General features: G+C 41.4%; 1 protein-coding gene across 1 annotated transcript; it reads left to right on the top strand.

Moving 5' to 3' along the window:
- The first annotated feature begins 25,346 nt into the window (after nucleotides 1-25,346).
- On the top strand, nucleotides 25,347-47,719 carry LOC134910926 (nicotinamide N-methyltransferase-like). Its single transcript, XM_063919315.1, has 4 exons — nucleotides 25,347-25,494; nucleotides 25,704-25,928; nucleotides 33,452-33,659; nucleotides 46,938-47,719. The coding sequence occupies exons 1-4, from the start codon at nucleotides 25,347-25,349 to the stop codon at nucleotides 47,365-47,367; spliced, it is 1,011 nt and encodes a 336-aa protein (XP_063775385.1). The 3' UTR covers nucleotides 47,368-47,719.
- Nucleotides 47,720-72,089: the final 24,370 nt, after the last annotated feature.

The raw sequence follows: 72,089 nt of genomic DNA, 5'->3' as shown, positions 1-72,089 counted from the left end.
TGAAAATGTCTTGCTACAGATGTTAGTTTTTTTACCTTTGAGCAGGTCTGATGAGGCATTTCTGATGGTTCCCATATGTTCTAAAATTCGCATTTTGAATTTTCTTGTGGTCATGCCGACATACCGTTGATTACAGCTACAGACTAGACAGTAGACCAGGCCTTGTGTATCACAATTGAAAAAGTGTTTCAGGGGAATGTCCTGTCCCCATTTGTCTTTGACTTGGTCTGTTATCTGGATCTGAGGGCACGCTTTACAACGTCCACATGGGAAAGATCCAGTAACATTTCTGGATCTGGTGGCATCTCGTGTGAAATGACTCTGAACTAGCATATCCTTCATGTTGCTAGATCTCCTCCAGCTGATTTGAAGAGTAGAGTCTAAAAGCGGCGATAAGTCTGCATCCAGGTGTAAGACTGGTAGGTGTTTCTGAATTGCATCTTTTACTTGGCGCCATTCTGGACAAAAAGTGCCCACAAACCGAATCCGAGAGTCCCCACTTTTGTCCTTGGGTTTGTCTTGGAAGATCAAAGTCTCCCTATTGATTTTAAGGACAGAGTTTTGTGCTCTTTTGAGTGCACGCTTACTATACCCTCGAGCTTGTAATCGGGTCGCCAGTTCTAGACTTTTTTGTTTGTACACAGAATTTTCAGTACAATTACGTCTCAGTCTAAGGAATTCCCCTTTCGGAATATTTTCGATGGTAGGCGGAAAATGAGAGCTAGTCTGATATAGGATACTGTTGGTGGCTGTATCTTTACGGAAGAGCTCCGTGGCCAGTGTGCCATTTTCCGTTTTATAAATGTTAAGGTCCAAAAATGATATCTTATCTTTACTCAGTGTATGAGTCAGAAAAATATTAAATTTGTTGTTATTTAGCAGGTTAATGAAATCAAGCAGAAGTTGTTCACTACTGTCCCAGATCACAAAGATGTCGTCTATGAATCTGAGCCAGTGCAAGATATGTCGAGTATATTCCTGATAATCATCGCTGAATACTACTGTCTGCTCCCACCAACCAAGAAAGAGGTTGGCATAAGTGGGAGCGCATGCCGCTCCCATCGCTGTTCCCCTTATTTGCTGAAAGAACTGGTCACCGAATGTGAAGAAATTTTTATTTAGTACAAAACTAAGCATTTCACAAAGAAAATCGTTAAACTGATTTTTTTCTTTCATGTCAAGGAAGAATTTTGTAGCTTGGACTCCTTGCTGGTGGGAGATGCTGTTATATAATGCTTCCACATCAAGGGTGACCAAGATACATTCCCCATCTACGCAGACATCATGCAGTTTCCGTAGAAGGTCTGACGTGTCTTTCAAATAAGACGGTAGTGTCAAAACATGTTCCCGGAGATGTAAATCTAGGAATTTACTGGGTATTTCCAAGAGTCCCCCATTGCCTGAAACAATCGGTCTCCCAGGTGGTTTCTGCAGGTTCTTATGTACCTTAGGTAAAAGATAAAATGTGGGGACTCTGGGATTTGAGACAGTGAGATATTTGGCCTCTTGTTGTGTGATGGTTCCAACAGCAAGGGCTTCTTCGATCATGTGCATGTATTGTTTATGGAATTTGTCTGTTGGGTTAAGTGGTAATTTCAAGTAGCATGTTGTGTCTAAGAGTTGTCTACGTGCTTCTGCTTCGTACATCTTGGTGGGCCATAGAACAATATTGCCCCCTTTGTCCGAGGGTTTAATAACAACATCATTCCATGCTTTGATTTCCTTTAGAGCTTGTCTTTCTCTAAATTTGAGATTCTTGGTGAAACACTTCTTCTTAGAGTTGGTATGGATTTCATCAAACTCTCTAGATACTAGGTCCATATAAATTTTTATCTCTGGGCTGTTAGTATCTGGAGGGAAGAATGTGGACTTAGCTCTGCATGTTGGCCTAGTTCCTTGCACAGATGACATGTTCGATGGGGATTCCAAGTAAAAATCTTCCAAAGCTTGTAATGCTAACATTTCCTCCTCTGATAAGGATGTGACTAGTGACGTGGAGGTAGACGGTTCTTCAGATTGAGATATATTGGTGAGAGATCTTGTACCCATCGACAGAGATAGATCAGTCACATCGTTATTAGATGTTTTCGCAAAGAATTTTTTTAATAATAATTTGCGACCAAAAAGTCTTAAATCCTTCTCCCACATAAACCTATTAAATGGCAATGTGGGAGAGAAAGATAGCCCTTTGCTCAGGACTTCTGTCTGATCTTTTGTAAGAATATGGGTGCTCAGGTTAATGATTTGTAATTTGTCCGGCGCTAGCGTTTTCTGGTATTCCGAATGGGGTAGTGGGAGGTCCTTGGGGCGTCCCAGTCCCGATGATTTCTGTCGGTGTTTCGTCCCCCCTCGTCTTGTCTTCCTCGGTATTTGTTTCTGCCTTTGGGGCGCTGGCCTTTGCCTAAAAAAGGATCCTCGTTGTTATACCGTTTGGAAATCTGTGACCCCCCTTCCAAATGCTCTGTGGAGGAGTCTTCGCTATATGAAGATTCAATTTCGGAAGAACTATTATCCTCTCTTAGGGGTCCTCCACGGCCTCTTTGGAATTGGGAGTTCCAACGGAAAATATTCCCTTGAGAGAAATCGTTTCTGTCTCTCTGGAACTTGTTCCGTTTGCGCTCAATGATCGATGATTCATATGTGTCAAGGTCCTTCTTATATTTATCAAATGTAACTTGAAAGGTGGGATCCTTTTCCCAGGTCTCAAGGGTTTTACCTAGTTCCTCAATGCTCTTCTCAACTTGATCTAATACCAAGTTATCATGTTTAATGAGTATCAGAGTGAGCTCATGGGGACATTTGAGTAAAGTGGCTTCCCATTCGGCCTTTAAATTCTCTGTTGCCAGAGGGAAGGAGGGAAAGACTCGGGGTCGCAATCCTCTGGGGTAGATCTTGGTCTTATGATAATTCTCTAGGGTGGTGATATCCCATGTAAGCCTAATCCTTCTTTGTAAGATTTTTTGTAATTTTGAAAGATCGGACCTCCAATCTTTGGGAGTACCTGTGTTCTGAAAAGTATCAGAAAAAATATCCAATTCCTCTAAGTTTCTACGTTTCGAGGTAAGTTCTGTCTTTAATGAAAATGTAGACATAGTATGAAAATAAGGCTGTGAGGAATAATTAAAATCAAATCTAAAGAGTACGCACAGAGGTATGAACCATTGAAACACTGAAAGTAGTAAAGGATCTAATAGGATAGAGGAATATCGAGGACCGTGCAAGGTATGAGAAGCTGGGGTAAGACTCAGCAAAAACATATATATTTTGGGGTCTAGGGGGGAATACCGCACTGGTCTACAAATCTAACAGCTAAATATAATAACCAACATAAACTGATATCAAGAAAACCTTAATTTCTTAGTTTTAATTTGGTGGTGCACCCTGAGTCAATGGTAATTAGAGACAACAAAAGGAGAAAAAAGAGACTCTTTTGTGGGCGCACTCTTGTCTTAAATTAACGTATGAGACGATCAGAAGAATCTTCTAAAAATTAACTTTTATTAATATAATAATAAAATATTCAGTGGTCAAAAAAGCATCAGGATAATATTCAAATTTTAACAGCAGTAAATAAGCTGATATTAAGTAATATAGTGCAGTACTACAATAAATAGTAATTAAATGCTGAAACTCGCATGATAAATATTTGCTGCCGATATCCCTGGTCTAGAGAGATGTATTAGCCCAATCAATAAACGTATCGAATAAAGCACTGAAATGCACTAGTTAAATACTAGTGTAATTAGAGTGCATGATGATGTGATATACCCAGCCATCATAGGAAAAGACAGAAGAAAAGATGTATGAAATGAGATAACAGAGTGAATCTGCTGTCAGTGTTAGACTCTGAGCGTGATAAGCCAATCTCTTCTCTACTAAACTGAGTATTCTTCAAGGGTCGCCCACTTGAATACTGGCCCAGCCCTACACTGATTAGCTTCCAAGATCGGACGGTTTTGGGCGTTACCAGTGTGGTATGATAGTAGAGATAAGTATAAAGGAGAATCCGGTGCTACTGGAATCACTGATGAGAGTTCACGAACTACATAGTATCATAGAATGTCAGAGATAAGATGGATCTGCTGCCAGTGTTAGACAGGGACGACCCTGAATCAGTGGTGAGAGTCCATGAAAAAATAGAGAAAGAATGAAACAGACAAAAGCAGGAAGGGACTCCTGGGTGCCTAATAAATCAAAGAATCCCTCAAATCTGATAGCCGGACAAGACTAATATCTGAAATAATCCGGGGTGATTAGTTCTGGGGCTAGATATAGAGTTCAGCAAATACTGAACATAGATCTATGCCATGAATTAACAAGGGAATAATAATATCTTAGTAAAGCACTAGAGTACAGTCTGCTAGAAGTCTGTAATATTGTGTGCTGAGAGATTGCAACAATAATGATACTTGTGTAGCATATGCTACTAATATTTAAACATTGTAATAGATACAAGAAGATGTCAATGAGGAACTGGTATCAAACAACTGTGAAAAAATAGGTAAATAAATATCTGATTAGTTAAATGTATCCTAAATTAAATTGAGCAGATGATTGTACCCAGACGACAGGTTTCCTTGTGATAAGTACATAGATACATAAAGCACGTATTATTAAAATGCTGAATACATCAAAATGTATGGAAGAACAGGAATTAATTATGGAATGCTGCCAAAACAATTGCATAGGTACTGATAATATGTAGAAAAAATTCTATTACAGTAAAAATGACTGGATAAACAATATGACAAGGAAAGGGGGAAAGAGATGGTAATGAGACACTGATATTACCGTAGCGAGGTGTAATAACTGTTAACCGGTGAAACAGTTCTATTTCCAGATATGAACTGTCCGTGAGTGCGATGAAATTGCCTCAGAACACTGAGACAATGTCCGTGCAGCCGTGAGTAGCCGCCTAGCAGGGTACATGTATAGATGAACTTGCCGCAGGCGTCTAGGCTCAGTGTTGTCCGTGAGCCCGGACGGGCGCCGGAGTCCCGTGGAAAAAATGAAGTCAGTCAAAGAGGATGTCACCTGCAAGCGGAGCTGAAGAGACGTCGGACAGCAATGGATGTGTGACGCCGGAGACGGAGATGCTGGGCTTTAAGATGTATCGGGCAGCAGGAACACCTGAGAACGGCAGTCGAAGAAACGAATGGGAAGACGCGTTTCACCCGTGGCCGGGCTTGATCACTTCCTGTCACGGGCTAGGATCCTGCTGATATAAATACTGGCTGGGCTGGCGGGTGTCCAATCAAATAGTGGATATATCACTGCACAGCTGAATCCATTAGATATAACGCAGCCAGAGTCGGACTTGGCAGGGGAGCCCATGTTGTTATAAAGGGTCATGAAAAAATAAAAATAAGAGAAAATAATTAAGAAAAAATAAATAAGTGGACATAATGATAAACAAATAAGTAAATAAAAAACATATGCACTTAAAACCAATTTTAAAAACACAGCCAAATTTGCTAAACAAAAAAATTTGTAAGACTAGAAGTACATCCATAGTGAGAGGTTTAGAGGAAAGCATGTATGTTTGAACATTATACTAAAATGTTCATTAACTTAATTGGTACTTCGTTGGACTTCAGGCAATAATTAATAAGTAAATAAATAACCACTGATATCTAAAGGAATAGCAAAGATAACGCATGACAAAGATTCAGTGGAAGTTCGTGAACCTGTCTAAAATGCAGATAAACTAAAGATAAATATAGGCTATAGTATGGGGGATGGAGGACTCATACCATTGTCTATACAATGCTAATTACGTCAGATGACTATACATACGTATTGATATAATAACATAAAAAGATGTATGATATATACAATTAATATATTATTAAGTAAGGTTACGGTGCCGGGCAATGATTATTACATTGCTAGGGGCTTAATTAGTCCCCTGTCCATGAACAGAGAGTCATTAGGAAAATTGTTACAAAATAAATGGTAAGAGAGACATTAAAATAACTGGGTAGTGCTGAGAGAAATGCACAAATTTGGAATACTGGTGAGGTGAGAAAGAGTAATTGAGATGTAAAAATTATATATAGTGCTAAATTTAGAAAATGGGTGAAAAAATGCGATGTGGTGTGGTGAGAATATTGAGCATGGCCTCAGTGTAGAAAATTAATGAGATACACAGGTTAGAAAGGTGAACATACTATTAAATGCTGCAATCTGAAAAGGAAACAATAAGGGAAGGTATCTCAGATGTATTAATAAATGGGTGTATGGGATATTGGTCGAGTGAAAAAAATAATAAATAATAATAATAATAATAATAATAATAATAATTATTATTATTTTTTTCACTCGACCAATATCCCATACACCCATTTATTAATACATCTGAGATACCTTCCCTTATTGTTTCCTTTTCAGATTGCAGCATTTAATAGTTAATTTCTCACCTCACCAGTATTCCAAATTTGTGCATTTCTCTCAGCACTACCCAGTTATTTTAATGTCTCTCTTACCATTTATTTTGTAACAATTTTCCTAATGACTCTCTGTTCATGGACAGGGGACTAATTAAGCCCCTAGCAATGTAATAATCATTGCCCGGCACCGTAACCTTACTTAATAATATATTAATTGTATATATCATACATCTTTTTATGTTATTATATCAATACGTATGTATAGTCATCTGACGTAATTAGCATTGTATAGACAATGGTATGAGTCCTCCATCCCCCATACTATAGCCTATATTTATCTTTAGTTTATCTGCATTTTAGACAGGTTCACGAACTTCCACTGAATCTTTGTCATGCGTTATCTTTGCTATTCCTTTAGATATCAGTGGTTATTTATTTACTTATTAATTATTGCCTGAAGTCCAACGAAGTACCAATTAAGTTAATGAACATTTTAGTATAATGTTCAAACATACATGCTTTCCTCTAAACCTCTCACTATGGATGTACTTCTAGTCTTACAAATTTTTTTGTTTAGCAAATTTGGCTGTGTTTTTAAAATTGGTTTTAAGTGCATATGTTTTTTATTTACTTATTTGTTTATCATTATGTCCACTTATTTATTTTTTCTTAATTATTTTCTCTTATTTTTATTTTTTCATGACCCTTTATAACAACATGGGCTCCCCTGCCAAGTCCGACTCTGGCTGCGTTATATCTAATGGATTCAGCTGTGCAGTGATATATCCACTATTTGATTGGACACCCGCCAGCCCAGCCAGTATTTATATCAGCAGGATCCTAGCCCGTGACAGGAAGTGATCAAGCCCGGCCACGGGTGAAACGCGTCTTCCCATTCGTTTCTTCGACTGCCGTTCTCAGGTGTTCCTGCTGCCCGATACATCTTAAAGCCCAGCATCTCCGTCTCCGGCGTCACACATCCATTGCTGTCCGACGTCTCTTCAGCTCCGCTTGCAGGTGACATCCTCTTTGACTGACTTCATTTTTTCCACGGGACTCCGGCGCCCGTCCGGGCTCACGGACAACACTGAGCCTAGACGCCTGCGGCAAGTTCATCTATACATGTACCCTGCTAGGCGGCTACTCACGGCTGCACGGACATTGTCTCAGTGTTCTGAGGCAATTTCATCGCACTCACGGACAGTTCATATCTGGAAATAGAACTGTTTCACCGGTTAACAGTTATTACACCTCGCTACGGTAATATCAGTGTCTCATTACCATCTCTTTCCCCCTTTCCTTGTCATATTGTTTATCCAGTCATTTTTACTGTAATAGAATTTTTTCTACATATTATCAGTACCTATGCAATTGTTTTGGCAGCATTCCATAATTAATTCCTGTTCTTCCATACATTTTGATGTATTCAGCATTTTAATAATACGTGCTTTATGTATCTATGTACTTATCACAAGGAAACCTGTCGTCTGGGTACAATCATCTGCTCAATTTAATTTAGGATACATTTAACTAATCAGATATTTATTTACCTATTTTTTCACAGTTGTTTGATACCAGTTCCTCATTGACATCTTCTTGTATCTATTACAATGTTTAAATATTAGTAGCATATGCTACACAAGTATCATTATTGTTGCAATCTCTCAGCACACAATATTACAGACTTCTAGCAGACTGTACTCTAGTGCTTTACTAAGATATTATTATTCCCTTGTTAATTCATGGCATAGATCTATGTTCAGTATTTGCTGAACTCTATATCTAGCCCCAGAACTAATCACCCCGGATTATTTCAGATATTAGACTTGTCCGGCTATCAGATTTGAGGGATTCTTTGATTTATTAGGCACCCAGGAGTCCCTTCCTGCTTTTGTCTGTTTCATTCTTTCTCTATTTTTTCATGGACTCTCACCACTGATTCAGGGTCGTCCCTGTCTAACACTGGCAGCAGATCCATCTTATCTCTGACATTCTATGATACTATGTAGTTCGTGAACTCTCATCAGTGATTCCAGTAGCACCGGATTCTCCTTTATACTTATCTCTACTATCATACCACACTGGTAACGCCCAAAACCGTCCGATCTTGGAAGCTAATCAGTGTAGGGCTGGGCCAGTATTCAAGTGGGCGACCCTTGAAGAATACTCAGTTTAGTAGAGAAGAGATTGGCTTATCACGCTCAGAGTCTAACACTGACAGCAGATTCACTCTGTTATCTCATTTCATACATCTTTTCTTCTGTCTTTTCCTATGATGGCTGGGTATATCACATCATCATGCACTCTAATTACACTAGTATTTAACTAGTGCATTTCAGTGCTTTATTCGATACGTTTATTGATTGGGCTAATACATCTCTCTAGACCAGGGATATCGGCAGCGAATATTTATCATGCGAGTTTCAGCATTTAATTACTATTTATTGTAGTACTGCACTATATTACTTAATATCAGCTTATTTACTGCTGTTAAAATTTGAATATTATCCTGATGCTTTTTTGACCACTGAATATTTTATTATTATATTAATAAAAGTTAATTTTTAGAAGATTCTTCTGATCGTCTCATACGTTAATTTAAGACAAGAGTGCGCCCACAAAAGAGTCTCTTTTTTCTCCTTTTGTTGTCTCTAGTTACCATTGACTCAGGGTGCACCACCAAATTAAAACTAAGAAATTAAGGTTTTCTTGATATCAGTTTATGTTGGTTATTATATTTAGCTGTTAGATTTGTAGACCAGTGCGGTATTCCCCCCTAGACCCCAAAATATATATGTTTTTGCTGAGTCTTACCCCAGCTTCTCATACCTTGCACGGTCCTCGATATTCCTCTATCCTATTAGATCCTTTACTACTTTCAGTGGTTCAATGGTTCATACCTCTGTGCGTACTCTTTAGATTTGATTTTAATTATTCCTCACAGCCTTATTTTCATACTATGTCTACATTTTCATTAAAGACAGAACTTACCTCGAAACGTAGAAACTTAGAGGAATTGGATATTTTTTCTGATACTTTTCAGAACACAGGTACTCCCAAAGATTGGAGGTCCGATCTTTCAAAATTACAAAAAATCTTACAAAGAAGGATTAGGCTTACATGGGATATCACCACCCTAGAGAATTATCATAAGACCAAGATCTACCCCAGAGGATTGCGACCCCGAGTCTTTCCCTCCTTCCCTCTGGCAACAGAGAATTTAAAGGCCGAATGGGAAGCCACTTTACTCAAATGTTCCCATGAGCTCACTCTGATACTCATTAAACATGATAACTTGGTATTAGATCAAGTTGAGAAGAGCATTGAGGAACTTGGTAAAACCCTTGAGACCTGGGAAAAGGATCCCACCTTTCAAGGTACATTTGATAAATATAAGAAGGACCTTGACACATATGAATCATCGATCATTGAGCGCAAACGGAACAAGTTCCAGAGAGACAGAAACGATTTCTCTCAAGGGAATATTTTCCGTTGGAACTCCCAATTCCAAAGAGGCCGTGGAGGACCCCTAAGAGAGGATAATAGTTCTTCCGAAATTGAATCTTCATATAGCGAAGACTCCTCCACAGAGCATTTGGAAGGGGGGTCACAGATTTCCAAACGGTATAACAACGAGGATCCTTTTTTAGGCAAAGGCCAGCGCCCCAAAGGCAGAAACAAATACCGAGGAAGACAAGACGAGGGGGGACGAAACACCGACAGAAATCATCGGGACTGGGACGCCCCAAGGACCTCCCACTACCCCATTCGGAATACCAGAAAACGCTAGCGCCGGACAAATTACAAATCATTAACCTGAGCACCCATATTCTTACAAAAGATCAGACAGAAGTCCTGAGCAAAGGGCTATCTTTCTCTCCCACATTGCCATTTAATAGGTTTATGTGGGAGAAGGATTTAAGACTTTTTGGTCGCAAATTATTATTAAAAAAATTCTTTGCGAAAACATCTAATAACGATGTGACTGATCTATCTCTGTCGATGGGTACAAGATCTCTCACCAATATATCTCAATCTGAAGAACCGTCTACCTCCACGTCACTAGTCACATCCTTATCAGAGGAGGAAATGTTAGCATTACAAGCTTTGGAAGATCTTTACTTGGAATCCCCATCGAACATGTCATCTGTGCAAGGAACTAGGCCAACATGCAGAGCTAAGTCCACATTCTTCCCTCCAGATACTAACAGCCCAGAGATAAAAATTTATATGGACCTAGTATCTAGAGAGTTTGATGAAATCCATACCAACTCTAAGAAGAAGTGTTTCACCAAGAATCTCAAATTTAGAGAAAGACAAGCTCTAAAGGAAATCAAAGCATGGAATGATGTTGTTATTAAACCCTCGGACAAAGGGGGCAATATTGTTCTATGGCCCACCAAGATGTACGAAGCAGAAGCACGTAGACAACTCTTAGACACAACATGCTACTTGAAATTACCACTTAACCCAACAGACAAATTCCATAAACAATACATGCACATGATCGAAGAAGCCCTTGCTGTTGGAACCATCACACAACAAGAGGCCAAATATCTCACTGTCTCAAATCCCAGAGTCCCCACATTTTATCTTTTACCTAAGGTACATAAGAACCTGCAGAAACCACCTGGGAGACCGATTGTTTCAGGCAATGGGGGACTCTTGGAAATACCCAGTAAATTCCTAGATTTACATCTCCGGGAACATGTTTTGACACTACCGTCTTATTTGAAAGACACGTCAGACCTTCTACGGAAACTGCATGATGTCTGCGTAGATGGGGAATGTATCTTGGTCACCCTTGATGTGGAAGCATTATATAACAGCATCTCCCACCAGCAAGGAGTCCAAGCTACAAAATTCTTCCTTGACATGAAAGAAAAAAATCAGTTTAACGATTTTCTTTGTGAAATGCTTAGTTTTGTACTAAATAAAAATTTCTTCACATTCGGTGACCAGTTCTTTCAGCAAATAAGGGGAACAGCGATGGGAGCGGCATGCGCTCCCACTTATGCCAACCTCTTTCTTGGTTGGTGGGAGCAGACAGTAGTATTCAGCGATGATTATCAGGAATATACTCGACATATCTTGCACTGGCTCAGATTCATAGACGACATCTTTGTGATCTGGGACAGTAGTGAACAACTTCTGCTTGATTTCATTAACCTGCTAAATAACAACAAATTTAATATTTTTCTGACTCATACACTGAGTAAAGATAAGGTATCATTTTTGGACCTTAACATTTATAAAACGGAAAATGGCACACTGGCCACGGAGCTCTTCCGTAAAGATACAGCCACCAACAGTATCCTATATCAGACTAGCTCTCATTTTCCGCCTACCATCGAAAATATTCCGAAAGGGGAATTCCTTAGACTGAGACGTAATTGTACTGAAAATTCTGTGTACAAACAAAAAAGTCTAGAACTGGCGACCCGATTACAAGCTCGAGGGTATAGTAAGCGTGCACTCAAAAGAGCACAAAACTCTGTCCTTAAAATCAATAGGGAGACTTTGATCTTCCAAGACAAACCCAAGGACAAAAGTGGGGACTCTCGGATTCGGTTTGTGGGCACTTTTTGTCCAGAATGGCGCCAAGTAAAAGATGCAATTCAGAAACACCTACCAGTCTTACACCTGGATGCAGACTTATCGCCGCTTTTAGACTCTACTCTTCAAATCAGCTGGAGGAGATCTAGCAACATGAAGGATATGCTAGTTCAGAGTCATTTCACACGAGATGCCACCAGATCCAGAAATGTTACTGGATCTTTCCCATGTGGACGTTGTAAAGCGTGCCCTCAGATCCAGATAACAGACCAAGTCAAAGACAAATGGGGACAGGACATTCCCCTGAAACACTTTTTCAATTGTGATACACAAGGCCTGGTCTACTGTCTAGTCTGTAGCTGTAATCAACGGTATGTCGGCATGACCACAAGAAAATTCAAAATGCGAATTTTAGAACATATGGGAACCATCAGAAATGCCTCATCAGACCTGCTCAAAGGTAAAAAACTAACATCTGTAGCAAGACATTTTCATGCACAACATTCAGATTCCCCTTGTGAGATACGTGCATTCGGTTTGGATAGAGTGCACTTAGGCATACGGGGAGGTGATTTGAGCAAGGAACTCATTAAAAAAGAAAGTGAATGGACATTCAGGCTAGGAGGATTAAAACCTGGGGGCCTGAACGAGTACATCAACTACAGTGCCTTTTTATAAGAGTTAATGTATTTTGCCTTTTTTACGCAACAATCAAAAAAAAATTTTCCTCATTGAGTCACCATAGATTACCACCTATGTTTAGAAAATACTTCTGATTTCCCCTACTCCCTTCTTTTCCCTTTTCTCTTTTACACTTTAGTCTGTCATTATCTTATACACTTAGTATTCACCATACATCTCATACGCCTTCTTCGTTTTTCCTCTTATAAAGCAGCTCCATCAAGCATTTCACTTTTCTGTCACTTCTAACAAACCCATTTTTCTCCTTCCTCTCTCACACGTCCTTTTTATTTTATTATTTTTTTCACTCGACCAATATCCCATACACCCATTTATTAATACATCTGAGATACCTTCCCTTATTGTTTCCTTTTCAGATTGCAGCATTTAATAGTATGTTCACCTTTCTAACCTGTGTATCTCATTAATTTTCTACACTGAGGCCATGCTCAATATTCTCACCACACCACATCGCATTTTTTCACCCATTTTCTAAATTTAGCACTATATATAATTTTTACATCTCAATTACTCTTTCTCACCTCACCAGTATTCCAAATTTGTGCATTTCTCTCAGCACTACCCAGTTATTTTAATGTCTCTCTTACCATTTATTTTGTAACAATTTTCCTAATGACTCTCTGTTCATGGACAGGGGACTAATTAAGCCCCTAGCAATGTAATAATCATTGCCCGGCACCGTAACCTTACTTAATAATATATTAATTGTATATATCATACATCTTTTTATGTTATTATATCAATACGTATGTATAGTCATCTGACGTAATTAGCATTGTATAGACAATGGTATGAGTCCTCCATCCCCCATACTATAGCCTATATTTATCTTTAGTTTATCTGCAGTTTAGACAGGTTCACGAACTTCCACTGAATCTTTGTCATGCGTTATCTTTGCTATTCCTTTAGATATCAGTGGTTATTTATTTACTTATTAATTATTGCCTGAAGTCCAACGAAGTACCAATTAAGTTAATGAACATTTTAGTATAATGTTCAAACATACATGCTTTCCTCTAAACCTCTCACTATGGATGTACTTCTAGTCTTACAAATTTTTTTGTTTAGCAAATTTGGCTGTGTTTTTAAAATTGGTTTTAAGTGCATATGTTTTTTATTTACTTATTTGTTTATCATTATGTCCACTTATTTATTTTTTCTTAATTATTTTCTCTTATTTTTATTTTTTCATGACCCTTTATAACAACATGGGCTCCCCTGCCAAGTCCGACTCTGGCTGCGTTATATCTAATGGATTCAGCTGTGCAGTGATATATCCACTATTTGATTGGACACCCGCCAGCCCAGCCAGTATTTATATCAGCAGGATCCTAGCCCGTGACAGGAAGTGATCAAGCCCGGCCACGGGTGAAACGCGTCTTCCCATTCGTTTCTTCGACTGCCGTTCTCAGGTGTTCCTGCTGCCCGATACATCTTAAAGCCCAGCATCTCCGTCTCCGGTGTCACACATCCATTGCTGTCCGACGTCTCTTCAGCTCCGCTTGCAGGTGACATCCTCTTTGACTGACTTCATTTTTTCCACGGGACTCCGGCGCCCGTCCGGGCTCACGGACAACACTGAGCCTAGACGCCTGCGGCAAGTTCATCTATACATGTACCCTGCTAGGCGGCTACTCACGGCTGCACGGACATTGTCTCAGTGTTCTGAGGCAATTTCATCGCACTCACGGACAGTTCATATCTGGAAATAGAACTGTTTCACCGGTTAACAGTTATTACACCTCGCTACGGTAATATCAGTGTCTCATTACCATCTCTTTCCCCCTTTCCTTGTCATATTGTTTATCCAGTCATTTTTACTGTAATAGAATTTTTTCTACATATTATCAGTACCTATGCAATTGTTTTGGCAGCATTCCATAATTAATTCCTGTTCTTCCATACATTTTGATGTATTCAGCATTTTAATAATACGTGCTTTATGTATCTATGTACTTATCACAAGGAAACCTGTCGTCTGGGTACAATCATCTGCTCAATTTAATTTAGGATACATTTAACTAATCAGATATTTATTTACCTATTTTTTCACAGTTGTTTGATACCAGTTCCTCATTGACATCTTCTTGTATCTATTACAATGTTTAAATATTAGTAGCATATGCTACACAAGTATCATTATTGTTGCAATCTCTCAGCACACAATATTACAGACTTCTAGCAGACTGTACTCTAGTGCTTTACTAAGATATTATTATTCCCTTGTTAATTCATGGCATAGATCTATGTTCAGTATTTGCTGAACTCTATATCTAGCCCCAGAACTAATCACCCCGGATTATTTCAGATATTAGTCTTGTCCGGCTATCAGATTTGAGGGATTCTTTGATTTATTAGGCACCCAGGAGTCCCTTCCTGCTTTTGTCTGTTTCATTCTTTCTCTATTTTTTCATGGACTCTCACCACTGATTCAGGGTCGTCCCTGTCTAACACTGGCAGCAGATCCATCTTATCTCTGACATTCTATGATACTATGTAGTTCGTGAACTCTCATCAGTGATTCCAGTAGCACCGGATTCTCCTTTATACTTATCTCTACTATCATACCACACTGGTAACGCCCAAAACCGTCCGATCTTGGAAGCTAATCAGTGTAGGGCTGGGCCAGTATTCAAGTGGGCGACCCTTGAAGAATACTCAGTTTAGTAGAGAAGAGATTGGCTTATCACGCTCAGAGTCTAACACTGACAGCAGATTCACTCTGTTATCTCATTTCATACATCTTTTCTTCTGTCTTTTCCTATGATGGCTGGGTATATCACATCATCATGCACTCTAATTACACTAGTATTTAACTAGTGCATTTCAGTGCTTTATTCGATACGTTTATTGATTGGGCTAATACATCTCTCTAGACCAGGGATATCGGCAGCGAATATTTATCATGCGAGTTTCAGCATTTAATTACTATTTATTGTAGTACTGCACTATATTACTTAATATCAGCTTATTTACTGCTGTTAAAATTTGAATATTATCCTGATGCTTTTTTGACCACTGAATATTTTATTATTATATTAATAAAAGTTAATTTTTAGAAGATTCTTCTGATCGTCTCATACGTTAATTTAAGACAAGAGTGCGCCCACAAAAGAGTCTCTTTTTTCTCCTTTTGTTGTCTCTAGTTACCATTGACTCAGGGTGCACCACCAAATTAAAACTAAGAAATTAAGGTTTTCTTGATATCAGTTTATGTTGGTTATTATATTTAGCTGTTAGATTTGTAGACCAGTGCGGTATTCCCCCCTAGACCCCAAAATATAGACATTTAAGTCTATTTGGGTCCTGCCTGTGATATATCATTAGATTCCAGGTGATACAATAAATTAATTTGCTCGATTTGCAGTACTTGAGGATAATTTCAGTGTGTGTAAATGGATAGCTCACACACTGAATGAAGTTAATTACGAGCGGCTGAGAGGTCCGCAACAGATGCTTGCGGACACTTTGGTGTGTTTGTGTCTCTTATGCTGATTATTATCAGATCCCAGTTAGCATAACAAAAAATGTGTTTTAAAGATATTTGTGGACAATTTTAGTGTACACACATAGACAGTTTGCATTGGGAATAACGCTACATTACAAGCAGCTCAGGTGTCAATAACAGATGTCTGCGGATATTCCGGCTTGTCTGTGTTATGCATGTTGTATATTATCACATCTTAGATGACGCAACAAATGAACATGCTCCAGTAAACAGTAAAACTCATATCAAATCTGTCCTTAGTGGTCACAATACAGCGGTGGTTAGGAGAATCGTAACACTGTCAGAACTGATTAGACAGCGATACTAGTTTCAAAATAATCATAACACTGCTAGACCTGTTTAGACACATTATATCTTATCCTCATAAGCCTAGCAAGATAATCTGAGACACAGATCCTGGTTCCTACAAAAATGCAGTAATTTTTCTATATAGAGTATAATGATCAATCACACATAGTGAATATAGTAATTCATTTATATAGAGTACAATGATTAATCACACACAGTGAATACAATTTAATACAATTTTTATTCATTATAAAGATACATTTCATTAAAAAAGATATATTTCATTAGTCAAGACTTTTTCATATATTTCACATCACCCTTTTTTGTTGGTTGATAATAAAAGTTATATTTTATATTTATTAAAACTAATCAAAACTTCTTTTTATTTGTGCGCCAACTAAGAGACAATCTTCTCTGTCCCTTTTTTTGCTCTTAATGCTCTTTTACACATGTCCCTTATACATATGCCGCACATTATTAATGCCCTTACACACATAGTGACACACATAGTGCCCCCTACACATTTGCTGCACATTATTAGTGCCCCTATACACATAATGACACATATACAGTAGTACCCTGTTACAGATATGCCGCACATTATTAATGCCCTTATACACATAATGACACACACAGTGCCCCTTTACACATATGTTGCACAATATTAATGCATTTTTACATGACACACATAATGCTCCTTACACATATTCCGAACACTACTGCACAACCAACCCACTCACATGCACACAGCACTCACACTGCCACTAACACTGTGACCTCTGCCTCTGCTTGGATACAGATGTGTCCTCATAAATCTTGCCTCAATGCTAACGTCAGGCACCTTTTTTTATGAAAATGCATCTTATTTGCATTGCTATGTGGCTAGGATGCACAAGCAGCTTCTGCTGATTAAAATGACATGCAGCATGCCTATATTCTGTGTGAGACTGTGGCTGTATCTGCATATGAAATGCTACACACAGAATATAGGCATGCTGCATATCATTTTAATCAGCAGAAGCTGCTGATGCCCCTAGGCATATCAAATGCCCTAGGCAATTGCCTAGTTTGCCTATGCCTATGGCCGGCTCTGACCCCGCCTCCGAGCTCAGGAGCTCAGTTTGTCAGTTGTTGCTGCAGTAAGCAGGCACTTAACAGAGGGGCTGCTCCAGGCAGCCCTAAGAAAAGCTTTTTATGAGGTAAAAAGTGAAGACTTCAAGGGCAGCAGCAGGGGTAAATGTCTTCTGACATTCTCTGCTGCAGCCAAACAAACAAAGAGGAAGGGGGGTGCAAATCCCCACCCCCAAATTCCCTTCCGCACACTGAAAATTACCTGTAACCATCCCTGAATCTATCTGGTAATAAAATTCAGAGAATTCGTCACAAATGTTTGCAAACACATGTTTAGCTGCTGGCCACTTCACGACTTCTCTGATACAGCAGGTCCTAACTACTTGATAGCAGTGCCCACATTGGGCCATGTAATTTGTCACAGTACGCCTCATAATAAAGGCCATTACTAAAACAGTTCCAGACTGAGAGCTAACTTACCAGGGAGCCACCCCCAGGATCTCCCATTGGCACTACAAGGAACAGCATGCCTTCCAAATGCTGCTCCCATTCAATGCCTCATGCACACAAGCAGACAAACAATTTGGAAGCTGCTCAATCATACCTGGAGATAATTATATATCAGGTGCTGGGACTTGTAGTACTGCTACTAAAAAATAAGAATTTACTTACCGATAATTCTATTTCTCATAGTCCGTAGTGGATGCTGGGGACTCTGAAAGGACCATGGGGAATAGCGGCTCCGCAGGAGACTGGGCACAAAAGTAAAAGCTTTAGGACTACCTGGTGTGCACTGGCTCCTCCCCCTATGACCCTCCTCCAAGCCTCAGTTAGGATACTGTGCCCAGACGAGCGTACACAATAAGGAAGGATTTTGAATCCCGGGTAAGACTCATACCAGCCACACCAATCACACCGTACAACTTGTGATTTGAACCCAGTTAACAGCATGATAACAGAGGAGCCTCTGAAAAGATGGCTCACAACAATAATAACCCGATTTTTGTAAGAATAACTATGTACAAGTATTGCAGACAATCCGCACTTGGGATGGGCGCCCAGCATCCACTACGGACTATGAGAAATAGAATTATCGGTAAGTAAATTCTTATTTTCTCTAACGTCCTAGTGGATGCAGGGGACTCCGAAAGGACCATGGGGATTATACCAAAGCTCCCAAACGGGCGGGAGAGTGCGGATGACTCTGCAGCACCGAATGAGAGAACTCCAGGTCCTCCTCAGCCAGGGTATCAAATTTGTAGAATTTTGCAAACGTATTTGCCCCTGACCAAGTAGCTGCTCGGCAAAGTTGTAAAGCCGAGACCCCTCGGGCAGCCGCCCAAGATGAGCCCACTTTCCGTGTGGAATGGGCTTTTACAGATTTTGGCTGTGGCAGGCCTGCCACAGAATGTGCAAGCTGAATTGTACTACAAATCCAACGAGCAATCGTCTGCTTAGAAGCAGGGGCACCCAGCTTGTTGGGTGCATACAGGATAAACAGCGAGTCAGATTTTCTGACTCCAGCCATCCTGGAAACATATATTCTCAGGGCCCTGACTACGTCCAGCAACTTGGAATCCTCCAAGTCCCTAGTAGCGGCAGGCACCACAATAGGCTGGTTTAAGTGAAATGCTGAAACCACCTTAGGGAGAAATTGAGGACGAGTCCTCAATTCTGCCCTGTCCGTATGAAAATTTAGGTAAGGGCTTTTATAGGATAAAGCCGCCAATTCTGATACACGCCTGGCTGAAGCCAGGGCTAACAGCATTACCACTTTCCATGTGAGATATTTTAAGTCCACAGTGGTGAGTGGTTCAAACCAATGTGATTTTAGGAATCCCAAAACTACATTGAGATCCCAAGGTGCCACTGGAGGCACAAAAGGAGGCTGTATATGCAGTACCCCCTTGACAAACGTCTGAACTTCAGGAACTGAAGCTAGTTCTTTTTGGAAGAATATTGACAGGGCCGAAATTTGAACCTTAATGGACCCTAATTTGAGGCCCATAGACAGTCCTGTTTGCAGGAAATGCAGGAATTGACCCAGTTGAAATTACTCTGTAGGGGCCTTCCTGGCCTCACACCACGCAACATATTTACGCCAAATACGGTGATAATGTTGCACAGTTACATCCTTCCTGGCTTTGATCAGGGTAGGGATAACTTCATCCGGAATGCCTTTTTCCTTCAGGATCCGGCGTTCAACCGCCATGCCGTCAAACGCAGCCGCGGTAAGTCTTGGAACAGACATGGTCCCTGCTGGAGCAGGTCCTTTCTTAGAGGTAGAGGCCACGGGTCTTCCGTGAGCATCTCTTGAATTTCCGGGTACCAAGTCCTTCTTGGCCAATCCGGAGCCACGAGTATAGTCTTTACACCTCTCCTTCTTATGATTCTCAGTACCTTGGGTATGAGAGGCAGAGGAGGGAACACATATACTGACTGGTACACCCACGGTGTTACCAGAGCATCCACAGCTATTGCCTGAGGGTCCCTTGACCTGGCGCAATATCTGTCCAGTTTTTTGTTGAGGCGGGACGCCATCATGTCCACCTTTGGTTTTTCCCAACGGTTCACAATCATGTGGAAGACTTCTGGGTGAAGTCCCCACTCCCCTGGGTGAAGATCGTGTCTGCTGAGGAAGTCTGCTTCCCAGTTGTCCACTCCCGGAATGAACACTGCTGACAGTGCTATCACATGATTTTCTGCCCAGCGAAGAATCCTTGCAACTTCCGTCATTGCCCTCCTGCTTCTCGTGCCGCCCTGTCTGTTTACGTGGGCGACTGCCGTGATGTTGTCCGACTGGATCAACACCGGCTGACCCTGAAGCAGAGGCCTTGCCTGACTTAGGGCATTGTAAATGGCCCTTAGTTCCAGGATATTTATGTGAAGTGACGTTTCCATGCTTGACCACAAGCCCTGGAAATTTTTTCCCTGTGTGACTGCTCCCCAGCCTCTCAGGCTGGCATCCGTGGTCACCAGGACCCAATCCTGAATGCCGAATCTGTGGCCCTCTAGGAGATGAGCACTCTGTAACCACCACAGGAGAGACACCCTTGTCCTTGGAGACAGGGTTATCCGCTGATGCATTTGAAGATGCGATCCGGACCATTTGTCCAGCAGATCCCACTGAAAAGTTCTTGCGTGGAATCTGCCGAATGGAATCGCTTCGTAAGAAGCCACCATCTTTCCCAGGACCCTTGTGCATTGATGCACTGACACTTGGCCTGGTCTTAGGAGGTTCCTGACTAGGTCGGATAACTCCCTGGCTTTCTCCTCCGGGAGAAACACCTTTTTCTGGACTGTGTCCAGAATCATCCCTAGGAACAGCAGACGTGTCGTCGGAATCAGCTGCGATTTTGGAATATTTAGAATCCACCCGTGCTGTCGTAGTACTACTTGAGATAGTGCTACTCCGACCTCTAACTGTTCTCTGGACCTTGCCCTTATCAGGAGATCGTCCAAGTAAGGGATAATTAAGACGCCTTTTCTTCGAAGAAGAATCATCATTTCGGCCATTACCTTGGTAAAGACCCGGGGTGCCGTGGACAATCCAAACGGCAGCGTCTGAAACTGATAGTGACAGTTCTGTACCACAAACCTGAGGTACCCTTGGTGAGAAGGGCAAATTGGGACATGGACATCCTTGATGTCCAGAGACACCATATAGTCCCCTTCTTCCAGGTTCGCTATCACTGCTCTGAGTGACTCCATCTTGAACTTGAACCTTTTTATGTAAGTGTTCAAGGATTTCAGATTTAAAATGGGTCTCACCGAGCCGTCCGGCTTCGGTACCACAAACAGCGTGGAATAATACCCCTTTCCCTGTTGTAGGAGCGGTACCTTGATTATCACCTGCTGGGAATACAGCTTGTGAATGGCTTCCAATACCGCCTCCCTGTCGGGGGGAGACGTTGGTAAAGCAGACTTCAGGAACCGGCGAGGGGGAGACGTCTCGAATTCCAATTTGTACCCCTGAGATACTACCTGCAGGATCCAGGAGTCCACTTGCGAGTGAGCCCACTGCGCGCTGAAATTCTTGAGACGGGCCCCCACCGTGCCTGAGTCCGCTTGTAAGGCCCCAGCGTCATGCTGAGGACTTGGCAGAAGCGGGGGAGGGCTTCTGTTCGTGGGAAGAGGCTGTCTGCTGCAGTCTTTTTCCCCTTCCTCTGCCCCGGGGCAGATATGAGTGGCCTTTTGCCCGCTTGCCCTTATGGGGACGAAAGGACTGAGCCTGAAAAGACGGTATCTTTTTCTGCTGAGAGGTGACCTGGGGTAAAAAGGTGGATTTCCCAGCCGTTGCCGTGGCCACCAGGTCCGATAGACCGACCCCAAATAACTCCTCCCCTTTATACGGCAATACTTCCATATGCCGTTTGGATTCCGCATCACCTGACCACTGTCGCGTCCATAACCCTCTTCTGGCAGAAATGGACAGCGCACTTACTCTTGATGCCAGAGTGCAAATATCCCTCTGTGCATCTCGCATATATAGAAATGCATCCTTTAAATGCTCTATAGTCAATAATATATTGTCCCTGTCCAGGGTATCAATATTTTCAGTCAGGGAATCCGACCAAGCCACCCCAGCACTGCACATCCAGGCTGAGGCGATTGCTGGTCGCAGTATAATACCAGTATGTGTGTATATACTTTTTAGGATATTTTCCAGCTTCCTATCAGCTGGTTCCTTGAGGGCGGCCGTATCAGGAGACGGTAACGCCACTTGTTTTGATAAGCGTGTGAGCGCCTTATCTACCCTAGGCGGTGTTTCCCAACGCGCCCTAACCTCTGGCGGGAAAGGGTATAATGCCAATAATTTTTTAGAAATTAGCAGTTTTTTATCGGGGGAAACCCACGCTTCATCACACACCTCATTTAATTCATCTGATTCAGGAAAAACTATGGGTAGTTTTTTCACACCCCACATAATACCCTTTTTGTGGTACTTGTAGTATCAGAAATGTTCAAAACCTCCTTCATTGCCGTGATCATGTAACGTGTGGCCCTACTGGAAAATACGTTTGTTTCCTCACCGTCGACACTGGAGTCAGTGTCCGTGTCAGTGTCTGTATCGACCTGAGGTAACGGGCGTTTTAGAGCCCCTGACGGTGTTTGAGACGCCTGTACAGGTATTAACTGATTTGCCGGCTGTCTCATGTCGTCAACAGTCTTTTGTAAAGTGCTGACACTATCACGTAATTCTTTCCATAAGACCATCCAGTCAGGTGTCGACTCCCTAGGGGGTGACATCACTAACACAGGCAATTGCTCCGCCTCCACACCATTTTCCTCCTCATACATGTCGACACAACGTACCGACACACAGCACACACACAGGGAATGCTCTGACAGAGGACAGGACCCCACTAGCCCTTTGGGGAGACAGAGGGAGAGTTTGCCAGCACACACCAGAGCGCTATATATATATATATATATATATATATATATAGGGATAACCTTATATAAGTGTTTTTCCCTGATATAGCTGCTGTATATTTTTATCTGCCAATTAGTGCCCCCCCTCTCTTGTTTTACCCTGTTTCTGTAGTTCAGGACTGCAGGGGAGAGTCAGGGAGCCTTCCTCCAACGGAGCTGTGAGGAAAAAATGGCGCCAGTGTGCTGAGGTTATAGGCTCCGCCCCCTTCTCGGCGGCCTTTCTCCCGCTTTTTTATGGAAAAATTGGCAGGGGTTAAATGCATCCATATAGCCCAGGAGCTATATGTGATGTATTTTTTTGCCAAAAAAGGTGTTTTTATTGCGTCTCAGGGCGCCCCCCCCCCAGCGCCCTGCACCCTCAGTGACCGGAGTGTGAAGTGTGCTGAGAGCAATGGCGCACAGCTGCAGTGCTGTGCGCTACCTTATTGAAGACAGGACGTCTTCTGCCGCCGATTTTTCCGGACCTCTTCTGCTCTTCTGGCTCTGTAAGGGGGACGGCGGCGCGGCTCTGGGACCCATCCATGGCTGGGCCTGTGATCGTCCCTCTGGAGCTAATGTCCAGTAGCCTAAGAAGCCCAATCCACTCTGCACGCAGGTGAGTTCGCTTCTTCTCCCCTTAGTCCCTCGATGCAGTGAGCCTGTTGCCAGCAGGTCTCACTGAAAATAAAAAACCTAAAACTAAACTTTTTTCTAAGCAGCTCAGGAGAGCCACCTAGACTGCACCCTTCTCGTTCGGGCACAAAAATCTAACTGAGGCTTGGAGGAGGGTCATAGGGGGAGGAGCCAGTGCACACCAGGTAGTCCTAAAGCTTTTACTTTTGTGCCCAGTCTCCTGCGGAGCCGCTATTCCCCATGGTCCTTTCGGAGTCCCCAGCATCCACTAGGACGTTAGAGAAACAATATTCAATTTTTGACAAAAAGGCTATCAGCCCCCCATCCGCAGCCCTTGGATGGGGGACACAGCCTCGGGCTTCACCCCTGGCCCTTGGGTGGCTGGAGGGGGGGGGACCCCTTGATTGAAGGGGTCCCCACTCCTCCAGGGTACCCCAGCCAGGGGTGACTAGTTGGGTATGTAATGCCAGGGCCGCAGGGACCAATATAAAAGTGTCCCCCGGCTGTGGCATTATGTATCTGGCTAGTGGAGCCCGGTGCTGGTTTCAGAAATACGGGGGACCCCTACGCTTTTTGTCCCCCGTATTTTTGGAACCAGGACCAGGCACAGAGCCCGGTGCTGGTTGTTTAAATATGGGGGAACCCCTGTCACTTTTTTCCCCATATTTTTTCAACCAGGGCCGGCTCAAAGAGCCCGAGGCTGGTTTAGCTTAGGAGGGGGGACCCCACGCATTTTTTTTTTAGAAAAATTAACACTTTCCCACCCCTTCCCACTGAAAAACATGCACGGATCTCTTGGATCCGTGCATGCCTATCCGAACACGGTAAAAAAAAGCAGGTCTGTTTTTTTTTAGCACTTTTTCACGATTTGTATTTTTTCACGGCAGTGTTTGGCTATTGTCGGCAGTGTTTGTGATTTGCACTTTTTAGTAAATGACCGATTTCTACCAAATTCCAGGCGTATTTGACCGATGGTGTATTCATTCGTAATTTTTTCCTAGGACTTCCAAAAACATATGAATGCCCTCATCACTGCCGTGATTTGAGTTTAGTAAATTCCCGAGATGACACTTTGAAGAAAAAACACCATCTCGGTCAAAATCGGGACCTTAGTTAATATACCCCTTAGTTCCCCTTCTCATAAGGAAGGAATCTCCTGGTTGTTTTAGTACCAACTTTCAGCTAGTAAGAATGGAAAATTGGATTCCCAGATTAAGTGGGAGAAGGATTTATCTAAGACTTTCTTGGAAAAGGAGTGGGATAAATTTTGTAGCCTTCCATTTCTCAGTATTGCTGGAGGAACAGCGGTGGTTTTGGTGACATATTTCACATCTTTTGGACATGTTCTCTCCTGCAGAGTGGAGTGAAGTGTTTCTTATGGTCAGGAACGTGATTGGAATTAATGTTTCTGTAGAATTTGTAACTGCTGTATTCCACCTTTACCCTGTGAAGCTATCCCCAGAAGATAGATACATTATGTGCCACTTTTTGGTGGCTACTAAAGCCTCCATTGCTCAGCTGTGGAGATCAGCTTTGATACCCTGTAATTCCCTTTCTCTTTATTCTTTTGTATCCCCATTTACAGTACTTTTGGCGATCTCAATAAAAATCAATGTTTAAAAATAAATATGGATAACCATCAGCACACATCATGTGGTTGATACAGTTAGTATCATTAAATTGTAATATTTGTTAAGTAATCACAAGATTCAAGCTTTACCTGCTATTGCTATAAAAAGGAAATTATAGAAACAGATCTCAGCAGAGGTTTCAAAATACTGACAATGGCTTCTAGCGCCCTTAAACATTATCATGATAAAGATTTTGAAGCCAAAGAATTTGTTGAAACTCACTTTTCTCATGGAGAAATTGGAATAATAGAGGATAGCATGGGCCAACCTGTGAAAATATTACATGAATTGTTTTCTTCAGGTGAGTATATAATTGTAAAAGTGCATAAAGCTCACATTTTCCTTAGGAACTTTGGCTGAATTTCAGGTCTATGGATAATTTTTAAAGTAAATAATAAAACATTATCAAACAATTTTAAAAAATAAATATGGATAACCATCAGCACACATCATGTGGTTGATACAGTTATTAGTATCATTAAATTTTAATATTTGTTAAGTAATCACAAGATTCAAGCCTTACCTGCTATTGCTATAAAAAGGAAATTATAGAAACAGATCTCAGCAGAGGTTTCAAAATACTGACAATGGCTTCTAGCTCCCTTAAGCATTATCATGATAAAGATTTTAAAGCCAAAGAATTTGTTGAAACTCACTTTTCTCATGGAGAAATTGGAATAATAGAGGATAGCATGGTCCAACCTGTGAAAATATTACATGAATTGTTTTCTTCAGGTGAGTATATAATTGTAAAAGTGCATAAAGCTCACATTTTCCTTAGGAACTTTGGCTGAATTTGGGGTCTATGGATAATTTTTAAAGTAAATAATAAAACATTATCAAACAATTTTTGCAGAAATGATGATATAAGAAATCAATTGTAAACTTTGAATGTAACTACCACACATTACATACACAAGCTGTTCTACCTGTTGTTCGCACGGAAATTTCTAATTTTCACATTTGTGAATATAAATTAGTGTTAAAAATCTGGTAAATCTATAGAGATGTAAATTTAAGGCGTCTTTATGTAAGTAAATATTAATTAATGGGTCTTGGCGTTACCCGAGGAGCACCCGTAGCAGAGACGGTAAAAAGTGGCTGGACCATTTACGTAGCTTATGAAATTCTACACGCTAGAGGTTTAATCCAAATTTTATTACGATTTTCCGTTTGGGCATTCATGCAGCCCAAGCCACACATCGGTAATGATGTAATTACGTCCACACCCTTTTCATCCCCTCTGGGGAGGTTAATTAAAACTCTAGTTACGTCGTTTTCCTATTTCTCACCTGTAGAATACTTACTGAATGTTAAATTTCAGATTCCTAACGTATTGGCAAGTAAGAGATTTAGTGATGAGTCAGTCAGTCAGTCAGTGAGTAAGGGCTTTTGAATTTATAGATATATAGATACATATATACATATGTACATAACATAAACAGTCCTGAAATTATAAACTACAAATTACTCTTTTCTTAAATATTTGAGACTGACTGTTCAGGAAAAACAACTGAGTAGAAAATATTTCAACACTTTTAATTATGTATGAAGCATGTACAATGGTCTGAAATCCCAGGACAGAAAGTTTTGTAGTATTGATACAATGTATATAATAAATGTGATGTATGATCACATGGGCAGCAAAGGATGACTTTAGAACAGAATAGGATCACTTAAACATATATACTTTTCTCTAACGTCCTAGTGGATGCTGGGGACTCCGTAAGGACCATGGGGAATAGACGGGCTCCGCAGGAGACATGGGCACTTTAAGAAAGAATTTAGATTCTGGTGTGCTCTGGCTCCTCCCTCTATGTCCCTCCTCCAGACCTCAGTTTGAATCTGTGCCTGGACGAGCTGGGTGCTGTTCAGTGTGCTCTCCTGAGCTTGCTGTAAGAAAGTATTTTGTTAGGTTTTTTATTTTCAGGGAGCTCTGCTGGCAACAGACTCCCTGCATCGTGGGACTGAGGGGAGAGAAGCAGCCCTACTCTCTGAAGATAGGTCCTGCTTCTTAGGCTACTGGACACCATTAGCTCCAGAGGGATCGTACACAGGATCTCACCCTCGTCGTCCGATCCCAGAGCCGCGCCGCCGTCCCCCTCGCAGAGCCGGAAGACAGAAGCCGGGTGAGCATAAGAAGCAAGAAGACTTCGAAAACAGCGGCAGAAGACTCCAGTCTTCACTGAGGTAGCGCACAGCACTGCAGCTGTGCGCCATTGCTCCCACACACACCTCACATACTCCGGTCACTGTAGAGGGTGCAGGGCTCAGGGGGGGGGGGGGGCGCCCTGGGCAGCAATTGGGACCTCTTTGGCAAAAGTACACATATATACAGTTGGGCACTGTATATATGTATGAGCCCCCGCCAAGAAAATGTATATTTAAGCGGGACAGAAGCCCGCCGTCGAGGGGGCGGGGCTTCTTCCTCAGCGCCAGCGCCATGTTTTTCTCCACAGCACCGCTGAGAGGAAGCTCCCCAGCCTCTCCCCTGCAGATACACGGTAGAAGAGGGTAAAAAGAGAGGGGGGCACATAATTAGGCGCAAAAATCATTATAAACAGCAGCTACTGGGTTAACATTAAGTTACTGTGTTATTCCTGGGTTAATAGCGCTGGGGTGTGTGCTGGCATACTCTCTCTCTGTCTCTCCAAAGGGCCTTGTGGGGGAATTGTCTTCAGATGAGCAATCCCTGAGTGTGTGGTGTGTCGGTATGTGTGTGTCGACATGTCTGAGGTAAAAGGCTCCCCTAAGGAGGAGATGGAGCAAATGTGTGTGTGAGGGGTGTCTCCGTCGACAACGCCGACATCTGTTTGGATATGTGTAATTACGCGCTAAGGTGAATTTATTGCACAAAAGTTTAGAGAACAGACAATGAATCTACACAGGTCTGTCCCTATGTCGCAGAGACCTTCAGAGTCTCGCAATGCTCACTATCCAAAATAATAGACACTGATATCGACACGGAGTCTGACTCCAGTGTCGACTACGATAATGCAAAGTTACAGCCAAAATGGCAGGAAAGTATTCAATATATGATTATTGTAATAAAGGATGATTTGTATATCACTGATGACTCATCTGTCCCTGACACAAGGGTACACATGTTTAAGGGGAAGAAAGCTGAGGTAAATTTCCCTCCTCTCATGAAGAAAAAGAGCGGGAATCTCCAGACATGAAGCTGCAGCTTCCCACAAAGAATTCTCAAGGAGTATCCTTCCCCTACTAGGGCCAGGATACGATGGGAATCTTCCCCTAGGGTGTCACGTTTGCCCAAAAGGTATCCCTGACTTTACAGCTATCCTCAGGGATCCTGCAGATAGCGTGCACATTCTGGTACACTACTCAGACCGGCGATTGTGTCGGCATGGGTTTATAGCGCTGTAGAAGTGTGGACAGGTACCTTATCAGCAGAGATTGAGACCCTAGTATGTATATATATATATATATATATATATATATAGATATATAGATATATATATTAAAGATACTGTCTTAAGATATATATATAAAACAGGCCCAAAAAGGCATTAGTCTACTGGGTTCTAGAGTCAACGCTATGTCGATTTCTGCTTGACGTGTCCTGTAGATATGCAATGGACAGGTGATGCCGACTTAAGAGGCATATGGAAGGCTGAGGATTGTGTGGAGAAGGGATCTCGGACCTGATCTCCACAGCTATGGCTGGTAATTCTGATCTTTTGCCTTATATTCCTGCACAGCCTAGGAAAGCACGACATTATCAAATGCAGCCTTTCGATCACAAAGAAACAAGAAAGTCCGAGGTACGTCCTTTCTTGCCAGAGGCAGGGGCAGAGGAAAGAAGCTGCACAACACAGCTAGTTCCCAGGAACAGAAGTCCTCCCCGGCCTCTACAAAATCCACCGCATGTCGCTGGGGCTCCACAGGCGGAGCTAGGCCCGGTGGGGGCACGTCTTCGTAATTTCAGCTACAAGTGGGTTCACTCCCTGTTGGATCCCTGGGCAATATTGTGTCTCAGGGATACAAGCTGGACTTTGAGGAGATGCCCCCTCACCGACGGCCCTGCCGGCTTCCCCCACGAGAGGGAAATAGTATTAACTGCAATTCACAAATTGTATCTTCAACAGGTGGTGGTCAAGGTTCCCCTCCTTCAACAAGGAGGGGGCTATTATTCGACCATGTTGTAGTCCCGAAACTGGACGATTCGGTCAGACCCATATTGAATTTAAAATCCCTGAACATATACCTGAAAGAGTTCAAGTTCAAAATGGAATCGCTAAGAGCGGTCATAGCAAGCCTGAAAGGGGGAGATTTTATGGTGTCTCTGGACATAAAGGATGCATACCTTCATGTCCCCATTTATCCACCTCATCGGGCGTACCTCAGATTTGCGGTACAGGATTGTCATTACCAATTTCAGACGTTGCTGCTTGGTCTCTCCACGGCCCCAAGAATCTTCACCAAGGTAATGGCGGAAATGATGGTGCTCCTGCGGAAGCAAGGTGTCACAATTATCCCGTACTGGGACGATCTCCTCATAAAAGCGAGATCAAGAGAGCAGTTGCTGAACAGAGTATCACTTTCTCTGGAAGTGTAACGACAACACGGCTGGATTCTAAATATTCCAAAGTCGCAGTTGGTTCCTATGGCTCATCTGCCTTTCCTAGGCATGATTCTAGACAAAGGGTTTATCTCCCGATAGAGAGAGCTCAGGAGCTCATGACACTGGTCAGGAACCTATTAAAACCAAAACAGGTGTCAGTGCATCACTGCACTCGAGTCCTTGGAAGGATGGTGGCATCATACGAGGCCATTCCCTTCGGCAGGTTCCATGCGAGGACCTTTCAATGGGACTTGCTGGACAAGTGGTCCGGATCACATCTTCAGATGCATCGGTTAATCACCCTATCCCCCAGGGCCAGGGTGTCTCTCCTGTGGTGGCTGCAGAGTGCTCATCTTCTTGAGGGACGCAGATTCGGCATTCAGGACTGGATCCTGGTGACCACGGATGCAAGTCTCCGAGGGTGGGGAGCAGTCACACAGGGAAAAAAGTTCCAAGCTCTGTGGGTAAGTCAGGAGACTTGCCTTCACATCAACATTCTGGAACTAAGGGCCATATACAACGCCCTACGTCAAGCGGAGACCCTGCTTCGCGACCAACCGGTTCTGATTTAGTCAGAAGCCACCAGAATTCTTCGCTGGGTGGAGAATCACGTAAGCACACTGTCAGCAGTATTAATCCCGGGAGTGGGCAACTGGGAAGCAGACTTCCTTAGCAGGCACGACCTCCACCCGGGAGAGTGGGGACTTCATCAAGAAGCCTTCACGCAGATTGCAAGTTGGTGGGGACTGCCACAGGTGGATATGATGGCATCCCGCCTCAACAAAAAGCTACAAGGTATTGCGCTAGGTCATGAGACCCTCAGGCGATAGCTGTAGACGCACTGGTGACACCGTGGGTGTTCCAGTCGGTCTATTTAATTCCTCCTCTTCCTCTCATACCCAAGGTGCTGAGGATAATAAGAAAAAGAGGAGTGAGAACAATCCTCATTGTTCCAGATTGGCCACGAAGGACCTGGTATCCAGATATGCAAGAAATGCTCACAGAGGACCCGTGGCCTCTTCCTCTAAGTCAGGACCTGTTGCAACAGGGGCCCTGTCTGTTCCAAGACTTACCGCGGCTGCGTTAGACGGCATGGCGGTTGAACGCCGGATCCTAGCAGAAAAGGGCATTCCGGACGAGGTCATTCCTACGCGGATAAAGGCTAGGAAGGACGTGACAGCTAAACATTATCACCGTATATGGCGAAAATATGTTTCTTGGTGTGAGGCCAGGAATGCTCCTACAGAGGAATTCCAGCTGGGCCGTTTACTTCACTTCCTACAGTCAGGAGTGAATTGGGGCCTAAAATTGGGTTCCATTAAGGTCCAGATTTCGGCCCTATCCATCTTCTTTCGAAAAGAGTTGGCTTCTCTACCAGAAGTTAAGACGTTTGTAAGGGAGTGCTGCATATTCAGCCTCCTTTTGTGCCTCCAGTGGCACCTTGGGATCTTAACGTGGTGTTAAGTTTCCTGATATCACACTGGTTTGAACCACTTAAAATGGTAGAGTTAAAATATCTCACGTGGAAAGTGGTCATGCTATTAGCCTTGGCTTCGGCTAGGCGTGTGTCAGAATTAGCGGTTTTGTCACATAAAAGCTTCTATCTGGTTTTCCATATGGATAGAGCAGAATTGCGGACCCATCCACAATTTCTGTCAAAAGTGGTGTCATCTTTTCATATGAACCAACCTATTGTGGTGCCTGTGGCTACTCGTGACTTGGAGCATTCCGAGTTACTGGATGTGGTCAGGGCTTTGAAGGTTTATGTAGCCAGAATGGCTAGAGTCAGGAAAACGGGGTCACTGTTTCTCCTGTATGCATCCAACAAGCTGGGTGCTCCTGCTTCAAAGCAAACTATCGCTCGCTGGATCTGTAACACGATTCAGCAGGCTCATTCTGCGGCTGGATTGCCGCTGCCAAAATCAGTTAAGGCCCATTCCACTAGGAAGGTGGGCTCTTCTTGGGCGGCTGCCCGAGGGGTCTCGGCATTACAGCTGTGCCGAGCGGCTACTTGGTCAGGTTCAAACACTTTTGCAAAGTTCTACAAGTTTGATACCCTGGCTGAGGAGGACCTATTGTTTGCTCAATCGGTGCTGCAGAGTCATCCGCACTCTCCCGCCCGTTTGGGAGCTTTGGTATAATCCCCATGGTCCTTACGGAGTCCCCAGCATCCACTAGGACGTTAGAGAAAATAAGATTTTACTTTCCGGTAAATCTATTTCTCGTAGTCCGTAGTGGATGCTGGGCGCCCGTCCCAAGTGCGGACTTCTTCTGCAATGCTTGTATATAGTTATTACTGCAATAAGGGCTATGTTATTGTTGCATCAGGGTTGAACTGATGCTCTGTTGTTGTTCATACTGTTGACTGGGTAAGTTTATCACAAGTTATACGGTGTGATTGGTGTGGCTGGTATGAGTCTTGCCCTGGATATCCAAAATCCTTTCCTTGTACTGTCAGCTCTTCCGGGCACAGTTTCTCTAACTGAGGTCTATAGGAGGGACATAGAGGGAGGAGCCAGAGCACACCAGAATCTAAATTCTTTCTTAAAGTGCCCATGACTCTTGCGGAGCCCGTCTATTCCCCATTGTCCTTACGGAGTCCCCAGCATCCACTACGGACTACGAGAAATAGATTTACCGGAAAGTAAAATCTTATTTTAAATAGCATTTTCATTACGGGCAGGAACAATAAGACGCATTTATAACTTTAGTACTGGTGTATTGCCAATTCAGGGCTAAGTCATTGACCATGAAAAATAACCCTTGCTTATATTATCTTTATACAGATGTGTCCACTTACATCTAGCCTCCCTGCACATTAAACAGTCCTTTTAGTCATTCCATGCCGTGTGGCTTTTCCTTTAAATGTGTTTTATTCACAAAATTATGTGAATAGCACACATAAACAGCTTATGCTGATTAAAATTATATGCTGCATTCCTATATTCTGTGTGTGTGAGAGTGGCTGTATCTGCATATGAAATGGTACATTTTAGTGTTACAAAGCGAATAAGAAGCATTTTTGGCAAAAAATATGCCCAACGCTAATGGAGTTGCACAGGACCTGTCAGCTCACTTACACCAGTATCACCCGCTACATGGTGTATTGAGGCAAGATGTATGAGGACACTTCTGCAGAAAACTACCAACATAGAGCTACATCATTATGACAAGAAGTTTGTACTAATGGTGTGTACACACGGTGAGATATTTTCTTTCGATTTTGACTATATAGTCAAAATCGTAAGAAAAGTTAGTGCAGATCGCAAGGTGAAAGTCACCTTGCGATCCCAATGCAATGCCGATGTGCGCTCCCGCGCAGTCGGCATCGCAAGCCTGGATAGACTGTGCAGGCAAGTCAATTTTGACTATCTCATAGAAAAGCTAGTCAAGATCGCACATAGTCAGTATCGCAAGCAGAATCATTATGTGCTTGTGATGCCAACCTAGCCCCTGTCGCATAGTGAGAATTGGGGTTAGCCCGAATCTCACCGTGTGTATACACCTTCAACCCCTGAATGTACAGCAAGTGTAACCATTAAGGCTATGTGTACAAGGTTTCACATGACTTTTGATTTGTCTTTAAAAACTGCTTAATCACAGCACTGCCAAATGTGAGTACATGCAGATGCTGTTTCATTTAAAAATGTACTGTTATGTCTGTTTGCTACAGGACAAGTGAAAGGAGAAATATTGCTTGATGTTAGTGCTGGGGCTATACTCTACCAGCTCTTATCAGCCAGCAATGTTTTCAAGGAGATTTATGTGATGGATTTCACAGATGCCAATATCAAACACTTCAAGCAATGGCTGGAGAAGGGTGAAGATGCCACTGACTGGTCTTTTGCTTCCAAACGAGTTTGTGAACTTCAAGGCAATAGGTATAAAAGCTAATGTTCATGTATGTGTAATCACAGTTATACAGATGGACACTCATTGAGTGTGGCTGCATTGCAGGCGAGGGTGAGCGGCGTGCCTAGTTGCGCCTGCACCTAAGCCCGCCGCCGAGCGTACACAGGCACTCCTATTCAAAGTGAGTGGGGCGCGTGCGCATCTATGCCGCACGCGTGTGCTATTTGCGCCCGGTGGGGCGCACCTAGTTGCCGATGGAGCCACGATTAGTGTGGTTCCATCTGTATATAATTTGGGTGAGAGGACCCATTTAGCATATAGATGGGTCTCAGAAGAGAAGATACATAAAAAAAACACTTTATACACAAATAAATAGACACTTTTAGTAAGAATAACTTGACTACAGGTTACTGGTCTGTTTAAAGATACTTGATTTTGCATTTTGTGGATAGAACTTGCAAGCAATGCTATACTGTAGAAACAACAGATTTGTTCAGTTTAGCCCACATTCATTCATTCAATCTATCTATCTATCTATCTATCTATCTATCTATCTATCTATCTATCTATCTATCTATCTATCTATCTATCACCACTATATTGTCCAACTCTACACAGAGCACATTTGTCTTTCAACTAAGTCTGTTTATTTAAATCAGCAGGCATTTAATAAACTATTATGTTTTGGGGCTGCAGCAGGAAGCCAGAGCACCCAGAGGGGACTCACACAAGAAAAGGAAAGACATACAAACCCCACACATAAAGTACTCTGGTTCTGAATTGAACTCATGATCTCAGTGCTGTGAGGCAACAATAGTAACTACTGTGTCACTATGCTCCTTGATTTAGGATTCAAATAATTGTCCTAAGCACATGTACCATTTGAAACAGTAAGAAATGTGAACTCTCCCCTTTGGGGCACTGGATCCTGTAACTACCTATTACTAGGTGTCAGATGTCAGTGATGCATATGAAAGTATAATAACATGCAATTTAATATAAGAACATATGATATATCATATAAATATATAAATAAGAACATGAAGTAAAATCACATGGATGGCAGGAAGGTAATCATACCAATGAGGTTGGCGGGAGCTGCAGGTGTTGGATTAAGCATAGTACCCCAGGAAATACCCTGCTTATGGCTCCTGTGATTGAATTCCTGTTGACCGTCTACGTGCCCTCAGCATTCAAAGGTGTCCATCCAATGGTAAAAAATCACAGCAGGGCAAATCCAATGCGTTTCGTGACTATTCTGTCCCTTTTTCAAGGCTGAATGCCCCCTGTGCTGCTGTCCTGTGCCTTTATGATGGTAAGTGTCCAATCAAATGTAGCCGCAGCATTCAAAGGTGTCCATCCAATGGTAAAAAAATCACAGCAGGGCAAAATCCAACTCGTTTCGGGACTATTCTGTACCTTTTTCAAGGCTGAATGCCCCCTGTGCTGCTGTCCTGTGCCTTTATGATGGTAAGTGTCCAATCAAATGTAGCCGCAGCATTCAAAGGTGTCCATCCAATGGTAAAAAATCACAGCAGGGCAAATCCAACGCGTTTCGGGACTATTCTGTACCTTTTTCAAGGCTGATTGCCCCCTGTGCTGCTGTCCTGTGCCTTTATGATGGTAAGTGTCCAATCAAATGTAGCCGCGTGGGTGAAGCCGCTCACTTCCGGTCTGGCTTAACCGGATCCGGAAGTGACTTCAGTTCCACTTGTGTTTCACGCTTTGTTTGCGTTCCATTCACCAAAAGTGGTAGGTGCAGCGCAATATGTTCAGCATGATCCCTGGATACCAGAGTAGAGTTCCAGATAATGATGAAATAATTGGAATAATGGATCCTTCGGAAAAGTAGAGAAAGATAACAATGAATTAATGATACTATTTTAAAAGAATGTGATATGTATGTATAAATAAATAAATATAGATAATATGCCACATAATGGAAAGTATGAATAAATATGGAGGGATTATTTACAAGAACCATCTAATCTCAAAATCCTGATTGAGGCCATTAGATACGAGAGTTTTTATGTTAAAGATAGTTTTCATTTCCACTTTTGCCAGAAATTTTTCTAAATTCCTATTTTTCCAGGAGGCTTTTACATTGATTAGTCCCACAAATTTTTTAATTGCACTTGTCGAGCATTGATGTTCCTGTCTAAAATGCTCGGAAAGATGGTGTGTGGTAAGACCTTTGTGGATGTTACATAGGTGCTCCCTACTACGCGTTTTCAGGGACCTTGACTTTCTACCGACGTAAGATTTGCCACAGGTACATGATATCAAGTATACAACATTTGTAGTGTGACAAGTGATAAAGTTATGAATTTTAAAAGTAATACCATTGACGACTACTTCAGTGTATTTAGATTTATTTGTTTGTACTTGTATACACCCTTGGCACATCCCACAGAAGCCTTCTGCTCTGATGGGGTTAGTACTTTTGGTGGGCAAAACACTGCGGACTAGGCGATTTTTTAGATTAGGAGCTTTGCGATATATAAATTGAGGTTTTTCAGGAATAATGTTCTTTAGTGTCATGTCCCCTTGTAAAATGTGACAGTGTTTTCGGATAATTTTTTCAAAGTGTTTATGATCAGTATCATATGAGGAAAGTAAGGCCCAATTGGTATCCTTTTTAGAGATGTAATTGACACTTTGTTGACCAATAATAAGATGGTCTCTTTCAATAGACATAGTTTCCTGTATTGCTTTTTTAACTGTTTCTTGTTTATATCCTTTTTTCAAAAATGATTTTTTCAAAAGTTGTATTTGGTCATCGCACACAGTGGTTTCACTGCAATTCCTTTTAATTCGTATGACTTGACTTTTTGGGATCCCCTTCAGCCAATTTTTGTGGTGCTCACTGTCAATTGGTATATGGTTATGTATGTCCATTTGGAATATATTTTGGTTTGAAATGTTTCATTTTTAATATAAATGGTCAAATTGAGAAAATCAACTTCCACCCTGCTGGTGGAGAACGTCAATTGTATATTGATGGTGTTATCATTTAAAGTCGAACAAAAACGATTGAGTTCTTCTCTTTCCCCTCTTCATATGAAGATGATGTCATCTATGTAACGTCCCCAGTCTCTCAATTGTGTGCCCCAAGTTATGCCTGTGAAGATGGTCTTGTGCTCCCAGAACGCCATGAACAGGTTGGCATAACTTGGGGCAAAATGGGTGCCCATGGCAGTCCCCTTTCACAATAGATAATACTCTCCATTGAAAAAGAAAAAGTCGTTGGATAATATGAATTGAATGGACTCTGTGACAAATTTCTTCCTTTCTCCACTCAACTTGGTTTGTTCTAGAAACCATTCTATAGCCTCAAGTCCATCCTTGTGGTCCATTATTGTATACAATGAAGATACATCAGCTGTAACTAAATGGATGTTAGGGTCCCATTCAAATCCTTGTATCTTCTTAATAGCATGTCTAGTGTCTTTTAAGAATGATGGTGTTTTGATGAACAAAGGTTGAAGTAAGTGGTCTATCAATTCTGAGACTACCTGTTCCAGTTATAATAGGTCGGCCTGGTGGATTTGTGAGACTTTTATGTGCTTTGGGTAGGACATATATGGTGGGTGTCACAGAGTCCTCTATATTAAAATAGTCAAATTCACTTTCGGTGATTCCTCCAGTCACCAGATGTTCATTAAGATGTTTCACGAAATTGTTTTTGATACGTGATGATGGATCGCTTTTACGTTTTTAATAGGTTTCTGTATTGGCTAGTTGTCTCAAAATCTCTGCGATGTAATCCTCTGTATTCAAAATCGCTATTCCACCCCCTTTATCGCATGGGTTTATGATTATTGATTTATCTTTGCTGAGATCCGTGAGGGATTGGCGTTCATTTTTTATGAGATTGAACTTGGGTTTGTGCTTCTTATTTTCACATTTTCTGAACTCTTCTGTAGTTAATTTCTGAAAAGTGTCAATGAAGCTTCCTTTGATATGGACTGGATAGAATTGCGATTTCTTTTTGAAACATGTGATATCATTATAGATAGAAGTTGATTCCCCTAAATTGGAAGGATTATCTCTGACAGACTGATTGGTTTCAGGGAATGAGTTCTTTATTTCAAAAAACTCTCTTAATGTACGGTAATTTTTCGGGTGAATTTTTGAAGAGCCACAAATTTATCAAAGGCATCTGAGGCAGTTGACGGAGCATATTTGAGCCCCTTCTTGAGTACTCTCTCCTCCGTCTCCGATAGTGATCTTCATCTTAAATTAAAGATGATTCTTCTCTCCATATCTTCCACACATCTTTCTCTGTAATCTCTTCTCAAGATCTGAGTGTCCTTGGGTGGTATTGAACGCCAACGATTGATGGTCCATTCCTTCTCACGGGATATGGATCTCCTTCTTCTTGAGACACTTCTTTGATCCCTATTATGAGGAAGATGGTTTCTTGATCTTCTTCTCTCTCTATCTCTCTTTCTTTCTTGGGGAGCGTTCAGATATGTATTCGTAGGTGTTGGTGGTTCTATGGTAACCTCTATTAGGGTGATTTCTTGATGGGAATCTTTTCCTATATGGTTCTGTGTGGGTAAATGGAGTGCAAATTTCATCTCTCACCATCATTCTTCTTGTATAGTTGTCGTATTTCTCTTCTTGGATATAGATTTCTCCTTTTCCACATGGCTCCTTCAGGTCGATGTCTGTAGGTTTCTTCCCTCCACTTATACTTGGTAGTCTTTTTGGATATGGAATTTCTCTCTTTCCTTCCTTTATTGCATCTTTCATTCCTCTCTTCTGTCTCTTGAAGTGATGTGCCGTCATTGGGTAGGGCATCTGTCTGCGGTGGTCGTAGCTGTTTCGGTTTGGTAATTCCAAACCTATAAAAGTTGCAGTCCTTTTGTAATTTTTTCTGCTTTTTCTTGATTAATTCTTTGGTGTTCTGTTCCATTTTAAGGGATAAGTCTTTTTCTAGTTCCTGAATTCTTGGGAGTTTGGTGAAGGGTTCTATTATTGTTTGAAATGATTCAATCATTTCTTTAGTTTCTTTAAATTTTTGCTTCTTTCTTTGATTATTAAGTCGATGAGAGCAAAGGAATATGTGTCAAGTATAGTAATCCATTCTTTGGTGAAATTTTCTGATGCATCTGTGAAGGAGGGATTCTTTTCTATTCTCAAACCTTTTGGGATCAATTGCTCTGTTTTATATTTTTCCAAGGTGGCTATTTCCCACCATAGCCTATTTTCTTTCAGTAACCAATCGTTGATCCTATGCATTACTGTTTCAAGATTTTCATTGTTCGTAACAAATTCGTCTTTGGAAAAGTTGACATCAAATGCTTCTTTTAAGTTTTCCTCTCTTCTGCTGATATGTTGCAGCATACTGCAGCCAAACTACACCCCAAATAGGGTAAAGCTCAAAGTGAATGGAGGGGGTGGTGGGTGTAGATATGGCGCTGTATTGGATATGGAGCAAGCCCAAGGGAGGGTATGGGGGTCCCCTAATGAACTCCTTCAAGAATAAACAGTAAGAAGTGTGAACTCTCCCCTTTGGGTTCTGGATCCTGTAACTACCTATTACTAGGTGTCAGACGTCAGTGATGCATATGAAAGTATAATAAAATGCAATTTAATATAAGAACATGTGATATATAACATAAATATATAAATAAGAACATGAAGTAAAATCACATGGATGGCAGGAAGGTAATCATACCAATGTGCTTGGTGGGAGCCTTGTCTACATCTAAGAGGCAGTGCTGCTGTCACTGTGTCCATCTAAGGGACTGTGCTGTTGTCACTGTGTCTATCTATGGAGCTTTGCTGTCACTGTGTCCATCTATGGGGCTGTATTTACTGTCACTGTGTCCATCTAAAGCAGGGGTTCTCAACCGCGGTCCTCAAGTACCCCCAACAGTTCATGTTTTCCAGGTCTCCTCACAGGATTGCAAGTAAAATAATTTGCTCCACCTATGGGTCTTTTAAAATGTGTCAGTGAGTAATGACTACACCTGTGCACCAGCTAGGTGACCTGGAAAACATGAATTGTTGGGGGTACTTGAGAACCGAGGTTGAGAACCACTGATCTAAGGGACTGTTCTGTCACTACAGTGTGTTCACCTAAGTGTCTGTGCTGTGCTGTGTCTATCCACAAACTGTGCCCAGTTCCCTTAGTCTAATTCCATCACAGTGGTGTTGCACTGACTCCACAGGCCCCACCCACAGTGTTCACAGTATGACTTCATATATGTCAGTAAAAAAAGTACAATAATAATGGATGTATATGTTTGTACAGTGCACTGCACCCCAGTATGCTATATTTCCCCAGTGCACATGCAGAAAAGTGCTCTCACTCTACATAGTGTGAGCCAAGCTGCCAGTAAAACAAAAAAGAAGATATTGTTGTGTAATAGGGTGGGTCGAAATATAACAACATTTTGAGTTTGATATTCCAATAGTGTGGAAATGTTTGACACTTACCTTCAGGTCATATCAAAAAATGTAATTGTATAGGCATTGACTTACCTGATTTAGACTACAAAAAACTCAGCCAAGACCAGCAATGCCTGTTTGAAGTGTATCAACTCAGGATATTGCCCTCTTGACCTTTCCAAGTGCGATCCTGGATACGATTTCTCACTCCAGATGGCTAACAACAGCAAACAGGATCATCAGATTTTACATAAGTGCAATCACAGCAAATAGTCTTTAGTTTGTCTGTATTAATGTTATTTTGTTCCAGGTACTGAAGAATGCTATAGGCGATGTCAGATGCAGAGTTTCCCAAAGGTGCTACATAACATATATACTGGCTATCAGGTTCTTTGACAAGAGTTATATGCTCCTCCTCCTCCAATTTCATGAGCTAAAATTCTTGGAAATAGTGCCAGTCAATCAAGAGCACATGCTGCAATATGGCATTTCCTGGAAAATTGCAATATATTTAGCTTTTTTTTTTTTTTTGGTGGTTGGGGGGGGGGGGGGGGGGCACAGACCCGTCTTAAATGACTACCCCAAATATTTGTATCTAACTGAAGCATTTTCTCCAAAAAACAACTTAATTGCCAAAATATGTGCTGCAAAACCGTGCCTTCACCCGATTAAAAAATATTCAAATTTTTATAAAATTTTCAAAACTTTAAGAGCTTGCTGGGAATAGCCAAAATTATCTGACAAGTTGAAATTTTGCACACAAGTTAATGTTATGGACCCACAACTTGTTTGCACTATTGAAGCTTCGACTTGCAATTTTTTTATCCACGCTATTGTATAATTTGTACTGTTCTGCACACTGCACCCCAGTATGCTGCACACCAGTACACTATGTACCCCAGTGCACGTGCAAAAAAGTGGTCCGACTCCACAGAGTGTGAGCTGAACTGCCAGGTAAAAAATACACATATATATTATTGTATAAATTGTACTGTTCTGCACACTGCACCCCAGTACGCTGTACCCCAGTTAGCATACAGAAAAGCAGTATGACTTCACACAGTGTGAGCTGGCAGTTAAAAAATGGATGATTAGTTTAGAGAATAGCAATAGCAGCATGCAAATATATTGTCATCAATGCCATCTAAAGCTGATGCTCAAGGGTGTAGTGAGTTAAAAAAAATCAGGGCATCTGAAATAAAAAATATGTAATATTTTAAAGGGGTAAAGATAAAAACTAAAACACCTCTATTAAAGGGAAAGTTTTGTGCAGAAAACCCCCCATAAAACTGTCAGCATACCATTCACCACAAGCAGTGGCAAAGAAAGGCTCAGGCCTTGTCCTTTATTTATGATTTGTGGTTCTGAAACTGTTAGTGAGGTATCTTCTGCATCTCATAATGATGTAAGACCTTTTCCCTCAGAGTCTAGAAGAGGTGTAAACAAAAAATGAAAACCCAAATTCCTGAGGAGAGTCTATGTGTGTCCTCGAGGGTTATGTGTGAGCCTGAGCTTCAGAGAAGCTGTCTTCCACAATATCTGATCCCCCTGTAAATGTTGGCACAGAAGTATAGCTGATGACATAATAGCTGATTACATAGAAATTGAGTATGCCACCATGGAAGTGCCAAAAAATGAGAGGAATACTTGTGTTGCTGATGCCGGCACACATGAGGATTTTGAGGATGAGGATGTTGTTTGTGTAAGTCAGGCACCAATGGAAGCAGCTCTTGTCCATTATAAGAATAAATCCTTTGTCATGTCTGGACATTGGACCAAAAAATCCACTTCTTACTGTATGTGTGGAATTATTTTTACCCAAATATTGGCAACAATTGACAAGCCATCTGTAGCATTTGTAGGGGGGGGAGAGAAATGGGAGACACACTCACACACTCACACTCAAACACACTCCCACCTCATAGATGGAGGCCGGGTCCCGCCGCGGTATTGGGAACGGGGTGCTGAGCGGTGCAGCGCGGCGGGGGACGAAGACAGAGAGAGAGCGTCCTGACGCACGTACAGGAAGGAGGGGGCGTGGTCAGAGCAGAGGTCGCCCGTCAGGACGCTCCTCTCTCTCCTCGTACCCTGCCGCGCTGCACCGCTCTCCACCCTGTTCCCAATACCGCGCCGGGACCCCTCCATCCCGGTGCCGGTATATGTAGGGGGGGCGTTCGCCCTAATCGCCCCCCCGCTAAATCCACCACTGGGTTTTACATTATCCCAGCACAGTAGAGAATACTTTCTACCTTGTGCAAGGTTCTCAAATTCTTCAAAGTAGCAACCTGTAAAGTGAATTAAGACGCTGCTAGCTTTAGTCACGTGATTCTCCTAACTAGGTTTTTGGAAAATCAGCTGGAGAAATTGAAGGAGGAGATGAAACAAAGTGATTTCTGCAAAGTGTGTCATATTTGTAGATTAAATCCTTTCTTCCCTTTGCCAGGATACAGGGATTACAATATCTTCAAATCAGGTCACTACATTTTGGCAACTGTGCTTGATCCTAGGTTTAGGTCATATGTTGTGTATTTCTTTCCAACAGACCCCAGATCTTAACAGATGCAAAGAGCTCCTGGTGAGCAAGTTGATAGCTCAAGTGGTACACAACACAACATCTCCTCATTCAGTTTCTCTTGCAGCTGGCAGTAAAAAAACCTCAGCTTTCCCAAAAGATGCAATGGTCATACCGAGGAGTCAACACATTTTTAATTCTGGTTAGGTCTAAAAGGTCTAAAAGAATTGCCTAAAATTATTGACCCTTCTACTTTACCTCCATCTGATACAGTCACCATCATTAGGGTGGTGGAGGATTATTTTCACGACACCCTACAAAAAGAGTCCCTTTGATAACAGGAAAGCAAAAAAGGGAATTTGGAGGCCCTTGTACAAAGTAAAAAAAAAAGAATTGAAAGCACTGTCCCAATATTATCAGGGTTTTTATTCAAAAGCAACTAATATCAAGAACAAATAGCACAATTTGTTATAAAATCACATACATTCAATAATACCAACTCCATATAAAACTCTCCTTTAAGAATTACATATGCAGCACATGGACGTAGTAGCTCAGCAAATAGCTGAACTGGAGCAATTTCTTTAATGTTAGTTGTTCCTTCTTCTTTTAGACACAACTGCATGTAATGTAATGGACAAGATACAATGTTATTCTGGTAAACTAATTGTATCCACTTAGCACAGTTCTAGGTTAAGCATGCAGATTGATATTGTAAATGCTTCCACAGTTCACACTACTTACTGCATATAGCAGTCTCTGCCTTAGTGGTAAGTATTTTTATATAGTCACAGTTTAATACCCAGATAGGTTGCGTGCACCAATTAACAGAGCTAGTTCAAGCTTACCGATCAAGTCTCGCCTGTTCTGGTATTCCCTTTAATCTGGCTGTGTACAGGGGCTTTGGTGGGCATCCCCATCATATTCTCTCTGCTGGAATGCACCTTTCTTCCCAGCTCGGGCTGTGCTCGGCGGCTATGACTGGCGGCTGCGTTGGACATTCCCATACCATGATCTTTAGCTGGCAGATGCCAGTTCTAATCAATCTTACATTATAAATCCATATCACTTCCAGACAAACTATATTCCTTCATAATATCCCTAATTCTTAGGGTCTTAGATCACTTATTAAAATATCGAAACAGAGACAGAATAGTTATTATTTACAATATTAATTTCTATTGTATTCAAGGTATCCTGAGTAGGCTTAATCATATTCCTATATTATATTTTTTATATATAAAGAAAACAGGATAACTATAATATATTTATTTATTACCCATCCATTTCAACACTCATTGAGTACCGTGTTGTTCTACTAAGTGGATATGCCATGACCCTCATGGACCTGTGGTGTCATGACACATCCACTGAATGGACCTCTCAAAGGGGGACCACTAGGAGACTACAATATAAAGGAGACTAAACAGACAAGGTAGAAACCCATAGCTATTATCTATCACTATATATTATTCAATTCAATGGTATCATTCAGGCCACATTGTGCTAGAGTTCCTAGCCTAAAGATCCAAAATGCCTCCTTTTTGCACAGGTGCCGATATCTGTCTCCTCCCTGGACAGTCACCTTAACCTGTTCAATAGCTCTTACTTTCAGATCTCTCGTCAAACCTTTTTCACAATTTGAGATGTTTCTCGACGAGCTATGAGTTTTTAGGTTTTTCAAAATACCCCTCCTATGTTCCAAAAATTGGATGTTCAAACTACGGATTGTGCGACGCAAATATTGGATTCCACATCCACATGATAAGACATATATCATGTAGGAAGACTAACAATTAAAAAAAATTCTCTTTTGGGTATGAACTCTTATCTGTGTATGAGATGATCATATTACACCTGTGACTAGCATGTATACAGGTAAGACATCCATTCCATCCACACATATAAAAACCTTTTGGTTTTGGAGACAGCCAAGTCAATGTTATTTTTTGATCAATAGAATCCCGTTTTACTCTTTTGTAAAATACTGGGAGCTAGTTTCTGTTTTAGATTCTTAGACTTCCTAAATGTCACCCTCCTTTTGTCCTCCAGTAGGGGAGCTAGCATTTTATCGTGTTTCAATAATGACATATTTCTCTCAACAATCTGTTTAATTTGATATGCTGCTGAATTGTACTGGGTTACAAAGGATAATGAATCATCACTCTCAGTACCTTTTGTCTTTCTATCTGAGGTTAGTTTATCCTTTAGAAGTGCTGATCTTTCCATTTTCTCTACATCTTGGAGTGCTTTTTGCAAAAGTTCATCAGGATAACCCTGTTCCACAAAGGACTTATACATTACAGTTGATTGATTTTTTAAACTATCCTGTCCAGAACAGTTCCTTTTCAAATAAAGAAACTGTCCTTTTGGGATGTTCTCTTTCCATTTTTTTATGGTGACAACTCTGAAAGTTGAGGTATTTATTACAATCCACACTTTTTACATATGTTGATGTGCATATCTTATTCTCTACTATGTTCAATGTTACATTTGGATAATTTATGGCAGTATCACTAAAGGTGCTTATGAATTTTAAACCAAAATTATTTAGATTAAGGTGCTCAATGAATTTGGTGTTAGACTTAAAATCCCCATCCCAAACAAAAAACAGGTCATCTATATGGGTGGTCTTCTGTTTGCCGGCGGTCGGGCTCCCGGCGCTCAGTATACCGGCGCCGGGAGCCCGACAGCCGGCATACCGACACTTATTTTCCCTCGTGGGGGTCCACGACCTCCATAGAGGGAGAATAAAATAGTGTGGCGCGCGTAGCGCGCCACCGTGCCCGTAGCGTGGCGAGCGCAGCGAGCCCGCAAGGGGCTCATTTGCGCTCGCCAAGCTGTCGGTAAGCCGGCGGTCGGGCTCCCGGCGCCGGGATGCTGGTCGCCGGGAGCCCGACCGCCGGCCAGTCGTAGTGAACCCATCTATATATCTGCCATAGAGATCCAGGTTTGCTCCAAAGTCGCTGCTACAAATGAAGCGCTCTTCAAGCAACCCCATATACAGATTTGCAAAACTCAGGGTGAACCTGGTTCCCATGGCAGTCCCATGTGTCTGTAAAAAAAGTGTGTATCAAATAAAAAATAATTGTGCATGAGTATGAAATGAATTGCTGCCAGAACAAATTCACATGATAAATCTGATTGTGTTACATCCTGCTTCAAATAATAATCAACTGCAGATAATCCTGTGGAGTGCAGGATATTTGTATATAATGCCTCAACATCGCTTGTGAGGAGTTTATATGCACTCCTCCACTCCACAGATGACAAGTTTTATAAGAAACTCCTTGCTAATCCCACAATGGATACACACTGATGAGGATGGTAATGATGATGACATCATGCCACTGCAGAACTGATAGCATAGCTGCCTTGAGTGCAATGGTAGCTTGCTTTGTGGGGGCCCAAACAAACCAAGCACTTCACCCACATAAGTGGCAGTCCCTGTTGCTGAAGTGCTTGGTTTGTTAAACTCTGCATGTCCTTTTAGTATCCACCATAGAAGAATTCCATCTTGCACCACTTTTCATTTCTGACAACAGCTGTTTGGCAATGTTTCTTATATGTTCTAGAAACTGCCGTGTGTTTGTGCCGCTACTCTTTCACTTAGTAACCAGCCAGCTCTCTGCAGCATTTGACCTATAGTGGATAAAAACAATATTTTGAGCTGTAAGTAGGTGAATCTAGTCTGAAAATGAGTGAAAACTAATGCTATTGAGGTTAATAATACTCTAGTAACAAGTAAGACCCAAATTGTGTGATTTTTGCTTTTTTTTGTCACATTTTGGAAAATATCCAAAACCAGTCACAGCTGAAATCCAAAACCTTATCCACAGCTTAAACCAGCAAAAATTGTCCGGCGCACGTCTCTAATGCTTAGTAAAAAAAATAATGCTCTTAAAATTGTTGGTATGAAGGACTTCTCACCTAACTGAGGTAGTTTGTCGGAATGTTAAACATTTCTAATGCAAACATCTGATATTAGGGGAAATACAGTAAAAAGTCCTAACAACCAAATTTCATTCAGCTACTGTAGATGCTACTAAAATGCCAGGGAATTGTTTTTTTTTTAAATAATGCTTGGGAAAATCAAATATGTTACCAAATGGGCTGATCATCAGCACTGGGATATGGATAGGAACGTACGCAATGACCCTTTGTGGTGCACTAAATCAGCTTGCACCATAGAACATCTCACCTATTTTAATAATTATCAATTTACAAATAAATAAACAGGATAAATAATTGAGAATATGTAATGTCAAAGTGTTTTAGCAAATTCTTAATCTAATTATTAACCATCTCTACATACTTTAGCAAGTTCATCATTATGAAGTCTATGATATTTGCTTACTGTAGATAATATTAATTGCCTCTTTTTTAATTTCAGAGATGGATGGCAGGAACAGGAAGAGAAAGTGAGAAGAGCGATTAAAAATGTTATGAAATGGGATATCTTTGAAAATAGTTGTATAGATCCCCAACTTGTACCCATGGCTGACTGTGTTATCAGTCTCTTGATATTGAATATAATTAGTAAAACTAAGGAAGATTTCCAGAAGAACGTGAAAAGTTTCACATCACGGCTTAAGATCGGTGGACATCTGCTGCTCTTTACTGTGCTGGATATGACCTACTATAGAGTGGGGCAGCACAAGCATTTTATCCTTACAGTGGATGAAGCTTTTGTACGAGAGGCAGTGATTAATACTGGGTTTGTCATTGAGAAGGCAGATTTATGGTGTAATAGAGTTGAGTCTTATTTTGCTGATTATAAGCATAAGTTTTTCATCCTTGCTCGCAAGGAAAGAGAGGTTTAAAGTGGAAAATGGGAAGATTTAAATTTCCACTGACCCATATACAGTATCTGTTGATGTTTCTGCGTTGAAATCTAAACTATTTTAATGTTACAGCTACACCCAGTTGCCTTTTGTATAAATGATCTCTGCTGGAGAGCCAAAGAAGATATACAGTACACTCATGTACCAGAAAACTGAGATAGGCGCTTCCATTCACAGTACATACCCCACACCCAGCATTAAATGGTATCTTCCCTAGTAGTGCTTTGAGTATGACAAGAAGTGGTCATATTCCGATTTAATGTTGTTGTGGCTTTCTCTGCCTCTGGGGCTAAATCATAACTGAAATTAAAGTTGATTTAATATGATTGAACTATTTTGGATTATATGTTTATTTATTTCCCAGCAGACCCTCCTTCAGAAATAAAAAATATCTGTTATTATTATAATTAAAATTTACAACATTGTGTTCTATAGAAAAGATATACATTTTGGATCTTCCATAGATATCCTTGTGTGTGAAAAAGTCATACATGAACCTTATTTGGGTGGTTTCTGTGTTTGTATTACACTAGTGATCCATTGCAGAGCTGACTCAAGTTCTACTAGCAACCTGTGCAAGGTTTATTAAAGTACCCCCTCTCATTTCATAGTAATGCCCCATAGTAGTGCCCTCGTTCATAATATGTACCCACAGTATTGCTACAGTTAATAATATGCATCCACAGTAATGCCCCACTTAATAATATTCCCCAACAGTTGTGTCCTAGTTAATGATATGTCCATACAGTAGTGTGAATTAATATTCCTACACAGTAGTGCCACTGTAAATGAAATTACCCCACATTAGTGCCCCAGTTAATAATATAATCCAACAGCAGTGCCAGTTAATGATATGCCCCCACAAAAGTACCTTACTGAATAATATGCCTCCACACTAGTGCCCCAGTTAATATGCCCCAATGAATATGTCCCCATATTGTAATGCACCATATGCCCCCATTCTTGCAGTGCCCCATACTTTATGTCCCTAGACTATAGTGCCATATATGCTATTGCCACCACAGTAGAATGTTGGTTATCGAAAACAGGTACAATAATCTTCATGAGTCCCCATGCAAGGCAAAATCAAAATAACAGACATACCAGTTTTGCTGGTATTATTTTATCTCCAATGGAGTACATCCAAAGAGCAGACTAGCAGCAGAGGCAGGATTATGATGCTGCAGATTCTAAATCAACCCCATGATTAGTGAAATTCTGTAGAGTAGCTCTGCATCATGTGACCATAGGCATGTGCAAGAACCAGCAGAAGAGTTGCCACAATATGAACTCCAACAATACCGAAGACAAGCCATCATATACCGCCTCTGGCCCTGGAGTTCAGAGTACCCTCTATGGTGTAATGGCCTTATGCGGCGGCACTGGTTGAATAAGCTTTGAGCAGGCCCTCTGCACAACAAAAATTTTATTGATCTTAGGCGAGATTTTAAAGTAAATTTTTAACTTTTAGCCGTCATACACAATCCCACTAATTAATGAACACCTATATACGTGCATGGTAGACAAATAGGCACATTTATTCAATAAATATGCTCTTAGTATTTGCTCTGTATCAGATATACAGATACTGTATATAAATGCACACTTGTGTAACAGGCATGTATGTACATTAATCTCTGAGTGTGCACTACCTAAGAACTCCATTACATCTGAGTCACTTGCTTTTTCTCTGACAGAACCAGACTGATAGGAGGTATTAATAGAAGTTTATTGTGTGACTAGAACCAACACTCTCTTTCATTGATCTACTCTATTTAAATTGCATCCAAGCCATGAAAGGTCTTTTTTTTTTTCAAATTCTGCAGGGATTTGGAATTTACTCATTTATCAATAATGAGATGTGGGGCCATGAGCTCCTACAATAGCCTGCCTGGGAGTCTAAAAAGTAAACTGATGGCTTATTTTATCAATCTATTTCTAGCTACCACCCTGGCCGGGCTACTGTACATGTGCAATTAGTATTTACTAAAGAGGGATCCGATTGTTTTGCAATATTAAGAAGATGGTCTGGATTAAGGGAGGGGTGACAGGGCAGTCACCCCATGGTCCCCACAGACAGGGGGCCGCCCCACAGGGTAATCTGTACCTGCAATTGGGTGGGTTACTGCTTACTTAGGCTGCATATAGTGCAGCGCAGAGGGGCTTCTGAGTCCCCTCTTCAGCGGCACACGATACATCATGTCCATGCCACTGATGAAGGGACTCAGGATTGCTTTATGCTCTGTATGCAGTCTAAGCAGCAGCAGTCCATCCCAGTTGTAGCTGGAAAAAAGCAAAGGAGGAGGTGAATATCCAGGTAGGGGAGGTAGCATGTCTAGGATGCATTGTGGCCATATTGGGGGGTTGGGGGCCAGTGTGAGAATCATATTGGAGGGGGCCTTTACAAGCCTTAATCTGGCCCTGTTAAGATGGCATTAGCTAGTGAAGCAAGTAAGCAAAGCTTTACAGAACTTGGTAAATGGGGCTCTTTCTCTGCAGGCAATATACTGCAGACCACAATGGGAACTACTTTAGCATGGATTAAGAGCAGTGATGTGCGATTAGGTCAATAGCTGGTGAGGCACTGCTAGTATCAGAGACTGATTTGCACGCACATATATGATTTGGTGGGGAGTTTTGACTATAAAACCGATTATAATAATACAAAGATAATGATTTATGTTGTAAATCTCTTATTTGTATTTTATAATAATTTTTATACTTAAAATTCTGTAGTGTACTGGAGGATGACAGGTCTACCTACTAAATATTCGGCAACCCAAAGAAAATAGTCAGTTTCAGAAGACTGACTGCATATTTTAGCATGATAAATTGGCATCTGGGCAACAAGTAAAAACTATGAAAATTCTATACTAAAGCTAGAGTTTATTTTATTGTAACATGATTCTGCTGCAGATGTAACACCCTGGGGGTTGGCGGATATGTCTAAGTGGTTAAGAGAGGTATCCAAGGTGTTGACTAGCTATGTGACAGACCTTTTCCCTGAAATGTTCTTCAACATACTTTGTTTTGTAGTACCTTGCTCAGAGAGGTAGGATAGATTGTTGAGTGACTCAGCAATTCCAACCGGATATCTTTTTATTGAGCCGCAATGAACTCTGGATTGAGGGTGATGATTGGTTAATTGGCAAAAAATATGAAATAGTCACAAGACAAATAGGGCAATAAAAGAAGGTAAAGAGATGACAATTGACCACAGTTCACATCACTTTTGATCATTTAAAAATGCAAAAGACTATCAATTGGCTCACAGATATTAGCATATTACAATCACAAGCTATAATGTGATGAAAAGATTACTGAAAAACACACTTTTATAATAACAGTTGCTACATTCCTTGCTTCCCCTAACCAAGTAGTAAAAATCTTCATGGCAAATAACGTTGGAGCTCTTTTTAAATCCTGTGATACCACAGTGTTGCAATCCATGGAATGGCCCACATGTACACAAGTAATCCTAGGTTGCAAGAATGTCACTGTATCTCAGTCTTATTCCAAAAAAGATGTAGCCAGTGAAGGGATTGTAGTGTCTCTTGATAAATGTAGCTTGCTTATTCTTATTTATTACCAGTTATTTATATAGTGCACACATATTCCGCAGCACTTTACTGACACTATTTTGGCCATTCACATCAGTCCCTGTCCCAATGGAACTTACAGTATATATTCCCTAGCGTACACACACACACACACACACACACACACACACACACACACACACACACACACACACAAACATACTTACACGCTAGGGAAATTTTGTTGGGATCAAATTAACCTACCAGTATATTTTTGGATTGTGGGAGGAAACCAGAGGACCTGGAGGAAACCAACGCAAGTACAGGGAGGTTATACAAACTCCAAACAGTTAGTGCCATGGTGGGAATTGAACCCATGACCTCATTGCTGTGCGGTAGTAAAGCTAACCAATACACCATCTGTAGTGCTTACTTGGTAATAAGGATTTCTGGAGCACATAAACTCATTCTCTGTCTCCAGATAAAGTAGCTCACTTTCACTTGCATAAGTAAATCAGTCTCTTAATTCCCAACAGTGTTTACCCATGAACTGGTTGTTTTTGCTATTCTCCAACAGAGACTGACTTGTAAGATATTGTATTATGCTGTCTGCGCCCTTTACACTGCAAAGTGTGTCACAAATTGGATACTTGGGCTGGGTGCTTGGTTTGCCCATGGGTCATGTCAATATCAGTCTCAATGTGCTCATTCAGAACTCTGCAGTAGAGGTGTTAACTATTGTCAAAGTCGAAAAATATCGTGATTCACAATGCCTTGTACTAACCCCAATGCACATGCCCGCTGCTCGTGCACCCACTCCCCCGTGCATACGCATCCCCTCAGGTTGCGTAAGGGACGCTCCGACATCTCCTGCGCATGGAGATGTGTATTTACGGCGGAGTTTGTGAGCGTCTAGCGAGCGACTCGATCGCAACATATTTAACCTAAATAGTGTGTTTTATAGATAGTATTTCCCTTAACAATGTCAGCAAGTATGTTTAGTGTAAACGGCTCTTGGACAGAGCAATTCCTCTTTGCATGATAGGAAGGGTCAGATAAAGGTAGAACGGTGGTGTCTAGTATCCAGCTGTAGAGTATTTTAAATGTAACATTTCAGTGTTGGTTAGGAAGAGATTGTTCGCTCCTGCGTATAGTTATGTTTAAAAGTACTTAAGAGACATTCACTGTATTTGCTGTTCATTACTCATGCGGCGGGAATCCTGAGGATACCTCCCACCTGAGCAGTTGGAAATAGACACAGTCCACCTGTTCGAACCCACCTATGACCTTTTGTTATAATGCAGAGACACATTCCTGAGTCCAATGAACTATAAGATTATAGGGACCATTGTATTGTTACTGTATGTTGTGTATATAAAGGCCACCATTGCTGGACCAGCACTCACTCTCTCTACAAAGGTTTTCTTACTGAAGGCTGAGGGCTGGTCCAGGACGCGCTTGCGAATCATTCCTATGTGTGTAAGTTTCTCTGTAGCCATTTTGTTATTCTTTATGTACGCCATTCGTTCTCATTTTGTTATCCTTTAAGTGTTTGCCATTTTATTCTCTTTGTGTTTGTGCTGTTTGCGATCGTTCGCTATTGTTCACATTTATTTCTTGTTATTCTGTTTAGATATTGATGTTAGGTCTGTAGTGTATAAGCTGTAACTGTTTTTCCCCTTTTTATACTAAAGTATCTTCTACGAAGGTGTTGGAACCTTACCAGGTCTTGTGTGTTTCACCAGTTATTGTAAAGGGTTTCTGAGCGTCTCAATCGCTCAAACATCTTTCATATTATCAAGGTCAATAAGCGTTACATTGTGGTAATATTACAGTACTAAGGTTTATAGTATAAGCATACCCTTACAGTGTGTTGTTAACAAGGTTTACTGTGTGTCATTCAGTGAGCGTTAGCGCCGCTCGTGTCTCACTCTCACGGCACAGCATCCGCTACGCCAACAGCGTAGCAGTACGGTATTCGGGCCGCCTATAGCGTGCTCGATACTAAGCGTAAGCCCGTGAGCGTAAGTGCCGCTCGTGCGTCGCGCCCACGGCTTAGCGTCTGCTACGCTAAGTGCGTACCCTTACGATACTCCGTGCGCCAATTGCGTACTTAGTCCATAATAAGTAAATAGCTTATGTTCAAAGGTAATATTTGACTTTATCAATTGGGGGCATCGTCTGGGCCTCCTCATATCCGCAGCCAAGCGGAACCAGGCAGACTTTTATCCATCAGCAAAGGGCGGGAAGGTAGTATCCCCTGTATCTGTGTTTATGGTTGGGGATACGGTAGTGCTGATCAGATAAGCGTCTACTCCGCTTGGTTTGTAGGGATGCTGGTGGGATCCGGAACCGAAAGGTAAGAACGTTAAGCTATTGTCTTTTAAAACTGTTTTAATTTCTGTTTGGCGCACATTGCGCACGCAACACACGCAACACACACACACACACACCTGTATTTTCATTTGTGTATTTTCACATATCTACTTTCCTGTTTGCCATTTGCATTGATAACGTGCTGAGAAAATTTGTTGCTATTTTAGTTAAAAGTAAAGAGTAATACTTAAGGGAGTAATTGTAAAGCACGCACACAGCCTGGCCTAGTTGTAAAGGTTGATACAGAGGAAACTGTGTGTAGTGTTAAGTGAGCGATTATAGTTAAACATCGTTTACATTTATAGAAGCGTGTTATTTGTATTACTGTGGAATATCCGGCCTGTGTACACGTGTCTCTGACCGAGTGCGAGACAGCGTACGCAACGCAAAGGCCTACACACGTGGCGTAAATTACGCAACGTGCGTACAGATACGCCCACTAGATACAAATCACACGATAGCATTGTTTTAGTAAGGCAATACAGAAGCCACAAGATAATAGCATAAATTTGTTCAGTTTCCAAAATTTAGTTTAAAGGAAAAAGGTCCTTCTCTCGTTGCATTACCTCTGGGATTAGCCTGTGTTACCTGAATGAAAGAAATTTTCTGTACAGAAAAATCAAAGTATATATGAAGTGAAAGAGCGTGTGTATGCAAGTAAAGTTTTTTTTTTGGTGTGAACCTTGAGAAAAATCGAGATCTTGTAGAAGGAAGAAGGATACTCGTAAAGTGAACACGTGGTAGCGTGGGAGAAGGCCATCTCACGTTAAAAGCCCATAAGGTAAGAGGAGCAATTAGTGTTACAGCAGACCAGGAGGTACGCGAAAGTCAGAAATCCGTTAAAAGTACATATATGAAGTTCTGAAAACCCTGACTGAAGAAAGGTCAGAGGTAGTGAGCGCAACCCAGGGGAGTTGGCGCAGTACCCATATAGGCCCGTTTTGAGAATATGCTCCGGCTGAAGGTTTCGCAGCCTAAACAACCGATTCCGCTGGTCGTTCTGCGGATAAGTAATAGTTACTTATACGCATTGCGACTGTACCGCATGTAATTGTGTGCATTAGTTTGTTACCTTGATACCCATTACGCAATTTGCGTACGCTTTGCGGGATCATAAACACTATTTGTACATTCTAACGTGATTTGTGTAGGTTTTTTTATTTTAAGGGAGGTTCGCTGATCACTCAGGAATTCTCCAGCAACTGATACTTACTGGGGAGGGTAGCATACTCCCACATGCCCCAGTAAATAGAGGTTCAGGTTGCAGGGGCCCTGGGTTGAGTACGCCAGCGCTAAGGCAGTGTGTGGGCGTATTGTTCGACGTGGGCGAGAGTGAGTGAAGGCACTCGTTGAACTTTCACCGTCGCCTTGCCTCTGGGAACTTGGTTTTTTGTAGGAATTCGCTGAGAAAGCAATACCTGCAAATAATGGGGGCCAGTTGCTCAAGTAAGGGGCGATCAACCAAGGTTCAGGTTGATTTAGTAGCACGACCAGTTGGGTCGGCCAGGTATATAATGTGTGAAAAATATGGATCACACGCAGAGGTTTTATGCAATGAGTGGGAACGTATGACTGTGAACGATGGAGAACAGTTCCCCAGGGTGGGCAGTTTTAATCCTGAGGTTTTGCAAAATTTAAGGAGAAGGATATGTCTCATAAAATCCAGAAAGCAACGGAATAGACATTATAAGTGTTTACATTTATGGCAACAGGAAAGCGAGATACAAAGGGAATTAGCTTACACAGCTTGTTCCCACCTTAGCAGGAAACACATGGCAACTGGAGAAAAAATGGCTACAGAGAATGGCATACTGGGATATGATGATAATAATGCACTTAGTAACTGTATTAATAATGATAGTAATAAATGTAATAACGATAGGAGTAAAACTGATAAATGTACCAATTCTAACCCGTGCACGTTGCACCCCATGTTAAACTTCCCTCAGGATTACAAGCAAGAAAGTGAGCCCAGCACGATGTCGGCACATTCTCCAGCAGCCACCATATGAGACACCCAGGTGGGCACAGCCCAATCGGTAAAGGCAGTAGTAAAGCCCCCTAACGGAGGGTCAGGTGAGGTCGTGCCCACAGGAAAGTACGGTATTGTATGTTATGCACAAACAATTGCACCTCACATTGTAGAGTATAGAGAAGTAGCAGCTTCTGTATTAATGGATGGTTTAAAGGAAGGGTTGAAAACGAGGGTACAGACCACTCAACCTAACTGGAGAAGTACCTCGGTGGCTGCATTAAGAAAGTCTGCTGTTGGGCACGATCGGAACATCATGAGACACAGGGAGTCACAGGGCGATAAGCTGATGGCAGTAAGTATACAAGCCCTTACAACAAAGCCACCTCAGCCAAAGCCCCAGACCCCTGTGGGTAAGTCAAATGTGATAAAATGTTATAACTGCCAGAGGGAAGGGCATTATGCACGGAATTGTATGTTTAGAGACCCACATAAGGTATATAAACCCCCTAGACAACGACATAACGCACGTAATTGTAATCAGGGATCATATAGGAAAGATTTTGGGCCGCACCTGTAATTTGCAGCCAGTGAAGTTGATCATAAGCCTTGATAGTAAGCCTGAGGTTACAGTCAATGTAATTGGTAGGTCATTCCTTATAGACACAAGGGCGGCCAGGTAAACTCTGTGATTTATCTTTAAATATTTCCTTTTCATCTCTGACGTTCACCAGACAGCTCAAACGTCACATGTCTACTTGGTCTTTGCAGAAGTCTACCCAACCCCAGTATGTCTTACCAGCATCATTGTGCCTGGCCACGCACAGAGGGTGGAAATGCTGGTGGGGGAGACTGGGCAGAGATACCGATGGACATGTTGGTGTGACAGCCCGATGGTGAACGGAAATCTGACAATGTTTCTTTTTCTATTTGTTCTCTCTCTGTTTGCTCTTTCATGTTACGGATGGTATGTCACACAACAGTTAGACAAATGATAATACCAGATTTATGCTCCTTACAGAAAGATCGCTGATTTGGAAAGAATATTGTATCACCGGAGTGTTCGTTTTGGGAAGACTGTGAGACAGCACCTTTGAGATGACAACTGAGCAAGAAGAACAACAAGACTAGAGGACAAATTATCGTAACAAGTTTCTTTCCCTTCAATTATTTTCTGTACCCCCATTACAACTTTCTCTTTCTCCTCCTGTAAGATGGACTCGCCCCAAGAGACTGCAGTTCGTGTTTTCCTGTTGACCCTGTTGTTGACCAGAGCAGTCTGTTTCGGTGAGAGTACCAGTGAGGTCGAGAAAGGATCTGGAATGGGTTCTGATGACAAGGACGGATTCGTAGAATTCCAAGAGCAACACAATCACCGAGCAAAGGCGAGTATCAGAAAACGATCTGGTAGCCATGACATTAATAGACATTGTGAAGGATTGTTAGCTGAAGAGAATTGTATATGTAGAAATTGTGACAACATAGTTGAGGACGGGTGCATCCAGAGATGTCAGTCCAGCATTAATATCAATATGGACCGTCATCCATTGAGTGACTATCACTCATTAGTGGGAAAGGTTTTAAACCAAACGGAATGCTGGGTGTGCTCACAAGTACCTCAAGGTCATAGAAAGTCAGGACTAGTGCCATACTCTTTAACGGTAGATGAGGTACTTGAATTAAGGGTTGGGAGACCGGTGGACAAGAAATTTAATATTTCTTTCCCTCCTAGTTTGAAGCTCCACCAATACCATGTAGATAGGTCCCTAATATGTTTTAACATTTCCAATCCCCGAAAGCCGGGAAATTGGGAAGTGACATGGAACAACCGAACCATGACATTCTCACACAGAGCCGATAGAATGCCCATCGACTCAGAGCTTATACGCCAAATAGCCAACAGTGGAAGATATTTCCAATATAGGTACACTCTAGGAAGTAGGCCCATGCGAGTTGGAGAAGTATCACCAGGATACTGTGCGCATATCATACAACCTGATACGTGTACTAGTCAGATGAGAGAGTTAGGGATAGGAGTTTTCACCTGGAAGGTTTGTAACATGGTAATGTCATTCTCTGTCCCATATGTCCTCCCCGATGATGCATATTTCATATGTGGGAGGAAGGCGTATAAGTGGCTTGCCCCAAACTCAGAGGGATTGTGTTACATTGGAAAAGTGTTACCGGAAGTAATGACCATTACCCATGAAAAGATGAAAAATGTTCACTGCAATGCTCAAGCTCCTTACACTCACACCCATTACGAACACATTGTAAAAAGACACCTTATAGATAGGACAGAGCATGCAGCCTCTGATTTGATCCACGAATCCACCGGGATTCAATTCCTACTCGCGTTAGATATCACCCATACCGCCAGAGGAGTTATAAATTTTAGGTATATTACCGCGCTAGCGAACCTAATAGACAATATCACCGAGATGTATGATGACACCTTCAGGTATACCGGGAGAGAATTGCAAGCTTACAAAACGGAACTGATCCAGCACAGGATGGTTCTCAATTACATCACAGCAGTGACAGGAGGGTATTGTGTCACCCTAGCAACTCAGTATGGAGTGAAGTGTTGTACGTATATCACAAACAGCACTGAGGACCCAACAGAGGTCATAGATCAAAAGATGGACGATATCTTGCAATTGAAGTGGGAGTTCCGAAGGAGACACAACCTTACCCTTGCTTCTGTGGGTAATGAACTGACCGGCTGGGTATCATGGTTGAACCCACGTAATTGGTTCTCAGGTTTAGGAGAATGGGCTCAAAATGTTGCCGTTACTGTAGGGAAGTTCCTCTTATGTATCCTAGTAGTTGTCATAATGATTGGTCTGATATTCAGATGTGTTCGGATTTTAATGAATTGCAAGCGTAGTACCAAAATTGATGAGTTTGAGGAGCGAGGGCATTGCAACAACAACTAGTTTAATTTATGACCCATCAATCGAGACAATGTTGTGATAAAATGTGATTCCACGGTCCGTTTCTTTCACCCGTTTCTCCTTTGGTTTTCTCCAAGGTACAAAGACATCCACCTGGAAGAAGAATTTGATGACCCTTTATACAGACCACTGATGAACTGTGTCACAGACACCTAATGAGCTTTTAGAGACTGTAATTTTCTATGGACACTTGAAGAGCTTTGCCTGCCACTTACAGCAAAGATACAGTAAAGAGACAAGACATCAGACAAGTAAAAAGACAAGACGTCGACAAGACACCCAAAGACGACCACATACATAATCATACGACTGCATTTATAACGCATGTTTCTTATCTTCATCCCTACTATCTTCAGGTAGTGACACACATAGTCGACAGGTAATATAGGCACATATTTTAGCACTCACATATTCTCCCCCTTCATGTATCATCAACTAATGTGCACCCCCATTTGTTGGAACTAAAAGCCGAAAAGAGCTCGGTAGAGTTTGTTAGCCCACTTACAGACCCTTAATACGGGATGAGAAGGATTCAATGTATACTTCGCAATACCTCGAAGCTTGGTTTAGCACGATGATACATGACCCCTCAGACATGGATTTCATACACACATGCTTTTACTATCCCACTAGGTCATACATTTCCCACCTTCTCCTCTCCTCCCTACTCCCAATCATAATGAGGTATTTCATGGTAATACTGTATATATATTTTTCTGCTTGAATTGTTTAGAAAGTGGCAGTTATTGGTGACTGCCAAAGGGTGGACTGTCAAAGTCGAAAAATATGGTGATTCACAATGCTTTGTACTAACCCCAATGCACATGCCCGCTGCTCGTGCACCCACTCCCCCGTGCGTACGCATCCCCTCAGGTTGCGTAAGGGACTCTCCGACGTCTCCTGCGCATGGAGATGTGTATTTACGGCGGAGTTTGTGAGCGTCTAGCGAGCGACTCGATCGCAACATATTTAACCTAAATAGTGTGTTTTATAGATAGTATTTCCCTTAACAATGTCAGCAAGTATGTTTAGTGTAAACGGCTCTTGGACAGAGCAATTCCTCTTTGCATGTTTCTCTGTAGCCATTTTGTTATTCTTTATGTACGCCATTCGTTCTCATTTTGTTATCCTTTAAGTGTTTGCCATTTTATTCTCTTTGTGTTTGTGCTGTTTGCGATCGTTCGCTATTGTTCACATTTATTTCTTGTTATTCTGTTTAGATATTGATGTTAGGTCTGTAGTGTATAAGCTGTAACTGTTTTTCCCCTTTTTATACTAAAGTATCTTCTACGAAGGTGTTGGAACCTTACCAGGTCTTGTGTGTTTCACCAGTTATTGTAAAGGGTTTATGAGCATCTCAATCGCTCAAACAGCTTTCATATTATCAAGGTCAATAAGCGTTACATTGTGGTAATATTACAGTACTAAGGTTTATAGTATAAGCATACCCTTACAGTGTGTTGTTAACAAGGTTTACTGTGTGTCATTCAGTGAGCGTTAGCGCCGCTCGTGTCTCACTCTCACGGCACAGCGTCCACTACGCCAACAGCGTAGCAGTACGGTATTCGGGCCGCCTATAGCGTGCTCGATACTAAGCGTAAGCCCGTGAGCGTACGTGCCGCTCGTGCGTCGCGCCCACGGCTTAGCGTCTGCTACGCTAAGTGCGTACCCTTACGGTACTCCGTGCGCCAATTGCATACTTAGTCCATAATAAGTATATAGCTTATGTTCAAAGGTAATATTTGACTTTATCACTACCTGGACCTGTTTCAGCAGTTCCTCACTGCACAAGATGGCCACAGCATCCACGCTTTTCACTAGGCCTGGCAGTGTCCGAGCTTTGGCTGTGGCGTCTCATACTCACTCACCTGGCTCTCTGCTTCTCAGAAGCATCATGCTGCTTCTGCTCTGCATTGCTGCTCTCACCACCCAGTGTGACCATGCGGTTGGCATCCATTACTCAGGTCCCACTCTGCTCCTTACTCAGTGTGTCCAGCACCTCCAATAACTTCCATCAGACTTCTCCTTCTTTTTCCCCCCACAAGGCTCCTTTTCTCCCAGACTGCCTTATCCAATCCGCAATCAGTATCATGACCATGTGATCGGACCCAGAGCCGGCCCTAACCAATATGATGCCCTAGGCAAGATTTTGGCTGGTGCCCCCTAGCACCACCGATGGTTCTGCCTCTGACCTTGCACCTCTTTCCCAGCACCATCACCCCTCACCCATAGCAGTCCTTGTACCCCTATATTTTAAATAGGAACAGTTCGCACATTTGACGCACAGCCCAAAAAGGGGCATCTTCTTGCTGGGAAGGGGTATGGCCACACAATAGTAACCCCAATTCCAAATACGCCACACAGTACTGCAACTTTATTCACATTTTATCTTGCGATAGTGTCCATAATTCATATTACATCCCACAGTAGTATCACTTTACCTTATAAATGTTACTCCTCACAGTAGAGCCCCTTATTCACATTACATCACACTGAATTGCTCCTTATTCACATTACACCACACCTTATTGCTCTTTATTCACATTAGATGACACAGTAGTGCCCTTTCTATATGCAACGCCACATAGTAGAGCACCTTATACACATAATGCCACACATCAGTAATGCATTTATACACAATTCCACACAGTAATGCCCCTTACACATATGAGACACATTAATGTCCTTATAAACATAATGCACCTTACACATTGACAACCTTTATTAATGCCCTTTTACACATAATGTCCCTTACACATATGCCGCACATTATTAATGTCCTTATACACATAATGACACACATAGTGCCCCCTACACATTTGCTGCACATTATTAGTGCCCCTATACACATAATGACACACATACAGTAGTACCCTGTTACACATATGCCGCACATTATTAATGCCCTTATACACATAAGGACACACGTAGTGCCCCTTACACATATGCTGCACATTATTAATGCATTTTTACATGACACACATAGTGCCCCCTACACATTTGCTGCACATTATTAGTGCCCCTATACACATAATGACACACATACAGTAGTACCCTGATAAACATATGCTGCACATTATTAATGCCCTTATACACATAATGACAAACATAGTGCCCCTTACACATATGTTGCACATTATTAATGCATTTTTACATGACACACATAATGCTCCTTACACATATTCTGAACACTACTGCACAACCAACCCACTCACATGCACACAGCACTCACACTTCCACTAACACTGTGACCTCTGCCTCTGCTTTGATACAGATGTGTCCTCACAAATCTTGCATCAATGCTAACGTCAGGCACCTTCTTTTTAATAAAAATACATCTTATTTGCATTGCTATGTGGATAGGATGCACAAGCAGCTTCTGCTGATTAAACTGATATGCAGCATGCTTATATACTGTGTGAGACTGTGGCTGTATCTGCATATGAAATGCTACATAGAGAATATAGGCATGCCGCATATCATTTTAATCAGCAGAAGCTGATGATGCCCCTAGGCATATCAAATGCCCTAGGCAATTTCCTAGTTTGCCTATGCCTATGGCCGGCTCTGATCGGACCAGGGCCTATGCTAAACCCCTGCTGTGCCAGTGCTTCACCTTCACTGCGGCGGACACTGTAAGCTAACTTTTAATGAGGCACACACCACTTTCTGGGGTGCCACACAGAGATAAAGTAACTGAAAGAAGTATAACTATTCATTTCAAATGTTTTTGCCCATCTCTACCTGTTACTGATCTCTTCCTGAGCAAGTGTATATGTTGGGGCAAGAAGTCCAATTAAGTTATTAATATTAAATAATGACCATTGTTATATTATTCCTTCCCAGCATATAGGTCTGTGAATCAATTATTACATACACATTTTTTCGAGGTACTGCATTTCCAGCAAAAACAGAGTAAAGGGAATGAAAATTAATTTCCAATACTCCATTACAGTGGTAGGAAATTAAATGAACATACAGTATGTGTGTCATAACCAAAAGAGGTAATTGCCACAACTATATTTTCCACTTTGCTACCCTTTGATTCAAAAGGGGTATTTAAATGCTAGATTGTTCAACATCCTGGGACTTATTAGAGTGTAAATGGACCAGGCTACATGTCAACTTGAATCCTCTTAATGTGGATTTTAGACAATATTTTTAAAAGAGGAGGACTAGGAATTAATAAAAGAGGGGATAGAAGGAATATGAACTACATAGTATTCACAGGGGCTGATTCAGGTTGGATCAGAGATCGCGATCAAACCACAAAAATTACAAAAAAAAGGCGGGCACATGCGCAGTGGCCGTCCTGCACATGTGCACGCATTTTCTACGGGAGGCCGTAGAAAATGCAATTGCCTCTGCCTGTCAATCAGGCAGAGGCATTTGCGGGTCGGGTGGGTGGTGGGGTGGGGTGGAGATGGAGCTTTGCGGGAGCAGGGGCGGGCAAATGGGGGGATGAATCATGGAAACGGGGTGTGTAGCATGGGCGTGATCCCGATGGCTGTGTGACATCAGTAAGATGGTGGCGGGGCCTCCTGCCAAGCTGTGCCGACAGGAGGCAACCTTAATTAAGAAATGCAATTGCAATTTCTACTGCAGCGAGGGGGAGAAGCAGTGGTCAGCATGTGGGCGGCCTTGCCCTGTGATGGGCGGCCTCCAGCATGCGTTCAGAAGGATTAGCAGAATTTGCAATCCTTACTGAATTAGGTTCACATTACACATATTATGTAATCCTCATCATGGACAGTGACTGGGCAGGTTGCAACTAATTAAATGGACATTGGTCAGACACATTGTGTTTTTACCTGAATGACTACTGTATCTTAAGATTGAGTGGCAGTAGTTATCTACTAAATAGTGAATGCTTCATTTTTACCTGAGTATTGCTATCTTACCCTTTTCTCTCTACTTTATGCTTGATACAGTACAACCAATTAAGTATTATACCATATATCTCTTAATAACATTGGGGACATGGATGATTGCAATTCTAAAGACATTTCCACCACACTGCAATTTGGCAGTGAAGATTCAGATTTTGTTCATGGACACTGAACTTTTAGCATTTGATAAGGATACCACTTAAAAGTTCTACACCTCCATAAATTTACATTATCACAATACTCTTAAAAGCAGATAATCCTCAGGGTGCTCAGACTGAAAAAATAACCCACACCAAGAAGGCACAGTAACAATTCTGCATTAAATGATGTAACATCCTTAATAAATGCTCACAGGATGTTAGGCTCTTTGTCCTTGAGCAAATGCACTCAGATTTCATCAACTTTAGAAAGGAGGTTACTCCACTTGATGGGACAGAATTGTATACCTCACTGAAAGAGTCCAGCTCAGAATCACTCAGTAAACTACAATAGAGAGAAGCGACCAATGTTGAGAACAATTTGTTAGAGTAAAAAAAAAGACAAATACAAACTTGTATAACTTGATGATCACAAATGTCACCTAATGATTTTCTTATATGCAGCACTTACTCTTTCACAGGACTGGTTGTTGGACATTCACAATGTAGAAAGGCATCTAAGACTTACAAACTTTTCTTCTAGCAAATCATCTCATTCCAGCACTTCCACACAAAAAAATGAAGAAAAAAAATCAATCACATTTCATTCCCCATGTGTTAACCCCTTTATTAATAACTTCATGCAAATTATATACAGAAACATCTCTCCCTATTTTTACAAGCACCAAATTTCATACCATAATATAGTGTGAACTTAAAAAACAAGCAATAGGAGCACTGTATGCAGACATCATCAGGCCAGCTTATAAGGGAGGAGGCATCATTCTACCACACCATGTTGACTACATAATAGATATCAAATAGCAACTTTCCATGACAAAATGGTATAAAGAACTTACATATGTCCAAACTACATTATGAAAAAAAGAAGTAGATGCTGTCATTCAGTTAGGAGTTGAGCTCCATGTATAACCCTCAGACTAATGGCTTAGGGAAAAGGGTTAACAAAACTTTAAAGAATATGCTAAATGATGTGGCTAAAGATGAAAAATATAAGGATTATTTGTTGCACTTTTATTGGAGAAGTTCCACACTCCTCCACAGTGTTCTTGCCTTTTGATGTGCTGTATAGAAGATGCCCAAATGTTTTGCTGGATATTGTAAAAAAGAGATGGGATGGACAATCCAGTCCTTGTAAAACTGTTATTTAACACATTTCTATAATGCAGGTAAGAATAGCTGCAGTAGTGCTGACTGTGAAACAGCATTGGAACAGGCACATCAGTGGTGTCCAATCATAACGTGCAATTTTGCACCTTTGTTCCTGAAGACAGAGTGATTGTTTCAGATCTTGTGGTAGAAAGTAAATTTTTGGCCAAATCACAAGGACCATTTGAAATTATAGAAAAAGTTTTCCAGCTCGGGAAAAGAAAGCAGGAACAGATCTATCATGTAAATCATAAATTCTTGGAAGGATAGAATAACTATGTTGGTCATACCAGTCCCTCCAGTAACCACTTTACCTTCCCATAGTAATAATAGCCAAAACCCTCTCTACTATTCAATGACATTAGGCTAAATAATATCTCATAAGAAATAGAGATTTGTTTTCTGACATACCTGGCAAAACTTAGTTAGTTAATATGATATAATCACTGATCCAAAGGTTAATGTATATTTAAAGCCATATATGATACCAGAAGCCCAACAGCAATCTGTGTGCAAAGAAAATAATGTTGGGTTTATATATAATTAAAGAATCACATAGTGAGTGGTAAAGTCATATTGAACTCATCTAAAGCCCGATCGGAGCTTATATTTCTTCAATGATTTCCATAAATTTAATAGTATGCATACGTTTGATGCCTACCCAATGCCTTTGGTGGATGATATTGAAAAACTGGGAACAACACAGTACTTAACTACACTAAGCTTAAGAAAAGTATACTGGCAAGTGCTGTTGACAAAGAATGCAAAAGAAAAACAGTTTTTCTGACACAGAGGGGCTTTTTCAATACAAGATGTTGCCCTTTGGGATACAGGTAGAAACTGCCACCTTTCAGAGGATGATTGATGAAATTAAAAAGCCCCAATAGGCAGAGTGCTGCTGCTTATCTCATTGATGTTTTAATCTATCATCCTGATTAGCAGTCTCACTTGCCCAGAGTACAAGCAGAGCTGAAATCCATCTGGAACACAAAAAAGTTTTATTTATGGATGAAAGAGGTGAAGTATCTTGGATACACCATAATCAGTGATTTGATACAGCCCCAGCTTAACAAAACTGAGGAAATACAAAAGTGCCCATAACCTCTGAATAAGAAGCAGGTGAGAGCTTTCTTATGAATCACAGGGTATAATGAAATTATATTCCCAATTTTTGCCACAATGGCTGTCCCATTGACTGACCTTACCAAGCTCAGAACAATGCAAATTTGTGGTACAACAGATGCATCAGATTTAGGATTAGATGCAGTTCTGTGTCAGAACAAAGAGGATAAAGTACATCCTCATATTTATTTATGGGCAGAATGTATGGTGTAATGGTTAGCATTACTGCCTCACAGCACTGAGGTCATGGGTTCGATTCCCACCATGACCCTAACTGTGCGGAGTTTGTATATTCTCACCGCTCTTGCATGGGTTTCCTTCGGGTACTCTGATTTCCTCCCACAATCCAAAATATACTGGTAGGTTAATTGGATCCCAACAAAATCAACCCTAGCGTGAATGTGTGTGTGTGTACAAGTGGTAGAGAAAATAGATTGTAAGCTCCACTGGGGCAGGGACTGATGTGAATGGCTAAATATTCTCTATAAAGCACTACGGAATATGTGTGCGCTATATAAATAACTGGTAATAAACAAATGTATTTATTTATTTAAGTAGAATATTAAATGTGCATGAGTGAAACTATGCCACCATTGAAAGAGAAGCATTGGCAATTAAATGGCATTAAAAACTCTTTACTATTTTTTGGGAAGAAAATTCAGGTTGGTTGCCATCATGTTACCTTGAAATAATAAAATGGTTCTTGGCAATGCAAAATTTTAAATTATCAGTGGAACATATAGTAGACCAAAAGTCAACTGCCAATGCAAATCTGTTGTCCCATAACTTTTGCTTAGGAACCACAGGTCTTCTGTCCAATACTGTAGGATGAAACAGGAGGGGGGATACTGTATGTGACAAAAACATGAGATGTTATAGTATATATGGGAAGTATATATGTCCCAGGTTTTTAACTTCTGTATGCTAATCAGCCTTGTTTGTTTCACTTTGTGAGGGGAATAAAGGTGTGCCAGCCTGACTAGCAGTCTCTTACTACCTGGTGAGCAGACAACTGGCCTGTTGAGAGATACTGATTTCTGGCTATAATTACTGTGCTAATACTGCTGTTTTGTGTAAAGGATGTTGGATCATTTTACTTTGAGAGAGGGAATCCTTTTATTTAGTTGAAGTCAGACAGGTTAGGTTTTTATTTTATGTTTTATTTATCTTTGTATTGCAAATAAAACTAGTTTCAGTTACTTTATTTTTTTAAGCAATTTATTAAGTTCTTCAAAGAAATATAAAAAGTATGTCAATATATTCCACATAATAGGGAAGATTACAGATAATATCAACGATGAAGGAATGGAACATAGTGAGTTATGTCGAAGTGGTCAAGAAGGCATGGAGTCAGGCAGAAGCCCAACTTAGGTTACAGTTTGAAATAAAGTCAACATTTCAAGTCCAGCAAATGGTAACTAACATTAACATTAGGAGTGACTGAAGGATGGGGAAATATTCTTCAAAAGAGGTGTTCCTGATTTTGGACCAAGTCAAGTAAGTACATAGTTAGGTTAAGGCACATCTCAGATGCCAGTCAATACCTTCAAAGGCCTTCATGATGGTTTCTTGTGTAGTAGGAGTTAGAGTTTCAATGTAGGGGCCCCATTTAGAGTAGAATTTGCTTATACCTTTATCTGGATCTGGGAATAGAGATCACCTGTCAAAGTATAATAATAGTAAAAGTTTTTGATGTAATTCAGATAGAGTTGGTGAAGACTTGGAGGTCCAGTGAATCAGGATCACTTTTGCAATGGTAACAACTATCATCAAAAAGGGTAGAGACTAGATTATAAGCTCCTCAGAGCAGTGCCCTCTTTTCTCTTGTTGTCAAAAGCCTCTTCTCGACACATTTCACTCACAGCCCTCTCCTACTCAGCGATCATCTTTACCCACTTTCTCTCCTGCTGTAAAAGGCTCATCTCTATCTATGGCCACCGGCTCCTAGTAGTACGCTGCTCACTCACTTGCTTCTTACATCTAAGCTGTATTATGTTTTGAGAATTGTGGTGCTCTTTGTTACCTGTACTGTATTTTTGTTATTTGTTTACTGTAATGTTAAGTTTTGTCTCCCTGTACTGTCCTTTGTACGGCGCTGCAAAACACTTCTGGCATGTTATAAATAAAATGTAATAATAATAATAATAATAATAATAATAATAATAATAATAATAATAATATTCCTATCTGGTCCTAGTTCCCAATTTTTAAAGTTAGCACAAATACAGGCCAGTATATCTGTGGTTACACATATATGAGTATGGTATTGATAAAGTTTATAACCATGTGCAAATCTTTTTTTAACTTTGTCAAAAATCATGTTTGGGGGTTGAGGGATAAGACATAGTGCTGATCCTAGAGGTACAAATTGTTGTCTTGATATGTGGAAAGAAATTTGTAGATCTGAGAATGTATGAATTCGTTCTCCAGGATCAAAAGCTTTGGATGCACTTGAAGAAAGACCTCTATCCCTTCAGCAACTGAAATTACCATTGGATAGTAAGGAGGGAACATAGGGTTACCCCATAATGGGGCGTATGAAGAACTAAGATGATCTCTATGCAGCCATTTAATAATTGAAATCCAAGCATAATATGTATCCCTGAAGATGACATTATTAAGTATTACAGGGGCAATAGGGGAGAGCTTGGTGTGTAGGAGAGTGCCAGGAAAGTAGAGGTGAAACAGAACCAGATCTAATGCTAAGTATAAGTGGAGGTTTGCAGGAGCTATTCACTAATGTATCAAAAGAGTATAGACAGGGAGTAAAGATGAAGACTAAGAGCAATCATACCTCCTTTTTGCCTGGTGGATTGTAATTTAGCCAAGGAGAGTATGGCGCATTTCTGTTGCACTAGAAAACGGATGGTGAGGTGATCAAAGTGTTTAAGGTCTGAGGCAGATAGACAAAGGGGCAACATTTAAATTAGGTAGAATATTTTGGGAAAGATTATGCTTTTGATGACAGCCATACGCCCCAATAAAGAGAGGGGGAGAGTCTTCCAACCTTCATATAGAGTGGCAATCTTATAAACAGTAGGGGAATAGTTAGCGTTATATAAATTGGGAATAGTAGGGGTAATGAATATACTTAGATATTTCAGTTTATCAGAAGCAATTTTAGAGGGAAAGAGGGTGGGTATAGAACCAATAGTGTCTGGCGGGAAGTCCTGAGCCGGGCTCGGATCCCTGCTCGGAACGTAAAGTTCAGGTAGGTTCGGCTCTCTGGGAACCGAACCCGCTCATCTCTAAAAAAATATATAGTTAATTCTATTTTGTGCTGTACTCCAGTAAACATCCAGAGGCTACTGCTGTGTCTGTCCATCAAGCCTAAAATTATAACTATTTAGAAAATCTATTTTTTTTTTGTTTGTGCTGTACCCCAGTGTGCCATATAGTAACATAGTAACATAGTATTTGAGGTTGAATAGAGGCAAATTGCCCATCGTGTTCAACCTGTTTTAAGTTGTGATGATTCTACATACTTGCTGAATAATGTTTTATGACTAGTTAGCTACTATAACTCACGTTACCCCCGGATTAACCACGTTGATATTTTAAGTATTTATAAACTTGGATAGCTTTTTCATTCAGAAATTTCTCCATTCCTTTTTTAAATCCAATTACAGAGTTCGCCATTACCACCTTCCCTGGCAGGGAATTCCACATCCTGATTGCCCTAACAGTGAAGAACCCTTTCCTCCGTTGTATTCTAAACTTTCTCTCCTCCAGTCGCAGCGAGTGCCCACGTGTCCTAAACTGTGTTCTTTTAATAAATAATTCCTCTGATAACTCTTTGGGATGTCCCTTTACATATTTTAAGATATTAATAATATCTCCTCCTAGGCGCCTCTTTTCTAGTGTACACATATTCAGCCTAGTAAGTCTTTTTTTATAGTCCAGTCCTTCTAGGCCTTTAATCAATTTAGTAGCTCGCCTTTGAACACTTTCGAGTTCACTGATGTCTTTTTTATACAATGGTGCCCAAAACTGAACACAATATTCCAGGTGCGGACGTACCAATGTCTTATACAGCGGCATGATTACATTCGAGTCCCTTGTCTCAATTCCCCTTTTTATGCACGCTAGCACCTTACTTGCCTTCTTTACTGCGTTTTGACATTGTGTATGGTTATTAAGCCTATTATCAATGAATACCTCCAAATCTTTTTCCAACTCTGTTTCCCCTAGGGGTTCCCCATTTAATATGTAGGATGCAAGTTTGTTTTTAGTCCCAAAATGCATAACCTTGCATTTTTCTGTATTGAACCTCATTTTCCATTTAGACGCCCAGAGTTCAAGTTTAGATAGATCATTCTGCAAGGACTCCACATCCAATTCTGAATTAATTACCTTACACAGTTTAGTATCATCTGCAAAGATTGACACTGTGCTTTCCAGGCCTATTTCTAGGTCATTGATAAATATGTTGAACAGTAGTGGTCCGAGTACGGACCCTTGTGGTATTCCGCTGACTACTGGGGACCAGGTTGAAGACTTCCCGTTGACCACTACTTGCTGTACCCTGCTATCCAACCAGCTGCTTATCCATGTGCAAATAGTTTTTCCTAGGCCAATCTCCTTTAATTTGATCATCAGTCTCCTGTGAGGAACTGTATAGAAGGCTTTTGCAAAATCTAGGAAGACCACATCCACTGCTTTTCCTTGATCAAGATTATTGCTCACTTCCTCGTAGAAGCTAATTAAGTTAGTCTGACATGACCTGTCCCTCACAAACCCATGCTGGTTCTTGCTAATAATTCTAGTGGACATTAGATACTCCTGTATGACGTCCCTTAGAATTCCTTCCAATATTTTCCCCACTATAGATGTTAAACTAACTGGTTTGTAGTTTCCCGGAAGATTTTTGGATCCCTTTTTAAATAATGGCACTACCTCAGCTATACGGCAATCCTTCGGTACCATGCCTGATCTAATTGAACTATTTAAAATCAAGTATAGGGATCATGCTAGTTGTGAACTAAGCTCCATAAGAGCCCTCGGGTGAAGTCCATCAGGACCAGGTGATTTATTAATCTTAATTTTGCTTAGTCTCTCCCAGACTACTTCTTTGCTTAAACAAGTATCTAACCATGAATCATTACTGTCACAATTGTTATGCTCTACTCCCACCATCATATAAATTTTATTTTATTTTCATAAGTACTGTGACACTGCTGGTCAGATCGCAGTATATTATTTCCCATTCATAAACGCATTGTGCGACGCTGTCGGTGTAGTCAACCATGGTGTGTAATTATTATATATATATTTCTGATTAATTTGTGTGACACTCTAACCGTCGGTGTGTGTTATAAAAAAAATACTTCTACATATTTTTGACTCATTTGTGAAACACTGTAACCACAGTGTGGGGTATAAAAAATAATATATATATTTTGATTTAAATTAATATTTTGTGCTGTGTTATCCCATTATACATCCAGGGACTGCAGCTGCTTCGTCCATCTAGGGGTGTTCTGTCGGTCCACCCAAAATAAAATACTTTCTTTTTTTATATTTTGTGCTGTATCCTCCCAGGCATGCTTCGTCCATTTCAGGGTGTGGTGTCCATAGCTCATATTCTTATGTTATAACTTGTTCTTCTTATCACCACATTGTGATTAATTCAAATTAATATTAATAATTATAAATTAGCTAAAGACTTACGGTGGGCGGGACAAGGTACTGGCCACTTTTTAAAAGAGCTCCACTAGTGCTCCCTTAAAATACCAAAATCAGGAGCTTCTATCCCTCCAAACCCTACCTCAGAGAGAAGCCAGCTCCCAGACCTGCCATCTTGTTGAGATCAGACACCTTCCCTGCCACAAGACTCCATCCCACTAACCTGTCACTGACAAGGAGAGCCTGCACTAGATGTGCAGTTCAAGCACAGAGACTGCAGAAATATTGGAGTGCACACACTATCACTGGCATCCTGGAGCAATAACGCCACCATAGTCCGGCCTATTAGGCACATAAAGTGGAATTCATGGGGGTGTGGCCGGGCTGCCTTAATGAGATCACACTGTTCCTCTGGGCTCCGGTCTGAGGTCCGCTTCTGAGGCCTCCCTGCCAGACCTGTGTGTTTCCTGGTGCTCTCCACTGACCTTTTCTGCTACATTGCACCCCCCCCCCCCCCCCGATTTCAGGGACCCGGCTGCGGAGCTGGAGGATGCACTTGTGTGTTCTTGTGGCCTATGTCTCCTGTGAAGATCGTGGTCTGGAGTGCCCCACTGACTCGGGAGGAAGTACCGGTGACCGTGGAACCCCTTGCCTACACCCTGGTCTCCGACTGTCATGTGTGTCCTGCTACCTTGCCTCCTGATTTGCTGTGGTGCACGGGCTGTGGAGCGCCTGTCGGAAGGTGTACCCCGCCGCAGTGTGGTGCGGACTTCAGCGCACCAGCTCCCAGAGTCTGGGATTCCTCTCCTGCCCAGCCAGGATCTTCAATTTGGTGCCTACCCGCTGCCCACAATTGCCAGGAATGGTGTAGCACATTTTATAGGCAAAAAAATTACTAATTATGTTTTCCATCA

The sequence above is a fragment of the Pseudophryne corroboree genome, chromosome 4 (genome assembly GCF_028390025.1).
Source record: "Pseudophryne corroboree isolate aPseCor3 chromosome 4, aPseCor3.hap2, whole genome shotgun sequence".
In the NCBI taxonomy this organism is placed as follows: domain Eukaryota; kingdom Metazoa; phylum Chordata; class Amphibia; order Anura; family Myobatrachidae; genus Pseudophryne; species Pseudophryne corroboree.
Note: the sequence above shows the minus strand (reverse complement) of the source record. Positions and strands in the feature narration are given on the sequence as shown.

Coding starts and splice junctions, on each gene's coding strand:
- LOC134910926 (XM_063919315.1), top strand. CDS start 25,347: ATGGCTTCTAGCGCCCTTAAACATTATCATGATAAAGATTTTGAAGCC. Junction 25,495..25,703: donor ACATGAATTGTTTTCTTCAG/GTGAGTATATAA, acceptor AGTAATCACAAG/ATTCAAGCCTTACCTGCTAT. Junction 25,929..33,451: donor ACATGAATTGTTTTCTTCAG/GTGAGTATATAA, acceptor TGTTTGCTACAG/GACAAGTGAAAGGAGAAATA.